Source organism: Anser brachyrhynchus, assembly GCF_964034855.1.
Source record: "Anser brachyrhynchus genome assembly, chromosome: 4".
NCBI classification, from domain to species: domain Eukaryota; kingdom Metazoa; phylum Chordata; class Aves; order Anseriformes; family Anatidae; genus Anser; species Anser brachyrhynchus.
In genome coordinates this window covers 54872980-54940952 of record NC_137698.1, presented here as the reverse complement: position 1 = coordinate 54940952, position 67973 = coordinate 54872980, and the positions used below count along the sequence as shown (strand labels likewise).

General features: G+C 40.0%; 2 protein-coding genes and 1 long non-coding RNA gene across 8 annotated transcripts in view; all 3 read left to right on the top strand.

Moving 5' to 3' along the window:
• The first annotated feature begins 7534 nt into the window (after positions 1-7534).
• Positions 7535-49311, top strand: N4BP2 (NEDD4 binding protein 2). 3 transcript variants are annotated; one of them, XM_080590774.1, is made up of 20 exons: positions 7536-7967; positions 14679-14793; positions 15098-15274; positions 15957-16034; positions 20874-21191; positions 22514-23726; positions 24572-24696; positions 25895-25983; positions 26808-26884; positions 28930-29088; positions 30157-32489; positions 33874-33959; positions 34686-34710; positions 35758-35999; positions 37401-37519; positions 38835-38973; positions 39075-39260; positions 41583-41751; positions 43564-43687; positions 44503-49311. In XM_080590774.1, exons 5-20 carry the CDS (start codon positions 20987-20989, stop codon positions 44546-44548), a joined length of 5337 nt encoding a protein of 1778 aa, XP_080446900.1. In that variant the 5' UTR covers positions 7536-7967; positions 14679-14793; positions 15098-15274; positions 15957-16034; positions 20874-20986; the 3' UTR covers positions 44549-49311. The 3 variants fall into 3 exon arrangements, with proteins under 3 accessions (XP_080446901.1, XP_080446900.1, XP_080446899.1); XM_080590775.1 differs by lacking the exon at positions 15957-16034 and having other exon boundaries at positions 7535-7967; positions 22517-23726; XM_080590773.1 differs by lacking the exon at positions 15957-16034.
• On the top strand, positions 39267-41087 carry LOC308194646. The gene is made up of 2 exons (XR_013950781.1): positions 39267-40748; positions 40841-41087. It is a non-coding gene; the product is annotated as an uncharacterized lncRNA (long non-coding RNA).
• An 8921-nt stretch (positions 49312-58232) lies between the features above and the next one.
• RHOH (ras homolog family member H) overlaps positions 58233-67973 on the top strand; it is an 18287-nt gene continuing 8546 nt past the window's right edge. The window contains exon 1 of one of the 4 annotated variants that reach the window (XM_080590785.1): positions 58233-58571. The gene's annotated coding sequence lies outside the window, so the exon portion shown is untranslated. Of the gene's footprint in view, positions 58572-59898; positions 64662-64684; positions 66581-67735 lie in introns of those variants that run through there. The other 3 variants (XM_080590786.1, XM_080590787.1, XM_080590788.1) reach the window with 3 other exon arrangements.

Sequence of the window (67973 nt, the reverse complement as noted above, 5' to 3'; positions counted from 1 at the left end):
GAGTGGAGCTTGTGTTATGATCTGACTCCCTCGGCCTGGTGACTTGGATTTGGCATGAGTTTGGCATGTCCAAGCTAACACTCATTTTTTACCTAGCCCCCAAATAAATAGGAAACTGGAGGCTGTCCTGTAAATGAGTGACTGTTGTGTTATACCTCTGAAACCATAGGGTGGTCTTTAGCTGCCTGCAGCACTCTACATTTGAGTTTCTTTTGTTGCTGGTGTTATTCACTGGGAAAGAATGTAGCCCCATTTTCAGTGACAGAGGGTGTGAAATGTTAAAAAGTAGAAGTGCTAAGTGGATTTTGAAGAGACCAAAAAAAAAAAAAAAAAAGTCAGAATTTACAGGAAAGGAAAAAGCCCAGTAGTTCCCTATTCAGCAGTGACCAAAAAAACATGGAGCCAGTTTCCTATTTAAATAATCGAGGTACTGTCATGTGACAGTTACACAGAATCACATACTGAACAAAGAATTTCCTTAAAAAAAAAATAAAAAAAAAGATGTAGTCTTTGCAGCTGTTTTTAAATGCACAGCGCTCCCTGCTCCCTTCCCCCATCTCCTTGGCTACTTGTCTCAGCATAAGAAGTACAGCATACAAGTTATTCAAGTTTAGAAACTAGTTAGTGAAATTGAATTCATAAATGAGTGCTAGTGGTTTTAGACTATAAAGTGTTTCCTAATTTATTTTTATAAGCAGCTGGAATACTGAATATACTCAGATATTCACAACAGAGGTTAAGTTTAAGGTTTGCTGTAGCCAGACCTTAATATTATTATTTTTTTTTTTGTAAGAATGGTGATTGAGGAACACTGACACCACACAGGATACATGTAAAATGCCTATGCTAATATAGCATGTATAGCATATGCTTATATCGTGTAGAATTTTGATCTCAGAAAGTTTTGTGAAATATGCAGGCCCAGGTCTGATCTGTAACTGAAGATAAGGCCTCTAAGAAACACTTTGCTGAAAGAAAGCAAATAGATTTTTATATCTTTTTTAATCTCTTATTAGTTGAAGGTCAGTCGCTGTGAGGAAAACGGATTTATAAATGAGTAGTGATTGTCAGGAAATTAACTTCTGGTAAATGATTTGTACAGATACTGGAGTCAAGTCTTTCTTGACAGGTAAAAGCATTTCATCATTCAAGCGACGTTAATAAATAGGTAACTTAAACTTGCCTGAAATTCAGGGTTGTACTTAACATTAGATTTACTTAGAAATTCCGTTCTGCAGCAAGGTCCAATGTATTAATATTTTAAAATCTCTGAATCAGAGCAGTAGAACAGTAGGCACTCCCAAACTTTCAGTAGAATGAAAATACTGTGATTTTTTATTTTTTTTTTTAAATCTAGAATCACTAAAAGTTTTTTATGATTTTTTTTTTCAGGATTTCAGTAAGGTTAAATAGACGGACTAACATCAAAACAAACAAACAAAAAAAACCACCACCATGAAATATGAAAATACATAAGCTATAAAAGCAGACAAATTTTTAGTTGAAAAGATATCACATAATCAAAAGAAATCAGTAGCTGATAGCTCTTTTTAACTTTTCTTTATAAAGCCAAATTTAAATTGACTTTTTCAGTAAATTATTTATTTTTGAATGCTTAATTCTTCATCTCAAAAAGACTCAATTTCATTAAGTGAACTTTGGAGGTAATATATTTGAGGAAATGCACCTGTTTTACTCTAAACAGAACAGTTATTTCAGGTGATATATAATAACTTACTGTGCTGAAATCTTAATACGGGCAAGGTAGTTTGTAGTTGGAGTGAAGGCAAACAGGTAGAAAGATAAAATTACTTTAACCCTCTGGTACACATCACAGTACATTTTTTTCCAGCTAAAAGATAAAAGCTTCCTTCCCTTTCTGCCTCTGTCCCTGTTTTCCTTAGTGAAGACATGGTCCCAACATAGGGTGATGCGGATTTAGTACATATGACTTATACTAGGGACCTGACTGAATAAAATAACCCAGGAAAAGCTCAGCTGCCCAAGAAAATAAAATGCTCAAGTTTCATACTGAAAATTCTTGAATGAAGTTAGTTCTGTTTTCATGTAGAAAATCGTAGCCCAGTTCCAAACCAGAGTAATTCCTTCTGCACCTATGGCTACCATGGTCCAGTAGCTGCCTAGGGCAGCTTCTCTGCAGGCTGAAGACCTGGAGATTTCCTGTCCCAGGGCAGTGTTGTTCTTGCAGCTCCGGCTTTACCAGTGAATGGAGGCCGTGAACAATACTGTTCCTTGGAAATGTCTTCTTTCTTGGTCTGCATACAAATTGTTTTGTAAAAAAACAGTAAGTAAACATCCTGGTCAAATTCCAGTGCAGATAACAGCACTCGGCTGGCTTGCAGAGTTTCTGCAGTTTCAACTGGATTGCATATTTATGCCTGTTAACCTGTTCTGTGGCATTGCATGGTGTGGTGAAACAGCTGTTGCATTGTGTTTGAGAAGTGGGCTCTGCCAACTGAGGTATAAAATGGATCTCCTATGTTTTTTGTTTGTTTAATGACATGTTGTGGATGGTAAAAGTTACAGAAGTGTCAAACATGATTCTTTTTTTCTTTTATCCTGGTATGCTTGGACTAATTATTGCAGTGATACAAATGAAGTCTGATCTTTTAAATATTACAAATGTACAGTTTTACTCCTTGCCTTGTTCTTAGACCATGTCTTAAATACATTGGTCTCTAAGACCACTAATATTAAATTTGCTATGGGATAGGATCGATGCAGTTTTCCAAAATAAAGCCAGTAATATCCAACAGATAAAAACATGACAGTTTCAATAACAGCCAGCTTATTACTTTTTATCATACTTCAGGGGAGCGTATTAAGCATAACTTGTTTTTCCTTTCCCCAGTTTCAACAGATCAGGATGGATTTTTGATATCTATGAAATTTGACATATCAGATTGATGAAAACAGCGCAGCAGAGAACATCCAATACATGAATCTGATTCATCACAAATCAAAACTGAAACGTGAGTTTATTTCAAATTCAGAAAGTACTTTGGGGCAGGGAGGCTTCTTTCGGCCATACAAGCATGATCTCACTCTTTGCCTGCAGAAAAGACACAATTAAGTATAATTCTTTACTTCTTGGATTACAGCATTTGTTTTCATCATCTCTCCCTATCTCCTTTCCAAAAACCCAAGCATCTTTGTACTTCATATGTTCTTGCGATGTTTATCAGGTATAATAAGCAAATTTTATTTATGTTCTGCAATATATCTAGAATCTCTCTTTAAAGTTCAAGCGCTTTACTTGAATACTAGCAATATGTTGCTTTAGAATGCCTTTTAAACAAAAAATTGAAAACTCATACAACTACTAACTTTCAGCAGTAAACTCATACAATCCTTTGATAGTTTACTGATGAGTACATGAACCCATCATGAACAAGTGTTGACTTGTTAACTAACTTGTCAATTCATGATTCATTAGTGGTAATGCTGGAATTAGTCTGATCTGCTCACCTAAAATCTTGATCTTATTGAAGCCAGAAGAATTTTTGCTGTTGTCTTCAGTGAGGCGAACATTGCCCCACAATCTAATTTTTTGCTGCTTCTAAATACTAATTTTTCCTCACTTAAAATAATGCTGAAATAGGACCCTGTATAAAAGGAATGAATGCATTGTTTTAATATAGGTGCAGAAAAATGTGTTATTTGGAATGAAACAAATGTATGTGTGAATAAATTAACATTACTGCAGTGATTCTAACTGAACAGTTAATTTCTACGGTTAACTAAGGAGTCATTAGCTGTATGGAATAGAAGATCAGTGTACTTCATGTACAGAAGTAAGACGTGGAGTCCCTTTATGGAGATAAAACACTGTAATTCACTATGCATTTGATATAAATCTGGAGAGGACTGGAGGAGAAGAGACAGCTGTGTGACTTATTCTGCAAACATTTATTTATATAAAGCTTCTTTCCCTCCCCCTTCTCTCTCTCTCTCTTTTAAAATTTTACTTAGAGAATTAAATTTCTACTTGAGAAATCAAATTTTGGCTGAGGGAAGAGTTATTTCTTGTAGGAACGCAAACTCCAAGATCATGGACAAAGTAATACTGACTGGAGACACAGACAGTCCAAGAAGCCAAGGCCAAGTTAAACATCTTTAAATCAGCATTAAGTTAAATCTACTGGGGGAAGGAAAAGAAAAAAAGGATAAGCTAACACCTTTTTTTCTCGAGTGTAAATGAAACGTAAAGGTGGCAACAGAATATGGAAGGATTCTTAGGAAGAGGGCGGTTTGTAGCGTGGAGGGACTGAAACAATTTTTACATAAATGCTTACTCTGGGAACTAGATATGAGATTTTTTTCATCTCTCCTTTCTGAAGGGTGGGAATAACACTATAATTTGGGGCTCTGTTCATACGTATTCATAGCCCAATATATATATATATATGAATGATGATGAAAACTATGCCATGAGTTTCTGGAAAGATGTTTTATATATACTGTGGGCACACGTGAATTTTTAATGCACCCTGAGTTCTCAGGTGTTTCCCTACAGTACTTACTATTGTATATTTAATGTTACTGTAAGTAAAAATTAAAATCTTTAATGCTGACAGAATTAAACGTCTTTTTTACCACATAAGAATGTTATTCAAGCCTACAGTCTAGCTGCAAATTGTCCATGCAAACCAAAATCTAATCTAATCTAATCTAATCACTTTTAACTATATACCCTTGATGGCAATTTGACCATAGATGGAAGGAAGTGACAATTTGCTGAGTAGTCATAGGCCGTATATAACCAGAAACTTTAAAAGGGACTGACATTTTCTTGTTTTTATGGCCCAAATCTGGTAGTAATAATATTTTAATGTGAGTTATAACATAAGCAAGAACATAGTGCAGTATTTTTACTTGGAGAAGGCAGCATTGTAGAAACTGAAATGGAAAATCTGTTGTTAAAGCATCCAGTGAAGACCAGACTAAACACTTGTGCCAAACAGCACAGATTACATGCTGTATGTTCGAGCCATTCCAAGTAAAAACAAGCCAACTGTAGACATAAGGGGAGACAAAGGAATGGAAAAAACAATAGCGGATAATAAGTGATTACTGTGTTAAGTTTGAAAAACAGTTGTGTGAAAACTCAAAGAAAGACATAAAGATAGTTGAAAGAAGCTCAATTACAGTGATTATAATTATCTAGATACCAAACCACCTCCTGTTTAAACTGTTAACTGTGGTAGCGAGAAATCTGCCAGTACCCAAATTAGTCTGGCATTTTCATGGTGTCAAATACTGTAATATGTACAACTGGCAAAGAACAACATAGTTTCATGCATCAAGTGCCAGCAGCAACACCCCACAAGCAAGGCAGTTTAATGGAGGCTATCAGACTCGAGCATACCAAAACCCCTTCTCTTCCTCTTTTTGGCAACCTTAAAAATATAAAGCACAGTCATTAGACTGGAATTTACATGACCTATTTTTCCAAACGTATGATTAACACTTTACCAGCATCACACCCTTATAGAGAAAAGATTTTGTTTCTGATATTCGTCCAGGCGCTGAACAAATGAAGTTAGGAAACTGTTCCTTGTACACGCATGAAATCATCACTTGACACAAGACACACACACAAACACTGATCACTGGTTTTCCTTCATATTTTGGGATATTTACAATATCGGGGTATTGAATAACTTTTAATTTTCCTTCTGTGAGTCATGGAAGGTGACTGCTTTTTTGAAACTTAACAGCACATCCTGCGGATGAATGTGCATATACGTATTGTATTAGAAATGAAAATGTTTGTCCTTATTTATTTAAATATTGCACACCATATAACTAGGAGATAAGCACTGGAACAGCAAAGTTGACAGGCAAATTAGCAATGCTTAAATCAATCTAATCCCCCAAACATTAAATGTTCTGAATACTTTTCTCAATTTTAAACATTACTTGTATTGCAAAATATATACGAGACTACTACAAAATATTAATTTGCTTTTCAGTCGCTATGCTATCAAACAGATGGCACTTGAGAGCTGTGATCCCCACAAGCAATAGAGAAGATACTCTGAGCACCATTGTGCGGATTTCACAAGAAGACCACAGTGAACTACCCATACATAATTATTTCATCTTAAAACTCTCTCTTAATTTTGTGCCTGCTTTTTCTTTACGGACAGTAAAGTTAGAGATGTAATGCTGACAAGTCAGTGCTGGTGGCAGGGGGAAACAACCTCTGGCCCCAGAGGAAGCCACCGGGGCAGCACGAGTGACCGAGGGACAAAACTGGCCGTCACTCCCCTTGGGCTTTCTTGAGAGGCGTGCAAGATTAGGGGCTCGTAAGTAGCAATTCAGAGTAAGTAGCCTGCTAAAGACCACTTCTTGTTCCCCTCTTTGAAGGAAAAAGGACAAATGGGGCTTGGAGATGCCACCTTCTTCCCTGAATTGGCTGAATCACAATGTAAGTGATCTGTGGGCTGGGAGACGGCTTTACTGCCTCCGGGAAGAAACGGTTCTCGCCTTTCACAAGAGAGGAATCCTTGCTTCTGGGCACTGGGAAAATCACAGCGTGACCCCCCCCAGCTCGCTTCCCCCGGCGGCATTGTGCCGCGTGGGGAGAAGCTGAATGCAGGTGGTGGTGGGGGGCGTCTCGAAACAAAGAGGTGTGGGGAAGGGACAAAGGGGGGCGTGAGGAACACCTGTCTCCAGCTTGGAACCGAGTGAAAGGGCAGGGAGCCCCTCCTGTTATCTTGCTCGGACAGGCGAGGAGGCAGGAAGCCTGTGGCCCTGTAATGGAGCGCCCTTCTTAGCAGTCAGTAGCGGGTAAACTTCATCAGCGATTCTCCCATTGTATTTTAATGGCTTTTTGTTGAACCTCAGATTTCTTGGATCATCAAACTTATATAAAATCACATAAAAGTTTCCCAGTAGAACCTCTTGAATTTCTCTAAAGAGCTTTGTCCCTTTTGTTGATGCATTCAAAATTCCAGCTCGGGTGCTTTGCTCTCTTCACGGCGGTTCCAGTTTAAGAGGTGCTCATCATCATCCCAGTCTGTCAGAAGCATGTCTCTCTATTTTCATCTTTCCATAATCTGCCACCATCTATCTCCACCAAACATTCCTTGCTTGCTGCAGGTAATGAAAACCTCTCATCAGTTTCTCTTCTACTCCTCCCGCAGCTCATACCCTCCTCCACTGCAATCACAGATGCCAGATCCCACCAGATTCCCCCATTTCCTCAAGAAACTTGGCTTCTTGACACCATTTATCCTCCGGGATCAGCCTGCAGAACCCCTCCATCCTGCCAGGCTGCGCTCAAGGCTCTTTTGCTGTGGCCTTAGAAACTGCGTAGTAAAATAGGGCATCAGAAGATAAACATTCGCTTTCTTTTTAATTAGAAATTTGGAGCCGGTCACTACATGGCTCATAGATTTAACCCTCGTCGACCTCTTCAATCTCCGACGGTTTGGTAAGCCGGCCTACCTCCCGCCGCCGGTGCCATGCCCTCTGTAGGGAGGGTTTTTGGTAAGTTTTGCCATACCAGCAGGGCACGGGACAACCGTGACACGGCTGACACGGGAAGCCCTGGGAGCAGCTTTGTGGCCGCCCGCCTCAACAAGCCGGCAAGCGGCAGACTGCGGGGGACGAGCCCCGATTCCCCCCGCGTTTCGGGGAGCCACGGCGGATGCCGGCAGGAGGCAGGGCTGTGCCCGGAGCCCGGCTGCAGCCTCCCGCGTCCAGCCCGGCCTCCGAGGCGGCGCTGCGGGGCCCGGCAGGGGAGGCCGGGGGGGAGAGAGAGGGCGGCGCGGAGCCTCCTCCCGGCTGCCCTTCCCCGGCCGGTCGGAGAGCGGCACTGTGGCCCCGCGGCGCACGCTCCGCCGGAGCCTCCCCGTCTCCCCCTGCCTCCGCCGCCGCCGCCGAGCAGCCCCGCAGCCCCAGCGGCCGGCAGGAGCGAGGGAGCCGAGCGGCGGGAGGTAACCAGGGGCCGCCGGGGTCCGGCGCGGAGCGGCGGGGCCGGGGAGGAGCCTCGCCCTCCCCCTGCTGCCGATAGGGCGCGGGGCTGCGCTGCCCGCCGCCGCCGGCCGGCCGCCATTTCGGGAGCGGGGAGGCTGCCGGAGGGGGCCCGGCACCGCGCGGCCGCGGCCGGGAGGGAGGCAGGCAGGCAGGGAGGGAGGCGGCGGAGGTGGGAGCCGCCCGCTGGCCGGGGCTGGGCGCTGCCGGGGAGGAAGGGGAAGGGGCCGGGTGCCCGGTGAGGAGAGCCCCGGGGAGCGGTAATGGCGGCGGGCAGCTCCGCCTGCGGGCCGGGGCCGCTGCTCCGGGGGCTCCGGTCGCCGAGCGCCGTCGGTCTTCCTCGGGGAGACACCGGCCCCTTCACCCCACAGACTTGGAAAGGGAAGGGCCGCGGCCTCCGTGTCCGCCCCGGCCGCTGGAGGAAGGGTTTCCCCCCCATGCGGTGCAGCGTAGGCCATAAAAACATCACTGAAATGCAGAGCCCTGCGAGTTAAATCCGCCCAGTGCAAAAGGAAAGCAAAAGGTTTTTAGTGCTCGGAAGGACTGCTTGTGCTGAACGGCTGGAAACTGCCGGACCACGTTTACCGTGTAGTTATTTAAGGCACGTCCTGTGTAGCGTGGTGTTCCCAGGTATTTTGGATGTGGTCTACAGTTCGCACCAAGTGCCATAAGGTCACTGGGAATTCAGAGGAGCCCGGGTTAAAACGAGAGAAAAAAAGTACTCTTTTTCTGTATGTTACTTTTAAAAGTCCTGTTCTAAACGACTAAGAACACTTTGACTCTAAGAGATGCTTACAGTGTTTTGACACAAACTCTTACCAAAGTTGAGCACCCATCTCAAGTCTAATGAAGCTTTCAGTAGGGCCATGCGGTTAAAAGATGAGAATAATTCATATGGAGCTTAAGCTCAAATCCTCCAAAAGGTTTTGAGATTTCCATCTCTTCGTCTGTTTCACCTTTCGCTCAAATAAAAGCTGAAGATACTTTGTCATAGGATGTGACTGGGGAGCCTGAGGTCAGGATGTAAACCTGAAGCAAATTGCAAAAGGGCAGAAAAAAAAATCAAGTGTGGGATACATTTGTAATAACAGGTTTAGCCCTGATTCATGGGGGTACAGTCACCATTAGTAGGGCAGGGCTGGTGTGGGTCATGGGTTTGCAGCGCTTTCAAGTTGCAGTAGTTCTTGTTGCTGTCGGCAGGACCCACGTGATGAGCCAGCATCAAAGCACATCTGGAAAATCCTTTAATTTCTTCCTTATAGGCTTTTTCCTGTTGTGTGTTCTTATTTATTTATTAAACTATGACATTAGGTGTTTTTTTGTGGCCTTCTCTATACTATTTTTAATTTTTAGAGGACTCTCCCTCTGTTGTTTTAATGTTACAGGTTTTCAGCTGGGGAAGGCGCTGATGTAGGAGGGAAGTGAGATTCTTGGTGTTAGAGATGTGAAAGTGCAACAGTACATGACAAAGATGTTAGCCTAGGCATGGTGTGGGGGAACATCCATGGCTTGTTCGTAGCTGTTTCACTTTATGGTGTAGGCGAGTCCTTAGTTGTGATCTTGTCAGTTTTACAAAAGACACTCAACTTGTCGTCTTGTCTTTGTGTGTAAATACATTGTGATAGGAAGTCAGGGAGGTTGTAGTTCTGAGGCCTTCATGGTCTGTCATCTTGGACTCCTCCCTGTGTGCTGATCTGTAGCTACATGGCTGAAATAATCAGTCTTATTATTTTAAATGAAGTTCACCTATGCGTGAATTGAGTGCTAGTAGAAGTTGCTGAACTAACTAATTCTTGGGTTTTACATTTTCTTGAGTTTTCTATGCTCAATTAGTTCTTGGGTTTTAGGAAGTTGCTGCCATCATCTTTACTACAGAGGCCCTGCTACTATAAAAATGTCGGTAGGGTGTTAATTAGTCTTCAGTGACACTGCTTCTCGCAATTAAGTAAGGCCATACGCCGATATTTTCTCCTAAATCCAGCTGTGCTTGTGGAAGAAGCTAAGTTTGCTAGCTGCTTCTTCTCATGGCTCCACTGGGGATTTTGATCTACTGGTGGGTTGATTTATGTAACTGATCCGTGTTCTGTCTCAAAAGTGGTCTGTGTTAGCTCAACCCACTAGTTAAAAGTATTTAAATCGAGCTGGCTGATGTTTTTCAGTCATGTAAGGTAAACTCATGTGAACTACTTTCTGAAGGTAAATCGATAGGTTTAGGTCTCTGCCAAGGAAGTAGTGACAGTCATTTGGAGGCCGTAAGCTTTTTGTTGATGTACCTGGACGAGGATGAGGTCATGTGTCTGTGGGTTTACATTAAGCTGAAAATAGTCTTCATCTTTCTAATAGCTGCATAATGGCTGCGTATGTGCTGTGTTCAACTGGCCTGGTGGCTTCAGAAATAGAAGTACATTCGAACATATGAAGAAGATGTAATTGTACTGATGGAGCTGTGTAATGTAGTTTCCAGCTTAGGACCTGATGGGCTGGATTTCTTCTTCCCTAGAAAGTATTTAGGATGTCTTTGTGAATAAGCTGTTCTCATTCCTGTCTTGCTTTCCTAATGTTGTTTGGCTTCTTGCTTTCTTTTCTAAGTTGTTGTGCACCTTGAATAGGTGTGAAGTGTGCTACAGGTCACTGTAGTACGTTTTGTTTGGGAGTTACTTTGAAGTGGTACTCACATTGCTGTTGTATGTGGGCCACCATCAAATTTCATAAACTGTTCTGTGCTTTTCTCCAACCTCCCTATTCAGCTTCCTATTGTGGACTCTACTTTGTGAGGCTACTGGTTACTAGATAACACGTGGGTGAAAAATCTGGCTGATGTTCCGGCACACCTCGTGCTCTGAGGCTCCAGCAGTGACGGTCTCATCAGTGCCCTGTTCTTGCAAATGCTTTCTTCAAACCTGAACGTATCTTTGTTTCCCATGTCCAAAGACTTCTTGTGCTTCTGTTTTATCACAGTGTGCAACAAACCTTCATTTGGAGTTGCAGAACTGGGAACTGTATGGATCCATTACTCAGCTGTGGCACCGGGGGACCCGCAGAGTGCAGCACTGTCTGCCTCATAGACTTGAAGGACTTAAGTGGACCTTCGGGTAGCAAGAGAATATGTTGCAGGAAATAGGTTGGATGGTGCTACTGTCGACTTGTTCTGTGTAGTAGATGCAAGGGAAAGTTGTGGAGCTGAGAAGCCTTTGTACGTGGAAGCACCAGGACCTGGTAACGTTGCGGAAACCCTGTTAGATGCCTGCATACATCTGGAGATCCATGCTCTGGAATCTGAATCTCTGTCAGCCACTTCCTTTTGCTCTCAGCTGCGTTTAGAGTTCCAGCAGCAACTAGAAATATTAAGTAAACCTGTCTTCATTTGCATCAATAGCTAAAGCAAGTCAAAATTTGGGGAAGTGGCATTTGCATCTGTTGCCAGTTCTGATTGCTGCCAGCACAGAAAACTCTAAATAAGTATTCTTTAAATGTTCTGCTTTCCATTCCTCCATGAGGCCACCTGCATGTGTATGCCAATAATAATAAGCAGCACCTGTGATCTTCAGTAGTACTTCTTGTTTCCAATGCCATCTCATCCTGATGGAACCGGTCCTTACCCTTGCTGATGCCCTTTCACTGGTTCTCCGAGTACTAAAATAAAAGCTTATTATTTGTCCAGGTCTCAGTCACAGAAAAAAAAAAAAAAAAAGAGATCCATATAAAAAATGGAAACATGGATGATGTTAACCTCATTAGGAAGAGTCTTGCTCAGATTTATTTTATTTTCCTTTTTTTTTTTTAACAGTCACAAATACTTCGTGCATTAAACTACGTGTTAGCTTCTTAGTTAGATCTTACTAGAGTCGCAACTTACAAAAGGTTACAAACCATTCCAGCAGTTCAGAGACACCAAGTCTTGAATTATGAATTCCAGCCAGTGCTGCCTCCATGAAGGCCATTCGCAGGAAGGTATGAAAGTACAGCCGGGGAGGATGTGCAAGGAAATTCTGTAGCGCAGAAGAACTGCAGTTCTACAGAGAGGTGTTACCTTTATTCACTGCCCTTCAACCTGACTGTGGGACAGGCTCTCCGGAAACACGATGTGAACAAGTTGCAGCTCCATCTGGCAGGAATTTTCTCTTTCCAAATATTCCTCTCTATCTCCCTATTTTGTAACACAAAACAGGAATGCAATTTTAAGCGGCAGTACTAACTGCAGGAGCCCTGACATAACCAGTGGTCTGGTCTCACTAGTTCCAGCCCTTTGCATTGCTCTGGAGCCTGGACATTGCTCATGGCAAAGCTGCCAAGCTGCCTGGGGTCTGCACTGGGGGCTGCCAGGTTTTTGGAGAGCTCTGCCCCATGGAGGCCTTCCTCCCCAAATCGAGTTTGGCAGAGGACCCCTGACCTTCAGCAGGGCTGTGCGCTGTGTGGGAGGCTACCAAAGGACGTAGGAGGGAAGCCACAGGAGGATTTGGTATCTCTCGGCTCTCCTAGGGCCGGAAAGACATTTTGCAGGTACTGTCACTGCTTTCTGAGAAACAACCAACCAAGCAACCCTCTGTACCTAATCAAGGAGGACAGCTCCCTGTTGCTTTTCTAGCCCATCAGGCTGTGTATCTGCACCCTTTGTCATCCCAAGGCTCCTTGGTTTTGCCATATCCCAGGCTTTGACCTTTTGCAGGAGGAAGGTGTTTGGGGTCCTGTGGAGACATTTAACAAGCGTGGGGGAATACAGATGAGCGGTGAGAATACCCGAGGTCTTCTGTGAGCTGTCCTTATCTGGCTTCTAGAAAAGCTGGCAGTGAGAGTGCTCAGCTGCGAGAAATCTGGTTTCACTGGTGACAGGGGAAACACCAGTGAAAGAGGTGTACAAAGACAGTTGTTCTGAACGAGAGATGTGCTGCGTGAGGCTGTGCTTGCTGGGGGCTGGGCCTGTCCCGTGTCTCCTTGTCCCGCCGCGCCCAGCTGACCGGCCTCCATGCTCACCTGTCGGTGGGCCTCTGGCAAGAGCAGCTTCCCAGCTTCAAAGGACACAGTGCGGTGTGGTGTTGGACAGATTCTGTCACCTGTCAAGCACGGGCTGACTGCTGCTGTGCGTTAGCTTCCCCTCCTCCTGGCGAGCCACGTGGAGAAGAGCCTGGGAGCGCGTCCTAGCGAGCAGGGCCCCGCTCCTCCTAGACTTGTGGTTACTTCTCCATCACCTGCTTCGCGTGAGCCCGGGCTGTTCCTGCACTCTCAAACTTCGTATTCAATGGGCAAAGCTTTTGTTTCTTACTCAGAGCAAGATGCAGCTTCTGAGAAGAAGAACCTGTCTGTGGTGCAGGCCACATGCAAGGCTCAAAAATCACGGGAGCGGAGAAGATGCCCCAGCAGAGCGGCTCGCATCAGGACGTGTGAGGCAGTGTCTTGCACTTTGGCTGAATTTTCTGAGAAAACGAGGACCTTAGTTGAAACCTGAAGTAGATAAAGCCCTCTGAACACGCTGTGAAAATTACGCTGCGTGGGAGAAGGAAGAGAGCAGAAAAGATAGTTTAAGGTTATTTTAAAAGCACTTTGGTCTCTAGCTGGGTATAGATCTTGACGTTAAATAACAAAGCATTTGAGAGTCCTGTTCTGTTACTGGCTGCTGTCAGAAATGAAAGAATGCAGAAGGCTCACAAACCGTCTCCTTTGCTACTCCTAGGCTTATTGAGAAAAATCTGCTGGCAGGCATTTCCTTTTCTTCTTCCCTTTTCTACCTTGTTTTTTGACAGGGGACTGAACTTTGAAATGAAAAGTTTTGTGTTGTATAGACAGAATTAGAGAGTACAGTGGTTGGGTTTGATTTGATTAGCTGCTTTTTTTCTCTTGTGCTTGTACTTAAATACTTGTTTTGCTCCATTTATGAGACTTAAAAATACAAAAAATGCAAGAGAACAAATCTGGAAGTAACCTTTGCATTTTAATGCATTTATTAGCAGGGCCTGATAGAGAAAGCGGAAATGTGAGTAATGGAAACAACGTAGTGTCGCACTGCCATCAGGTACATTTTGGCCTTTCTGTTCCCCTTCTAGACTGAATCTCTCTTCAGAGCTGCAGTGTTCTGTAAAATTGCTGAACAGCTTTTCGGGCTTTCCTGGAGTGGCTTTTGTAGTTCAGCACAAATTTGGTGAAGCCATGTGTTGGAGAGTGGGGTGAATAGTGTTCTCTGCCTCCAACCTGTCCTTTGTTTTGTAAACTTGGATCAAAAAGGTCAAGGTGTTGCTTAGGTGAAGTGTTGTGTATGTTTAGATGACAATTCTTAGCGCTTTGGAGCAGTGGAGTGTGGTTAAATGCAAAATGGGAGGTGAGTTGAGTTTCCCAGTCTCTTGAAAAGACTCCTACAAAGTAATTGAGCCATCCACCTGTTGTATTAGGAGCATGACAGAATATTTGTTTAAATTTCCCTATGTGGTTTAGCTGTGTATTCTCTTTTTTTCTTCTTTTCTTTTTAATTTATTTTTGTTTGGTTGGAAAACCTGGCTGCTGTTAGGTGTTCTAGGCTAATGTGTACACCAGAATTAAGTCAGGCTTTGAATAAACCTTACATCTTCAGTGTGGACCCAGTGGTTTTGGAGTTTTTAGGTGTTTCAACGAGCACCTAACATTGGTGGAGCGTTGCAAATTAATGGTGTATCTAAAAGCAATGTATTCTGTTTTTGTTGTACTAGGTTTATGTTGCCTTATTCCCCACGTGATGGAACAAAGCTTTTCTTGACCAGCATGGATATATAAACACTTTCAAGATGGTTAGGAACTGTTGTGAAGAACCAAATGGAATGACAAGTAAGGAAACTTACTTTTATTCCAAATTCATTCTGCTGTCGTTATGTTATTTCCTTACCTGATGTAAGTCAGCTTTGTTAGGTAAGAAATTTGTAGCTGAAATCAAGTAGGTGTTCCTGTCCTTGGCAAAACTTACACTTGATATTTGAGTTCAACTTGTCATGTTGTGTGCTTTACCAGTAAAATGCTAGGCATACTTAATCTATTAAAAAAAAGTGTTGCTCAGTGTTAAAACTACTTAAAGGTGCATGCTCTGTGAGCAAAATACTAATTTTAATTTGTGTTCTGATGATTCCTTTGTCAGGAGGGAGCACCCACTTCTACTGATGTCTAATTTGTACATTTGACAGTATGGTTTCCTGACAGAAGAGTTTATTATATTTTCTTAAAAACTTCAAATCTTTATTAAATATGACACCAGTGGTGCTTTTGGAAAGATGAGAAGGGACCCACTGCGGGGCAACTCGGTGAACCTGAAAATGTAAGTTTTTATGGCAGTATTATTTTATTTGAATTTAAATAAAGGTCTTTTTTTTTCATTCTTAAGAATGTCAGTACCTGTGTGTGTTTTTTCAGAGCCAGAAGATTCAAATGAACATCGCATGATAAATATTCTGTGCAATTTGAAATTTAAATTTTTGTGGGGAATAAGAAAACAAAACCAACCTTTGTTTATGTGTATGGAGTTAACTTCCTTAAACTGATCAGAGAAATTTAAAGACACATAAATGAGCGGCTTTGGTCATATTGGCTGAAAGTTGCCTTGTGTCAAGGCTGGAGGCTTCCTTTGCCCTTAAAAAAGGCAGTGAAGTAATACTGATAGCTTATTTGTCATTTGAGCTTGATCTTGGTCAAACCAGAAGCCATGCTGCTGAATGATTTTGGTAAATCTAGAGCAGCGGTTAGAATATTTTTCTGGTGTATCTGCTTCCAAAACAAATTCTCATAATGACTTTGAAAAAATTACATTTACTGCTGATTGTTTCTCAGTGCAGTATCTCTGATTTAAGGAGCTTTGTGAATACCTTGGTATCCACTGTCTAACTCACTTAAAATAGTTCAGTATATTTCTTGCTTCAGTGCCTGTGTTCTGTCTGTTGTTGAATACTGCCTTTTTCCTTCACTTCCTATATTTGAGATTATATGTATAATATGACTTGCAGTCAGTCTGATGTTCTGAAGAATTTGGGCACATCTTGAAAATGCAAGCCACAGTGCATGGTTTCTAAGAAGACATCCAGGTATGAAAGAAGTATGAGATATCTCAGGCTTTCTTCAGACCTTTATTCAACAACTGTATATTCATTTTCACATTATACTGAAAATTAGACAATAATGCAAGTCTCAAGCCTTAGACTTGAGAAGTCTATGAGATTTTTCCTTCTCCTAAATTTTGGTCAGATGCTGCTTGATGCTGTTTTGTAATAGCTTTTGTTTGATTTTGTAAAAATACTGTTCTTCAACAATACATAGAAATTCCTCTCTGCTTTCTCAGAACTGGTAGCTTTTGCTATGGAATACAAATGAGCTTTAGCTGAACAAATTTAACATAGCTTCAGTGTAAAAATTACTGGTATCTTTTAGCTTACTTCAAAAAATGCATTTGTATCCTTAGTGAGCTAATAGCTTCTGTATGACAAGTCTGTATTAGCACTTACTTCCTAGCATAAATGAAATCTTACCTTTTTTAAAAAATGTTTGTTTTTGAAGGGTCTTGGAGACTTTTTTTCCACTTAGATTTTTCTTTGGATGGTTTTAAGGGTTGTGAGTTCTTTGCATTGTATCATAAGAGAGAATATTTTGATTCTTTCTAAGGAAAACTTAAAGTTACCGTTTGCTTTACCTATGCTGGAACTTGGATTTCACCCTAAAGTGTCTGCTTATGATGAATCTACCTCTAAAATTTTCAGTATAAGCACTGTTTCTATTTTCTCAGCCGTTCTATAGGTTGTTCACTCACCTGCATTGTAGGAAAGGACTTAAATGATTTAAATGTAATTCACAGATACCTTTGCTGCTGTTTGGCTGGAATTTACCTTTAGTGCAGGAAACAAATCTTAGTGTCTAGTATAACCACAAGGCTGGGAGTGGTTGATTAAGTGATTAAGTTCTGATGATGATTAATGATGATTAAGTTTTTTTCCATAAAACATTTCATAGTCATCGTCTTTCATGAAGTAACTTCTCTTTCCTCTTTTTATTTTGTATCAGGAAGGCTGCTCTGGTATTAGTTTAACTTAGCTCTTTGTTTATTTAATCTTTTCTAATGCCTACTAGAGTTAAAAATAGTGTGTTGAAAACATGTCTAGTTGTCATCCCCCTTCCTTCCCAATGTGAGGAGTCTGACCCGGATGACTATAATATTCCTGCTAGTTTGGGTTATTTTTTTTCTAAGGACAATCGCATTAATGAGAATAAAATGGAACCTTGTGGAACATGTCTGCAAGGGAATTCCTTTGCAGTAGTTACAGTGATTTCAATCCACTCCGTGCTTTGTGGAAGAATTTTCTTAGCTATTTGCCCAAGACTGTAATACTTAGTTTATCAATTTTAGAATGAGAGTGGAAAAAAATTGAGAGGGGAAAAAAACCAACAACTTGTTTTTCCTCTTCTGTATAATGGTATTTACTGGAAACAGTGGTCATGTTACTTTTGTTCTCCTAGAGAATTACAAACACGTCCTTAAAGCTAGTTTAAGAAACCGTTGGTTTTCCTTTCCCTGGAAAGGAACGTTGCTACTTGGACATTGGTATTGAGACTTGACGTTTTGGTCCATCCCCATGTTGTGCAAGGTCGGCCACTTCTCTGCACTTCGTTGTTCCACCTGTAAAACAAAAGGAAAAGGTGCGTTGTGTTAGGGTGATGACATCGGTGCTCGCCTGTGTTTGTAGTGACTGGTTTGCCTGTTGGTGGCTGCTGATCTTCGGCTGTGTGTATCTGTGCCTGGAAATGTCTCGTTCATCTACCCAGCTCCTTAGGGGTAGCGGTACTGAAACAGGCAACATCAGAGGCTCGTAATCTGTGATTAAAAATAAATTCTGGACATCTAGAAAGATGATGACATTAAAGCACCCTGACCTCACAGGTCTACAACATCTCTCTAGGGTTTGAACATCTTGTTTTATAGAGAATGCCGGTGTCTTGATCTCTCTTTTGTTTGTAGGGTTGCTTAATTAAGAAGGTAATTCTCATAGAAGCAGATTTTTACACGTTTGGGGTAGCTGGATTACGTCGAGAAGAGATCCTTAATGTCAGGAGATGTGTATTTCTGAAGAACTGTGAGTTGAGGAGGTGCTTGTTGGTTTTCTTTTTTTTTTTTGTAAAGGTGAAGTCGAGACTGCCACAGGAATATTGTTTTTCATCAGCGCTGTAATGAAACAGCTGTTTGCTTTAATTGGCTGCGTGCAGAAGGAGGTATCCAGAACTGCCGAGTGTATAGCAGCCTCTGGCTGATTGTCTAGAAACCTCCTTCAGTGTGTTCAGCACAGCTCCGCTCTTCTAAATCATTCTGGTATTACAACTGCATTTACATCTTGGGGAAAAAAGCCCCCATTCACAGCAAACTACAAATTGATTTATATGTTAGCCAGAACCAACAAATGTAGCTGACCCCCAAGTCCAGCTATTGGGTTATTCAAAATTATTTCCCCTTTTTTAGTTTTTAAAAAGAGAATCTTGAATATCTGAAAAGAGAAGTCTGTAGATAAAATCCCATTTCAAGTTCAGGTTATGCTCTTAAAAACAAGTGAATAATTTTCCCTTTCAGTTGTGTGTAGTTGCGTCATCTCTTTTGTAATGAGTGCAGTGGGCTTTGTGTGTGTGCGGTCATCTATTTTTGTAGACTTTTATTATGCTTGGTAATATCAACAGGAGATATTGTCTGGGAATCTGTCCAGGAATTACATTGAAAATACAGTGGTAAACGAAGGACATTCTGTCAAAATATCTGATACTGTCCATGATACCTTACTTTAGCTTTCTTTTTTTTTTTTTTTTCTCATTTCACCGTAATAATATTTAGGATTTGTAGTAATACCTTGAAAAGGTTTTTGAGATCTCTGGACCATGGCACTGGCAGCTTACTGTAAATGCAAGGATTATGATCGTAGCTCATGCAAACAAAATCTCTTCCTATGAAACACAGAGTTCTTTGTAGCATATTGACAAAGGAGGAAGTATTGTTGGAATGACAGATGAAGGTGAATAAAGTGATGGGAAGTATGTGATTAATTTTCACAAACATTTTTTTTTTCTCATTTAGATCGATGCAGACTGAAGCATGGGGCTTTGTTAGACCCTAAGAGTAAGGCATCCTGATATATTGTGTGATACACAGCCTAACGCAGGACGTGTGTTGGGAAGGCAATATCCTATAGTGAAGTAAGGGAATCAGTTGTTAGAAGTCCTAGCTAAAGAGCATGCTTTTCAGCAGGCCTGATCATTATAAGGGACTTGAAATGAAACATTAACAACTCTTGGAGTGCTCTGCTTAAAGTCTCTTGGTGTACAGTAATGTCGAGGTGCATGAATAGCTTTCTCCCTTGCAGGGACTTTTCTTTGTCAGCGAACCAGTTTTAGCGGGGAGCGTTTTTTTTAGCACTGACACCTTGTGTGAAGTTAGGTCTCAGCCTGTTTTACTGGCTGGAGGATGAATCAAATAGAAAAACAAGTTTGAAAACCATGACTTTTTAAATCATTTTGTCTGATTTTTTTTTGTGTGTGTGACAGTAAAGAACAGTGTAAAGATGGCTAATCAGAGAGAGAGAAATCAAAAGAGTATAATGAAAAAAAAAATCTGCAATTGTCCCAGCTCGGTCTGGCTAGCTAGCATCTTCCAGTGTCATCTCTCCATTATTTTTGGAATGCTGCCTCTGCCTTTTTGTGTATATTGTCATGCCTTTCACACTTCCTCTTCATTGTTTCAGACATCCATCTAATTTTTCAGCTGAACTCCGTAAACATACAGTAGAGACTCCTGGGATCCTGAAGTTGTTTTTCTTACACTCTCAAGCCATAAGAATTTATATAACAGTTTACCTCCTTTTAAATACTTCTCTGGTAGAGAAGCTATTGCTAGATAGTGATTCTTTGCTGTAATTTACTTCAGATTCTCAGCCTTACCAAGGTTTTCCACTCTACTGAATAACCCCTTTAAACATTATAAATGAGTTTATGAGCTTTGCTAGAACGCAACAAAGCTTTAATGTTATTTGACATAAAGGAAGAGCTGAGATCACACTATACTCTGTGCTTGGATTTCAATTAAGAGTTGCTTTCCTCTTCTACACAGGATTAGTGCAGTAATTGCTGTTATTATCAATGCCATCATGTTTTAACTAGAAGTATTTGAAGGTTTCATGGAAGAAGTGGGGGAGGACCAGAGCCTCTTCTCACTTTTATGGCTCATAAAGCTACAAAATGTTTTTAAAAGTTAAAAGCAACAACACCAACAAAAAAGCAACGCAAAATTGCTGAGGTTGGAAGGCAGCTCTGGATGTCATCTGGTTCAACCCACCTGCTCTGGCAGCGTCACCTAGAGCCAGTTGCTCAGTCCAGGCAGGTTTTGAAGATCTCCAGAGATGGCAACTCTGCAGCCTGTCTGGGCAATGTTTTCTGGTGTCTGAATACTGAAGAACCTCAACTGTTTACTCTTAAAATATCCAAAGTGGAAAAAGATAGTCATGTTCTGAAGGACTTCTGGAAGATTTGGAAGTGTATGCTATGTTTTCCAATAGTTTTGTAAGAGAAGCAAAGGCTCTGAATTTTTAACAGAATGTAAACTCTCCGTGATGTTAACTGGTCATCAGCAGATGTTAGCAGAGGAGTCCTTTTGAACTGTCTGCCTTGCATTGCTTCCCTTACTTTTCTGGATTTTTCATTTAAACTCAACTTTATTTGTTCTTTCTTCCAGACAAGGATTGGATAGCTAGCTAGTTGGGAAGTAAGGCTGCCTAAGAAGAAAGGCATCCTTCTGGAAAAAGCATTTCTGGACGCTTGTGTATTTCTTGATCTTCTAGCTGTCTTAACAGGGGACATGGAAATGCGACCAGATTAAAAGTTGTTGATTCTCTTCTTTCCAGGTCTGCTCTTCTTGTATACATCCTGGTTACGAGAGGTTTCTTGTGACTTCTAAGCTTGTTACTGTTGGCCTCATGTGAACAAAACAAAAAGCAAGCTGATTTTGGAAAACAAAATGCCACGGAGAAGGAAAACTGGTGGAAGTCCCTCTCGGAAGAATGGAACTGCTGTTGCTGTGTTTCAAGGGGACCCAAGCCTCTCAGTGTCACAAGCAGCATACAGTGTCAATAAGGAAGAGCTCTTCAACAGCATGTCAGAAATGTTTTCTGACTTGGATCCTAGTGTGGTTTATATGGTTCTGTCTGAATGTGATTTTAAAGGTAAATAAAATACAGTTGGTGTTAGTTTTGTTCCATGTGCAGACAGTTCTTAACTAGGGCAACACCAAAAAAGTTGGTGTGGGTGTTGCAAGTATATTTTGTGAGTCTAGTTTTTAACGAGTAGGTGAGTCATAATATTTTGAAATTTTATAGCTCTTTGTGTGCACGATTCTCCACGTTTGACAGTGTTTCTCTGAGACTGGTAATTTGCAGTAGTGCAGTATGCTTTAAAAATGGAGGTACAGTTGAAGCAGCAACATCTGTGTTGTTTGGCCAGGGAATAACTATTGCTTGGAGCATATTAGTCAAGCTGTGTTCATACGGTCAGATGTGATTAGCTGAGATTTTTCTAAGAATATTTGCAAAGAAGGTAGAGGTTGGCATTCTTTATATGTGTGAAATTTAGCCATTAAAAGGGCTGCTTTTATTGCTGTTTTTGTTACCTGAATTGTATAGAATTTATAACTTTATAGGTCACTCATATTTATTGCTATGATCATTTTTCCTTTGAAAAGAAGAATTGATGTAGTTATTCATGCTTTCGTGTAATAAGATTTACACACTTAGGTTCAGTTTAAAAATTGAAAAAATAGAATCTTTTTTTTTGTATGAATAATAGTAAGTTGCTCTCATATAGTAGGGAAGATGGAAGGACAAGGAAGATTTTATGTAACATGTACCTCTGTGCAGAGAGAGTTGGACTTGAACAGACATGTTGCTACATTGTACTTCAGAAAAATAGAAGCTTAGTTTTAATTTTATGCTACTTGTGCCAGGTTTTCATTTTTGTTAACGTTAATCACAGGTAACCTGTGCTCCATTTAGTGGCTTTCCAAAGATTCAATGTGGATGCTGGATTTTTCAGGCTATTAGTTGTGACATTTTCACTTGGGCCTAGCCATAATGAAAACAATTTTTATACTTGTATCTCTTCAGTTCTCAATAGTGTCTTTCAGTTCATTTCACACTATTTCACTTGTACCATGTAGGTTAGAAATAAGTATCCATTTAAACATCCAGCTCTGACTTCATTGCTTTTTTTTCCAGTTAAACACAGTCATTTTTAGACGCTGTTTCCTTAGTCATTTTAATGCTTATTATGTTATTATTTTGCAATATGTCTATTTTCAGTTCTGTCTTTTACCTCTAAAGAGATACAGGTCGAGAGGGTTGCAAAAGGTATGGTAATAGATGAATTGGTGAACTTTCCGTTGATTGTCTCTTTAGTTATCATAAATACTTCTTGAAGTAAAAAACTACATTCACATCAGCTTGTGTTGCTCCAGTTGATCACACTTTATTTTCTTTACCTTATTCAACAGTAGAAAATGCTATGGATTATCTGCTAGAGCTGTCTACTCACGCCGAAGGAGCAGTATCTTCAAAAATCTCAGGTTTTGATTCAGTAGTATCATCCCTAGCTCTTGTTAATCAGCAAAGATCTGTTGCAAATCAAAGAATGGGGGAAAGTACTGCAGAACACAGTAATTCTGGAGAAGAAAAAGAAAAGGTCTTATCACCTGATGTGCAGCTGACTGAAGAACTGGATTCCTTAATAGAAAATGCCTTTCAGAGATACAGCTGGAGTGATGAATTGCCTAATTCTGCAAATGACCAAATTGTATGTGAACATGATGGCTTTAATGAATTTCCTCAGTGGGAAGAATCTGGTCCAGGTTGCAATGTCCTACATTTTCCACAGCAAACAGGGACAAATGATGAGGTTTTAGAAAACTTCTGCTGTTCTCAGCCACCAGCAAGCCAACTGAGCATCCAGACAAGCTCCCCAGCTGCATCAGACACTTTTGCACAAGTATTGGAAGATTCTGATTTGTCAGAAATGCATGTTCACCGTGAGGTAGCTTCAGAAGCCTGTAAACAATCAAGTGGAGAAATGTCATGTGGAAATCCTGATCAGGCACAAGATACTGTTTCAGGTCATAAAAGTGAAACTGCTGCTTCTGGTGAGTCCTCCCAAAGACCTCTGGAACTTGGAGTAGCTGTCAATGAAAATCCTAATTCAAAGTGCTTTGAACAGGACAAAGAGGTAATGACTGCCTGTAACAGCCATCAGAGCACTTCTCTTCCAAAGGCATCTCTTGAAAGATCCAGTTTCAAAACACCAAAACTTGTAGATTTTCAGCAATCTCAGCAGGGTTATGACTCAAACTTTTCTATGCCGTCATGTCAAAGTCATCAACACTGGAACCTCATGGCTCCTGCGTTTTACCCTTCCAGTGGAAACCACAGCTTTGTAACTCCTGTGGCTGCCAGTCCAGGGCAGTGGAGACCTATTTCAGACTATAAGAATTTGGAAGAAGGACTTTTTTTTTCTTCTCCATCGGTTTCAAATGCCTGGGATAGCAATCCTTCTCTGAAGGTATGGGGAAATCAAGATAGAAACTCAAAATTGAACCTCTCGCAAGCACAGCAACCACCTGTTTGTCACATGATGAGAAAAAAGATGCACCTTATAGGTCAAGTACTTGTTCTTCTCAGAGGTGTTCCAGGATCAGGAAAATCATATTTGGCAAGGTAGAACATCTATATTGTGAGCTTATAAAAGAAGTTGCTTAATTGTCTACAGGATTTAGTGCAGGCAAAGACAATTTTCTGACGTTTGTAAATAGTTATGATTAAACCTTAATTGTCCTGCTGTATGTACAGCATTGTGAGTAATAATAATTGGAGAGAGCTGAGTTACTTCCAGCTGCTTGATCTCAGGTGAAAATAAAAATAGGAGGGGTAAGTTTTAATGTCACTCACTGGCCTGAGGTCCGGAATAGAGTTACGCCAGCAGAGTAAATCTTCACAGTAACATTTAGCTCTACTGTGTTTGTCTAATCCCTAATAACTTCATGTGTTTCCTTCCAGTAACATAGTTGGAAATACAATAGGTAGAAATTTCCCTTCCACTGTCGGAATTCTTTTGAGAAAATTTGCGCAAGTAGTATGTGTTGAGTGTCTCAGGGTGACCCCTTGATTTCTTTTCTAACTCTCCAAAAGCGTAGATTACACATAGGCTCCTTTAGCTGGCATCTGACATATTTGGTGAAATTAAAACTGCACGTTTATCTGGCAGTGTGAACGTATGTCGCTAGATATAGATGGAAAAATACCTCTCTGATTTCTTGAAATGAGACTTGTAGGGAAACTATCAGCTGGTTTCCCTAGATATACCCAGCATTTGCAAAAGGAGGGAAATTATTATAGTTCATCTTTGCTTGGAGGATGATTCATCCCTTATCTGAATTTGCTGCTTATGTTCCAAATAATCAGCCACGCTGCTTTTGGACAAGAGACTGAAGACGTGTATGTTAGTAAATAGCAGGGCTGGGGAGGAGAAGGGGAAATACTACTTACTTCTTGATCTTTCACAGGACTTTGCTGGAGGATAATCCAGGTGGAGTCATTCTTAGTACTGATGATTACTTTTATAAACATGGACAATACCATTATGATCCCGATTGCTTAGGGGAAGCACATGACTGGAACAGGAAACGAGGTGAGAAATAAATAAGGGGCTAGCTTGCTTGTTTACAGTTCAGTGCTTGCGTACTGTTGAAGAAGCTGCCTGTCTTGTAATGCTTGTGTCACAGGATCAGCATTTTTCCCATCTTGTAATTACTTTTTGATGTGTGTAGGAAAAGAGTATGAGCACAAACTCAGAAATCACCTGTTCATTGTGTGTTTTGCAATTGAGAGCACCAGTTTTGTCAAAAGATTGTTTTGTCCTCAGATTTCATCGTGGTATGTATTTTGGGTTGTATCCAATTTCTGGAGTGGTGACTGGTGCTATCTCCTGGGAATATTTTTTCTGAGATTAAGCTGAGTGGTTATTTATCCATATACAATAAATAATGAGAATGTTGATACAAATAAAACACCTACACAGATATTTTCCTGCTCGTGGTTATTTTTTTCTCTTGAGCATTAAAATGTTGGCAAATTTAAAATATTTGTAAGAACAAGACAGAAACAATGATATTTTTTCCATAATCAGTGTATTTTTTGATAGAGGCTCCCACTAAGCTCTCCATAGAAACAGCTCTTAAAGCATTTATTTGCTAAATTTGAATCATGATCACTTTTCTACTATCAAATTTCTAATCTGTAGAAAAATGGGTTAATAAGAAACACGTGATTCAGCAATAACTTTGATTGTTCAGACTCATTGTAACGTAGCTACAGAAACATGGTGCTGTATCTCAAAGCTAGTGATTCTAAACATTTTATTACTATGTATTAAAAATTACAATAATTCTTTTGATTTTTCATATTTTATACAGTTTACAGAGTGGACTATTCTTAAGACTGTTATAAAGCCAAGAATTTTGTATGCAACAAAGAAGTCCACTTTAAGGTGATCATGTAGTTTTTTTTTAGTTTGATTTATTGATTGATTAGTCATCTTGCCATATTTTACATCTGCATTTTCATTCCTTGATTATCATGCATTTATTAATTCAAAAGAATAATGTCATATCTCAGTAGCTTTACATATGGGGGGGAATTCCTAAAATAAGAGGGCCTTGGAACAGAGAGATCAAGTTGTGGCAAGAGTTCTTTACTCAGTGGTTAATCACTGTGGATTATCTATTAAAAAAAATTATTACGGATTTAGAGAAGTATAAGTGTTACATGTCCACTCTATTAATCACAGAATTAACTGTATCACATTCATTTGTACATGTGTCTTTCAGCCAAAGAAGCATTTGAAATGAGAATCTCTCCTATAATAATAGACAACACAAACATACAAGCATGGGAGATGAAGCCTTATGTTACATTGGTTAGTATTATAATTTCATCAATATGAAAAGGGATTACTGACCCTTATGTCAACATGTTTTAAAATGAGATTATCTTTCTCAGTCTAGCTCTCGTACCGCAGGGAAGTCTGGAGTCAAAAGTGTTGTATAGAATGATATTACCCAGTGTTGTATTGTTTGTATGCCTGTGTGTTGAACTGGCCTGGTTTGCAGGTGACAAATCCGAGTGTTTTGTACTTAGAAGCAAAAATATATTTTTGTGTGGAAAACTGGATTCTTTTCCTCCTATATATTATGAGGAGAAATACAAGCTACTTTTTAAAAATGTATGGTCTACTTGCATCATTAGTGCAGATTATAAGGGCCATTTACTTGCTGCCTGCTCAAGTTTCTAGGATGTCAGGAAGGCTGTCCCCTCTAGCTGTGTTAGTAGAGCCGAATTGCCTGTTTGGAACTAGCTTGCATCTGGCCAGCTCTGAATGTCTGAATGTAAGCATTGAGATTTTCTGTATAAGAGGCTGTGTAGACACATGCATACCACACCTGGAAAGAGGAGATGCTCTGTGCTCTTGAATCTGCCCTGAGTCAGAGGAGGTAGAACATTAAAGGGATTATATCAAATAGAGACTTTTTTTTTTTTACTGGGATAATGGCACAAACTTAATTTTAAAGTCTCCATTTACACAATTAGAATTGAAACAGTGAAAGAAAATTTGTTATTCCAGATATTTAATTGGTTCTGAAAAATATAAAAAACAGCTTTAAAGAAGCAGTCTATGCATGTTGTACATTTTTTGTAGATGGATGATGTGTTTTTGTTCTGTTTTATATCTGTTTTATTCAGGCTCAGCAGTTCAAATACAAAGTCATGTTCCGCGAACCGGACACTTGGTGGAAGTTTAAACCAAAAGAACTTGAAAAGTAAGAATGTAAAGGAAAATTTCACGTTTGATTGAATGCTTCTCATAGTCTGTAAACTATGACTTTAAATTTTTTTTTTGCAATAATAAGTAGACTTTAATAATTTTTCATACAATAGTAACCTCTGGATTTTATGTATGTTATATATTTATATATATATATATATATATATATAATTCTGTCACTTTGTTTTAATTAATACAAAAGATACTAGCAGCAATACTATGTAACATTTCCATGATTGCAGTTCTTTTGCATCAAAGAGCAGCAATTGCTCCTTTGGTTGCTGCAGCTGCAAAAATGATGTTAGATTGGGACTGGTTTTACACCTGGGTGGTCTGTTGTCTTACTTGGAATGTTTTTGCTGCCACGTAGTTTAAGACTGTCAGCACCTTGTGGCCTCAGAGTGACAAACCCCTGTGTATCAGCCCTTGTGTTGCATACCTGTTCTTTAGGACCTCTACACGGTCCTGTTGCTTAGAGTTTGTCTTGCCTATTTAGCTCTATATCAGTGGATAATAAGGTATCTTAAAAATATATTGGCCAGATGCCAAGTTCAAAAGGTGTGATCAGTTGTTCAAAGTCCAAGAAGTGGCTGATGTCCTTCTAGGCTAAATACTAGGGCCACTGCTATTTAATGTCCTTTTTATGACTTGGATGGTGGGACAGACTGTGCCTACAGGAGCTTTGCAGATGGTACTGAATTGAGCAAGAAAAGTGTCTTCAGCCTTAGGAAGAAATGTTTAGGAGGGATTGTACTGCTGCCTTCAGCTACCTGTTGGGAGCTTACAGAGAAGACTAAAAAGATCTCTTCTGAGAATGGTGCAGGGATAGGATAAAACATAAACAAGTTGGGTTGTGTGAAACTTTGATTACATAAAATAAATTAAAAAAAAAAAAAAGGGTGGTCGGGCACTGAAGGAGAGGTTGCCCAGGGTTTGTGGACATTCAGTCATTGGGTACATTGAAAACTTGACAGCGTGGCCTAGCTGTACCTTCTGAGTAGGAGGTTGTGCTGCATGTTCTCCAGAGGTCCCTTTCACTTTAAATTATTTTGTGATTTCATAATATGTGTTGTCATCTGAATTTGCATGCTTAGCTTAAGGTTGGCCACTTTTCAAGGGAGGTAAGGTAGATTATTTTCTTTCCTAAAATAGAACTTAAATGTGAGAAAGCCCAGCAGAAACCAATGACCACCAGTGTCTCGTTGACTGTGGCACTATCTTGACTTTTTAAGGAGCAGGAGCTTCTTGACACCAAGCCTAGATAAGGCTCTGAAGTCTCTCAAAGAACTGAGAGGAGCTCAGATGGTTCAGTAACCAAACATCCATAGGTTGTTGGACAACTTTCAACGTAAATACCAGTTCCTGGCCCATGCAGACTTCATTTTCAGAAAGCAGGAGCAAATGGGAGTCATTTTGGAATAAACGGTGGTTAGGTAGGAGGAAGGAAAGTCCTACTTGCTTTTACTAAAGATCAGTTGGTATTTTCTCCTGTACCTTCAATTCCTGTTTTGCCATCCTTGGCAGGTTTCACTTGTTCTAGGTATGATTGCTGCGTTGGTTGTTTAACAGAGCCACTGGAAATTCTGGACACCCAAAAAGTGTCTAGAATAATATGCAAGTAAGCTTTCCTCAAGACTCAAGGAGTTGTTACCTTATTAAAGCCAGAGAAGAAAGACTGAATTCTGAAATCTTCCTTACCCACTTTGACTTCCTCCATCACTGTCTGGATCTGATGTGGTGTGTTTCTGATGCTTATTTGAAGGCAACACATTATTGGTGCAGTTTTAGATTTTAGTGCTAAACAAAACATCTTGCAGAGCAGGGCAACCAGGTGGGGTGAAGTCAAATGGAGCAGTAATTTGTCTGAGACTCACTGTTTTGAATACGTTGGTGCACTGATATGGAATGAATTTCTACTTCAGCTTTTGCTATGTCCCTATGAGTTCTCTGGTTAGTCTTGCTGTAACCATCAATTATGCTCTTCTCTTAGTCTATTGTAACATGCAAATCTGAATATAAATATATTTTTTTAATTCATAGGCGGAATATTCATGGTGTATCTAAAGAAAAGATCAAGAGAATGTTGGAGCGGTATGAACGTTGCCTTAGTATTAGATCAATCTTGGATTCTTCAGTCCCAGACAAATCAGAAGTTGCTGCCTGGAGTGAAGATCCTCCTTGTCAGGAGGAAAGTAATAGGTTAGATTATTTTACTAGCCTTGTAGTTTCGGGGAAAAAAAAAAAATAAGGCTAAAGAATCAAACTTTATGGTAGTGGAACCTGGGTAGTGCTGTTGAACACTGAACACATTTCAAAAATTAGTTAAATAATAACAAAGAAATACACTACAAAGTTTTCTTAGTTTTTAGGAATTACAAGACTTCTAGAAATGAGCAGTCAAGGGATATAGCTTACCTTAAAAATGTGCTGTTGTATGTAAAACACTTAATGTCTATAAAAAGCTTTTCAGAAAAATGTAGTCTGAAATACGACCAAATTACTATTTCTGAGTCTGCTGGTATAAGACGACATTCGTGTAATAGTAATGAGTTACCTACTTGCTCTCGAATATGCGTAATGTAGAATAGACTAGATTTCTGTTGGGTGCACACACCCAACATAGATAATTTTGTAGTGGTTAATCTGAATAAAGCTCTATATACATCAATAAAATCTGATTTCCTGTGCATTGTTATGTAGGTTGTTTTTTCCATGCTTACTATATTTGAAATTAAGTAGGGACTGATAATGAATGGAATGTAGTTGATTGTGAAAAGCAGTGTGATGTGAAATGGCAGGTCCCTTCCTAGTTAATTTCTGGACTTTTTTGTTTAGCATCTAGCAATCAGGAGAGAGAAGCAGTCATTAAACAGAAAAAGTTGCCACGTTTGTCGCTATGAAGGAGGAAATTTGTGGCAACAGTGTTCTAGTACATAAGTGAATGATGGGAATGGGGAAAGATAGACTCCTGGGAAAGTATTCTTAGCACCTTGATGAACTAAAATAGGGTACTTACCAAAGAAAGTTCTCCTTTGCTTAGCTCATTGCTTTTTATAACAGTGTTGAGGTTTGTGTTGTCATCTTAAATTTGTTTTCCTCTCACTAAGGTTTTTCAGCTGGATGATTATAGTGTGTCCTAAAAGGTGGCTTACGATCTGTAATTTTTACAATATTAAATAGCCAAGGCAAAATTTAAAATGTGGACAAGAACAGGTGCTTAAAGAAAGTCTGAAGTGGGTTTATCTTTCATTCCATTTTGTCTTTCAGAGAGAGAGAGGCGCATTCTGATATAAAGGAAGAAAAAACAGTTGATTCTGATCTGGTGCCTCTTGAATCAGCTGAAGATGATAAACATGTTTCTGGTTCTTCTCTAACTTTAGAAAGTAACGGTACTCCTGAACATTTTCAGAAGGAGGAAAAAGAAATGGAAAATAACTCAGTGGAACACAGTACTGAGAACAGCACTGTTCAAGATGACTTGGATGTTGATTTGTCAGGTTGTGTAGAAAAAGAACTGCCCTTGGAGAAAAAAGAAGAAAAGGGAGAAGGAATGGAAAGAATTACTGAAACAGAAGTGGATGAGGTTGAGGTGACCACAGCTGAAGAGACCTTACACTTACATATAGGAGGAGCTGAGGAACACAGCGATAACAACATTCTCAAAGTTCAGGCTGAAACTGAACGATGCAGTGAAAAATGTACGGAACCAGAATCAACACAGAGCAGTAACATAGTGGAACCAAGCAGTTCTGCTCTGGATACATCAGGGAAACTAGAGCTACTAAACTTTCTGGGTGACTGGCCTATACAACAAACAATGGGACAGAGAGTCAAAAGAGCTAGAAGACTAGAAAAGTCTTCTCTAAAGAATGATAGGGAAGGTAAAACTCCCAATCCTGAATTAAGTAAAGAGCAAGCAGGCCTACCTGATACCTGTACTGTTGAAAAAGTTGAAAAAGGACAGGAGGAAGAAAATTCAGCCTCTAGCTGTTTCTCTGTCAGTTCAGATAAAGTTGTACCAGAACTGCAAATGTTAGGACATTGGCCTGTCTCCGGCTCATTAGAACAGAGACAACAGAGGCCAAGGAGAATGAGAAAGACAAGTCTAAGTCAGTCTGATGAAGGTAGAAGTACTGAAGGTGATGTTAATAAAAATGCTCTTGAGACTTTAGATGTGCTTCGTGGGACACCCGTGAACACTGCAGAACAAGAAGATACAAAAGGGTTGCATTTTCACCAACCTGAAACAGTAGCTAGTAAAACAGTTGGTGAGAAGAAAACCCAGCAAAATAAGAGAACAAGGAAACATCACAAATTAGCCCTCACTTTTACAAACAACAGTTTGCCCCATCCAAAAGAAGAGGAACAGTTGTCTATGCTTAATTCAGCAGAAGAGAAACATGATGCGTGCTCATTTAGACAAATAAGTAGCCATTCACAAACTGAATCGCATGATTTTGCTCTCCTGTGGAGGTTAGAAAAGAAAATGCTTTTTCCTGAAACTGTCAAAGTATTGCATGGCAGACTAGATGGCTTTAAACCCAAAGATGTGGATAATACTTCAGATTCTCAGGAAAAAATACCCTACCGAGTCATGTACGATAAAAGCACATTTGTGGAAGAAAGCGAACTTATCAATATTGATGAGTCTGAAAAGCTAAATATGCTGTGTAAGCTCTTTGAGTCTTTTTCATTTGAAGCTCTGAAAGACCTGTATGAAAGATGTAACAAAGACATAGACTGGGCCACAGGTCTGCTGTTAGACTCTGATGAAAAATTGCACAAAGATGTTGATAGTGAGTGCTTTCAAGTAAGAGAAGCTGAGCCAGTTGTTGCAGACCTTGATTTCAAGGAAAATACAAACTACGATGAGAATCTCAAAAATGACAAACACACAGAGCAAATCATTGGGACTGTTGATATTTCTGAGCCTTCAGAAGTTAAGAACTCATCAATCAGCATTGCAGAAAGTAGGGATACCAAGGCAATTGTGACAGATTCTGATGTGTCTGACTCACATGCTGCTATCTCATTGAACGATTCAGTGGAACTGAAAAATTCCAGCGATAAAGCTCCTAGAGATGATGCAGACAGCTGTGCAGCAGGTGTCATTAAGCAGTCCATGTCAAGAATGCAGACGATGGAGCCTGTAAGCCCCGTTGAAGAAACGCAAAATAAACTCTCAGCCTCAGAACTTGATGCAGGTTTATATGTACCCATGACATCATCTCATGGTCTTAATGCAACTACCAATTTGAAATCCAAATTAAATAAGGAATGTGAAAGTAGTAACTCTTCAGAAAGCAACGCAGAGAATGCTGAAGGGACTGCTTTGTTACTGGAAATGGATCGTGCAGCTCTGATGGGTCCTAGGAGTGATAAAGAACTGGAAACTGATAAAGAAATGCAGGGGAGTACCAGGGAGACTTGTGGTAAAGAAGAAAGTGAAACTGCACACAGGGATGAAGATAAAACCAAGTTACAATGCCCTTCATCAGTATCACCTTCACCCTTCAGTATAGATAGCCTAGAACTAACATTGCCTCCTGAACTGGCACTCCAGTTGAAAGAAATATTTGGACCTGTTGGCATTGATGCAGGTATGGGCGTAATCATTTCCATATTTTTATGAAAAAAACAAACAACAACAACAAACAAAACAAAAAATTTTGGTTAAAAAACTCTTCCTTTGCTTTGTGCTTGTTTTTTTGGGAATGTATTTGCACAGTTCCTCATGATGCTGTTGCTTGCTTCTGTTGATCTCAAAATGGAACTGAAGCAAGCATGGCATAAAATACAAATGCAGTAGTGCTACTTTCTAACTGTGTCTTTTGCATATGCTTTAAAAGCGTAAGAAAATATATTGGCTTGTTTGCCTTTTGAGCCACAGGCCTTTGAACCTATATTCAAACTGGAGGGTTATCGAGATGGTGAGGAAGATGCAAATGATGACTGGTTAAGAAAAAAGAAAGAGGAGAAAAAAGATTTTAGGCATCAGTTAAACTGGGCAAGAAGATGAATGGTTTAGAGAGAAAATGAAGGAAGGCTATACTTAAAGATGCAAACAAAATGAAAAACAAACTATGGTGAAGAAAGCTGTAAGCAGTTTGAACATACATCAAAATACAAGAGTTAAAGACTGATAGAAAAGAGAAGGAAGGAAAACATGAGGAGTGTAATTTATTTTCTCTCCTGTTTTTCTGTTCTCTGAAAGATTACTTGACGTGAAACCCTGCATACCTGATCTGTTGGTGGGTTTGGCTGCTCTTCTGCATTCCATGCCCACCCCCTCCAAAAAAGAAAAATTACTTGTTTTTGATAGCAGAAAGGTGTTTTATTTTGTCTTATATCTGCCCTGGATTTTTATTTGACATATGTGTACTTCCTGACCTTTTATTTTTTTAAGGGTGGGAAATATAACAATATTAGAAGGACATTTTAGGGAAAATACATATCATGATGATACCATGATAATTCCTGTTGTTTCCTTTAGAGTTAGAGGTGATACTTGTAGTTCAGCTTCTCTAAGTTTGTGTGTTTGAAAAGAGGGATGTGAATACTATTGCACAGTGGCTAGTAATGCTGTATTACTTGAAAGCAGCTGCATGTGGATTGCAATTAAATAGGGGAAGTCATGTTTTCACAAATGATACTGGAGTTGTAAGTTAACAGTGGCTGTGGAAGAGAAGGTACTGCTTGAAAAACAGGAGGAGGAAGAATATAGTTGTTCAGGTTATATTTCAGCAAGATCTATTTAATATTAACTTATTTTTCTTACTCTTCTGAATTTTTGAGTACTAGATAATGAATTCTATGTGGCTTTTTTTTTTTAAACTTGGCTGTTACTGAAGATTTTTTTTAGGCATTACAGTTTGCGCAAAATCTCCAGAATTCAACTTAGTAAGTACTAGGCTATTGTATTTTGGTTGCTTGGATAAATTTTTATAGACTGCTTTAATGAGTGTATTTTCTGTCTTCTGCAAGGATCACTGACTGTTGAGGATTGTGTGGTTCATATTGATCTGAATTTGGCAAAAGTGATTCATGAAAAATGGAAAGAATCTATTCTGGTAAGTAGATTTCTTATGGTATGATGATGTGCTATGTCAGTCCATTTGGCTCTATGTCTTGGTCTGAAGGCGTTTGTAAGATGTAAATATCTTTGCGAGAACAATGATAAAATACAGTCATATTTTGTGAAATATGTGGAGTATATCAGTATGCCATAATCATCAGAGCTGTTGAAAGACAGTTAAAGGGATGAAGAAACTGCATGTTACCAGTATGTCATCATGAAAATAAGATTCTTGAAAACAGAGGGTCATAGTGTGAAACTTCACTACAAGATTGATAAAAATTCCACTGGACAAAAATTATTACTGGCCTTTCAACATTTAAGAGGAATTCTTGTATGAATTATTGTGTATGTGAAACATCTCCATGTAAGTTAATTGAGAAGAGTTCTCTAACCTCCATTCTGCTGTATCCGTATGAAACTTGGACTGCTTTTGGGCAAAATTTTTGTTTGGTTCATTTCATTAAAGTTACAAAATCTTAGCAGTAGGGCATGTTCCTCCCATTGGCGTGTTTGGAAATACAATTCTGTCTTTTAAAATTAACTTGTAAAATAATTGTCTTAAGTATATTTCTTTTGAAAATCTTATATTTGAGAAATACTGTGAAACATTATTTTGAAGCTAGGTAGGCTTATCTAGAAGCTAATACTTAAAAAGTTTAATTGTGAAATGCTGTGTTTATCGCTTATTAATGTTCATGTTTTTCCTGTTTTTATTTAGAAGCGTCGGAGGAGAGATGAATCAGGTAAGTTGTCTACAGAAGGTATGCCATGTATTTCTTTTCATTGTAAAAAAATACTTAATTCCTATTGTTAAAGTATTTAATTATTTAAAACTTAAGTAAGGTTGCAAATACTCTGGCTAGTGAAGGATGGATTCATTTATTAAGCTAAGCTTTTTCTGTATTGGTCTTGGTACCGTTTACCGTTCTTTTATGGAGTTGTAGGGGGGAAAAAAAAAGTTAATTATAAGCAATACCACTGATCCTAGGGAGATAAAACCGAAAAACATACTGTTTTGTGTACTTGAAAGAACTTAAAGGGAAGCTCTGGCTGGAGTAAGACAGCTGTTTGATAGGATTTTTGTAATCTCTGTGGGAAGAAAAGGTGCAGCTAGAGAATTCCTAGCAGAGGAAGATGAAAGAAAGAGGTCAGGCATAGAACATGCACACATTGCTGCCGTTTTTAGAGGATTTGGTTAGTGCGGGAAGATGTATATCCTTGTTCAAAAAGTGCTAAAGTCCCTGGCGATCTAGTTTCTAGTCACTCAACTACCTGTGAAGAAGCGTTCCTCTACAGCATAATCCCACTCCTCTTGCATGGGACCTGGCTGGAGACTTGGATTGCGATGTAGGTGCAAAATCCCCACATGAATGGCCAAACAGTGCTGCTATCATTAATTCCTAGAAATGTGAAATCAGGTTGTTAAGCATCTGTCAGGTTATAGAGGGAAGGCAGGTGAACATGTAAATACATGTTGATAATAGTCTTGTAAAAGCACGTGTCAACGTATGTGCAGGGTTGTTTACAGCTTGGAAATTCTTGGCACTTGAAAATTTGGTGAATCTGGGAAATCTGCTGGTTTTGCTTTTGTTTTAGAAAATAGGTGAAGATGATCAGACAGCCTTTGGAAAATAGAAGTGAGGAAGGTTGGTTTCTGTTTTACCAGGAATAACATAGTTTTAACAAAGACCAAAACACTTAGGGTGAAAAACTTTTTGTAATTATTTTGGCTTTGCTTGTATAAGTAATCTAATCATTGTTTTGTCACCTCATTTTTATTGCTTTTGAAGGTTCTACAATGATTCAGCAAATAGATGTGAATGATTCAGAAATGCTGTTATCTCAAAATGTGGACAATAAAATGCAGAAGAAAAAAATGAACTGGCTTTCAAGCTCATCTAACGACATACAGACTAAAAAAGCAACATCAGAAATTTTTCCTTTCATGGATCACTGGAATGCTCAGACTCAGAAAGTTTCCCTCAGACAAATAATATCTGAAGAAATAGCCATGCAGGAGAAACAGGACCTGGTATGGATGTCTCCATTTTTATGCAGTATAAATTCCTTACTGTTAATAAAACAGTATCTTACTTGGTGACTCATCTTTGCGCTGCTGATTACAGCCTGAATTTGAGAGAGAAATGCATGCCAGTTAGTGTTACTGATTACAGTGATACATGCATTTGCTTGTGGTAGATTTTTATTTATTTTTTTTCAAATCTAATTTTAAAATTAATATTTTGATTGTTTCACAAACAGATCATGGTGCTTTTCACTATACAGGTTAGCATTTGCATTTGTTTGATTTTTTTTTTTATCGCTGACTTAAAAAGGGATGATTTCTTGCACTTTTTAATGGAAGCAATATCAAAAAAAGTACTTAATTAGCTTCTTGCCTTGTTTATTTGGAAATGGATTGGATTTGTTTTAATATTTTTTCCCAAGAAGAACCCACAACATTCCTAACAGATGAGCCATTAAAATAAATATTTAAGAATCTCAAAGAATTTTCTATACTGACTTGTCAGAAAATAGGAATATTTTAGAGATTTTTTTTTTTTTGTTTTTTATTTACCACGCAATTCCCATACAGTCTGGTTGGCGTGTGCATAATACTGCCCTCTACTGTGAGGCAATTGTTTAGAACAGGCATTTTTGTTTGTAATCGTCTCTGATAAGTAGCTGTTTCTAAAGCTTTGTTTCTACTGCTAAAGAAAGCTAGATGTTATTAGCTAGATGTTACTAGTTTGAAAGAATGGCTTGTGGATTCTTTCCTTGAACTGCATGTACGTGGCTTACTGATAATGGTAATGTGTTGTCCACAGATTTGGATTCTTGGAGCTTGGCTTTGTTCTGACCATTTTTTTTCTCTTTTTTTGTAGTCTGAGTATTGGAACGATCAGCCTAGTTTATTCTAGGGTATAATTATTTGTTCTTTTCCACATAACTTCACAAATGTGAATATTTTTTTCACAGTATAGTTTCAGATGATAACCTACACTAAGATAAAATCGCTTCACCTACTTTATAATAAAACATTGCTTCAACCCCAAGCCCTCAGTATCATTTTCCACAGATACCTGAGTAGAGAGGTGGACTTCATACAAGCTTAGCATTGGGCTGGATAGACTAGCAGCAAAATGCATTTGTAAACTGAAATTCCTCCTAAACATCCTCCTTTTAAGTCCCTTCCAATGACTGCAGATGACTGCAGCAGTGTGTAATACAAATCACCTGTCTTTGCTTTCTTATCATCAGATCAATGTGGCAGGCTGATACTGAGGTGTTGTCATTGCTATGGGTGCATAACTACTGAGTGGATGTTTTTTTTGAATCCTAACAAATAGCAGTATAATTGGATTGGCTCCATTGTTAATATATTTTGTTTTCATCATGAGCTTGCAATATTATTTCTTTGTCTTCTGGGTAGAAACGTGTTCCTTCTATGGCTAGAAAAGACTGTGCCGCTAAACTGAAGGAGAAGCAACTTTTTGAGATGTTTCCAACTATTAATCAAAATTTCTTAATGGATGTCTTCAAAGACAACAAGTAAGAAATCTTTAAAGTTCTTTATAAAACTGGTACTCAGTAATGCACAGTTATTGTCTTAACTATCAACAGTTAAGGTACAGCAAATTAATGGCTTTTTCCGAACTAGCACTTTGCTTTTTGTAGGTTTAAATAAAGGCAAAAGTAGCTGGTCTTTAAAAGAAAAAAGGGTATGAAAACTATATGTGTACACCCGATTCTTGCTTTGAGGATTAGGCAGTTTCACTTACCAGAAGAACATTTCTGGCTATTGACGTCGGACTGTCAGTGGAACTGTGTATTTGCTCTAGAGTCAAGGTGTAAACGAAGTAGGAGAAATTAGTAGAGGATTTAACAGTAGATGCACAGAAGATATCATCCAGCCTAAGAAGAAAGCTACCACCTGATATTAACTGCTAGTAGTCTCATGGTTACTATAGCAGCTCTGAAGGAAAGAGCCATCTCTTTATCTCTTCCTGCTTATATTCTGTTTCTCTGTTCTGCATTATATTTCTGGGGTGTGTGACTACCTTCTTAAATCTAAGTTCCTGTGAATTAAACTTCTTTTCAAGAGAAACTTCCCTTTTTCATCCTTGGTCAGTTGAATGTGTGTCTCTACGTATGGGTTTGCATGCCTATTTGTCAGTTTTTCTGCTTGTCCAGATTGTTATCAAAACCTTTCCTTGTGGAATGTTTAAAGCAAGCTGTTTATCCACCTCTACACCTCTTTCACTGCTTTCATATTCTAAATTCTTTTCATAGTGTTGCCTTTCCCAAAATCTGTCTTTACTTCTGATCAATCTTTCTCTTGTCTGCTTACTGAACAGCAAGAAGAATAAAGAAGAAGAAAGGGCATACTGGAAATCTGGTTGCAAATGATCTCCTATTCTTACTGCGTTAAATTTAACACAGAGATTTTCCTGCATAACAGTTCCAGAGAACTGAGCTGGTTTTAAACTAGATTGTACTATCTAATCCCATCCAGAGGAGATTTAAGATAAAGTAACTTATACAGCCCATAAGATAGTGTTTCCTTCTAAACTGATGTTAATGTTTTATTGAGATATGATGCAATTTACTTTAGTATTTCATAGTCCTTTCAGTATTCAAGTGCCCCTTAATGACATCTCAGTCGACTGCTTGTGCATTGGTGGCAGTAATGCAGTACAGTGAGTTGACAAGCCTTTTTGTAACATGGAAAATTCCATTCTAGTGCTTTATTTTCATGAGCATTTATTTCTGTAACTCCGTGAAGGTCTGTAGCATGTATTTTAGTAAATGTAGCAGCTATTAATATCCTTGAAAAGTCACAAATTTTACCTATTATGCTTTACAGCTATTCTTTAGAACAGACCGAACAGTTTCTGAACTGTGTTCTGGAAGCAGATCCTGTAAAAACAGTTATAGCTCAAGAAAGTGTTCAGCAAAATGAAAATGTTTCTTCCTACAGTGCTGCAAAGAACCGTGAGAAGAAGGTACTGTGTTTTTTTAATAGTAATTACAAATAAATCCAAAGCCATGTCAGTGAAAACACCCTACAATACATACTTAGATTCAACATTGCAAATTCCTACAGGCAAAAAAAGCTAAGGAAGAGGATGATGTTTTGAGTGAAATATTTCAAGAATATGAGTATCCACAATATGATGATTTAAGAGCAGAAGCTTTTCATCACCAACAAAAGAGACAGGAATGCTTGAAAAAGGCTGGGGAGGCCTATCACATGGGAATGAAGTCTGTGGCAGCGTTTTATGCACATCAGGTAAACTTAAATGTTGTGCTTTCTTTCTGAATTTAGAGAGACAAATACTAAATTGGAAGTGATAAAATTGTGCCTACTGCAGTTGATAAACTTGCTCAGTTACTGTTGCCTAAGTGTTATTTCGAGAATTGTCTTAAAATTAAACTCACTTCCATTAGTAACGATGCTGACACAGGAAACTAATGTAACGAAATTCAGTGTGAAATCTCATGAAAGATGATATTTAAGTGCTTAGTCAGATACGCTCATTTTCTTATAGATTGCACTCTCACATCTGCACGCTTGTAAGCACCAAGACTTGTGTCGATGTGGTCTGAGTTCACTCATGCATTACATGGAGTGCAATGAACATCAACTATAGAATCCTTTAAATGTCCTTTGGGTTCCTCTTAACTGGTGAGGGACTGTTTCTGGACACGTCTTTTGTACTTTTTAGGAATCAGGTATTAAGATACGATCTTTTGCCTTAGAATTATGCTTATTTCATCCTCTGTAAATGTTGGACAGGAGTGCTCTTTGTTGTCTTTGTGTCCTCGTTTTGGATATCTTTATAGCTACAGTCTGTCTTCCTGTTGGTATGAGGTGGCGTGGTACGCCGTGCTTTTTGCCATCTGTTTTTGGAGTTTAGATCTGCAGATAAGTCTTGTGTACTCTGGCCTTGGAGCACAAGTCTTGATTCAAGCACAGTTCTTGGTATATACTAGTTTGATTCCTGTTCATAGAATCAGAGAATGGCTCAGGTTGGAAGGGACCTTAAAGATTATCTAACTTCAGCCCCCCTGCATCATTGCTATTGATCTTGTTCTTTGTTGTAAGCACAGAATGATTCTCTGTCCTTTCCTATACACATTTTTATTTGCGTCTTCACACAAGATACTTTAATTCATGCATCATTCAGACCACTCTTAAAAATTATAAATCTCTAATTCTTTTCAAAGGCTGTAGCTTTCCTCTGATCTAATGGCATATAAAAGAAAAATTTGGCAAGAATTTCCATTATAGAACCATTTAATTCTACTCTATGAATTGCATTAGGAGAGAATAAAAATGAAACAATGAGTTGCTTGAATTTGCTTGTTATTTTATAAAAGCTTTCATGTGGTTGGTATAAATGTTTGGATTGTTACTGTATATGTAGGAAATACTGAATACTTGTGTCTTTATAATGAGCTCTTTATGTTCTCAGTCTATATGTTCTTGAAGTTTGGGGAGGTTCTGAACAAAGCTCTGCATGATTTTAAATAAAAATGTAATTTCAAGTCCTCCCTTGCTTTTGTTCATAGACATAATGACAAGTACAGTCTGGAAATTTATAATGTATTTTCTTTTAGGTAATAAAAAGGCAAACTAAAGTACCTTTATTCATGAAAAAGTACTTTATACTTGGTGGCCTTGGCCTGTCCTGGGAGTCCTCTGCAAGTGAGAGTTATGGGGCTGGTGTCTCTGGTCTGACACTAATGTACTTCAGATGATCCATTTTAAGAAAGTGTAAGACAGTCTGTCACTTCTGTTCTCTTGAGCCCTTGTCAGTCCAGTACCCGGAGTTAAGACTTGCATTTCCTTTCAAACTGTGCTTACAGATCTTCAAAGACATAATTTGTTGCTTCAGTCTCTCAGATTTGATCACTGCAAGGTTTGTGGGAAATAGTTGGTGTTTGTTCACTGTGTAATGTGAATAACCCTGTACTGCTCCTTGCCCCCAATTCCAATAGGGACTATACTGACATTGTTAGTCATAAAAGCTGTCAAAATTATTGGGAGAGATAATAGGCGACCATCCAAAAAAAAAAAAAAAAAGTGCTTAAGTGCTTGCTCTTCTTGGCTAGACTGATTTTTCTGATTTTTAGGGAATGTGTTCAGAAGAACTAACCTCAAGTATAACACTCAGCAGGTTTTTCCTGGGCAATTAAGCAGTTTCTTTGATACTGTTTAATTAAAGTTTTAGTGACATATTTTCAGACACTAAAATGCCATTGTTAGGATAATAAATCTGAAAATTGTCATGAAGTGTAACCTTTTAGCTTATGTAATGATGTTATGTTCTCTTGCCTTTTTCTAGTTTTTTCCCTTCCTCATGAAGATTTTGTTGATAGTTTCTTCTTGGTGCCAACTTTGAGTAGTTCTTAGCAAACAAATTTCATTAAATCCCCTTGTGCGTAGGTCTCACTGAGCCTCTTCCAAAAATTGTGTTGTGATTATAAATTTCACTGCTTCAAACTGTGAGCTAAAAGCACCCTGCCAGTAGTGTCATTTTGAACCCAACAACCAGTGTGAAGCTCAGATTATGTCTGAGTGTAATAGTTGATGTGCTTTTGAATAAAGGGTCGCCTTCACGAGCAGAAGATGAAAGAAGCCAACCATGCTGCCGCTGCGCAGATCTTTGAGAAAGTAAATACTTCCTTGCTGCCTCTGAACGTGTTGGATCTGCATGGTCTCCATGTGGATGAAGCTGTGAATCAGTTGTCCAGAGTGCTGCAGGAAAAATGTGAAGGTAGGAATGAGCTACTAATTCTTGTCCCCTAGAAGTAATAGTTATTCTCCTCATTCTCTGCGAAGAAATCACTATATATGGCAGTATCAGAGGGTCTGAGTGTAATCTAGTACTATGTGAAAACAGCTGGCTTCTGAGTTGTTTTATTTTCAGAGTTCCCCCATGGAAATTGTTTTCCTTGACAAGGCAATGATTCTTTTTGCTCAAAGCTGCCAACCTCCACCCCCAGCACTTTGCTTCTTGTTTGTAAATCTTACTGTTGCTTCTGTTTTATCCTCTCTTTATTTTTTTTGAAGACTTGATCTGTCCTTCATGGCATTTGTACAGAGATGGTAATGCAAACATTTGTGTCGTCTTTGCATTGCTTTGTCAGAACTATTTTGCTTTTTTTAATCTTTAAAGAAAAATCAGTATTTTGGAATACTAACCACAATGATTAGATTGTCTTCAGCTTTTACATGAAATTGTGTGGTTTAAGCTGTCTTTCAGTAATTGTTGTATACATTTGCCAGTAAGATCTCTTGAGATCAGAATACTGCTGCTTCCATAAATGACATTTTGTGCAGTTTTGCTTGAGGGCTTGTTTTTTCTCTCAGTGGAGTGCTCAAGTGATTCATGAGTGTTCTTGCTGTAAAAAGATACATTTTCTGCATTATTAGTTTACCCTATAAATCTAAGCACACTGGGAATGCTTTTGTAAGAAATATTTCTTATGCAAGGTACCACTGCACAAAACTTTCTTTTTAATATACAACAGCTACTCCACACAGTAGAAACAAAAGTGTTCCGTAAGGCTTAGATAGTCCTCCTTTTTCCCCTTGGTGTAGGTCAAAGCTAATTAAATTGCATTATCTCGTTCTACTCCTGAAATTACATTTGTATACTTTAAGCTGTAATCTAATGCTTTTTTAGAGTTTTGTGAAACTACACTTACATCATGAGGTTTGGAATGATGGGAGGGGCTCATTGCTCAGTCCTAGTTTTTGAAAAGAATTCATCTTCATTTCCATACGTGGGAAAGGGATCAGTCAATATGGGCACTTAGCACTGGCAGAATTAAGAGTAAACTAACACAAAAAGGTTGAGAGAGAAAGAGAGAGTAGGTTAGGAAAGATGTCAGTGTGAAGTGATAATCCTGAACTGACAAATCTTGGCTTGCAAGAATCCAGCTTCATTTATATTTTTTTCTCTATTTCTTAATCAACTTAGGCTGATGTGATCTCTAGGCTAAGAGCAATTTCGTTTCGTATCATGGCTAGATAAACTAATAAAGCTCATGATGTGCTGATCTACTGATTCACGTGCTCCAACATAGCAGAAATTACTGTCCAAATAAGTGTGATTTAAATGTCAAAAACTGTGGTTTTATATTTTCCTTCTTCTTCCTTTCTTTATCCATTAAAATCTCATTTGTTTATATGCATTATTGTCACTTAAAAATTAGTGTATGACGTCCCTCTTTTTTTTTAATTTTGCAATTTAACTATATTCTCATGGGGTGCAAGTTCCAAGTAAGGAATAGATGATAGAAGCAGTAAAGCTGCTATGAAATTAGAAGGATTTTCTGATGATCACATCATGCATATTGCAAGCAATCTAGATTTAAAAAGCTTGACTGTATTTTTCTTTCAGAGAATCTTTTTCAGAGGAAGGCAAATATGACTTTTTATAAGAAAGGTGCATAGCTACCATGGGAAAACAAAGTTCTAGATCACTGGTGAAAGTTTTCAGAAAAATGGATGTAAAGGTTATGTTGAACGCCAGGTCTCAGCAGAGGGAGAATTTTAACCGTTACAATCCCTGCTATTACAGAGTACCAACAGACAGGTGGTAAACCTTATCTCTGTGTTATCACGGGAAGAGGAAGCCATAGTCAGGGAGGAGTTGCTCGCATCAAACCAGCAGCTATCAGATACCTCACAAGCCACAACTTCAGGTGAGTTTAGATTTTTGTTAGTGATTCATTTTTTCTTATCCCACATTTAACTAACTGAAATTGAAGTCTGTTTTAGAGTACTGCTAAACTACTAAACAGATCAACGCTGGTCTGCTGTTTCATAAGACCAGTGCCAATTGCATGACACAACCATCTAAGAAGGGATACCTGTTAAATTTTAGATCCTTTCCTCTGAGATAGATGAAAACACGATGAATTAAAGTTACCTAAACATGGCTTAATTATCTTTTTCCATTCAAGGTTGCTAGCTTTAATGTGAAGAGTTGTTAACCGTGCTTTTTATTGGTCTCCAATATATGCTTCAGCTCTCAGCTTCTTACATGGGACAGCAGTTTAGCAGGTCTGGGTTGGTGTCATTGTGTTTGCTGCCTTTTCTTTACAGGAGTGTGTGAAGGTGACTGTGAAGGTGGGACTCAGAGCAAAGACTTTTTTTCCATTTCCCTCTCACTTTCTACAGAAAAAAAGGGAGAAAATGTATTTTGAAAGAAGAGGGCATAAAAAGGGAGTAGGGAAAAAGGAGCAGAATGAATATAACCAAGAATATTGGACGACCTTTTTGTTTTTTAAAACTCTTCCTTCCAGTTCCTGGTGTTTCCAGCTGTTTACCTCTCCAGACCTTTATAAAATCCTCCTTTGCTGTCACATCCAGTGGACATGATGCTGTTTTCCTGACTCCCACATGCACATATACTTGACTGAGAACCTTATCACTTTCAATATGTTTGATGAGGGCTGAAGGAGATGGCATTGCACGTAGCGTTCATCTTGAAGCTTCATCTTTTCTCATTTCACAGGTTCGCAGAAATAAAACCAGGCTGCCTGAAAGTCATGCTGAATTGAAGGGTTGTCAAGAAGAGATGAGGAATACAGAAACTGAGATGTCGGATTACAGCTAACAACTTTTTGAACAACTGCAATAATATTTTGTAATCTGTTTTAAAGGATGGTGTTTTATCAGAAATGGTATCGATTTACAGCAAGTGGTCTTGTCAGTGTATTTCCAAGAAAATTTTCGTGTCAGATGGATCTTCTTTTTGAATCTGCACAAAGACGACATTTTACAGGTTTTGGAGTTTTAGAAATGCAGATTAAGAATTCTGATGAGCATTATATGACGTTTTAAAGGGAAGTTAAGGTACAATTTTAAAATACAACTCTTAACGTACCCAGCCTATGACTCTTTCTTCACCTTCATCCATTTAAATTGCAGTGGATTCTGTGCTTTTGAAATGTAGTACCTTGGACTTTTATGATTCAGAATTTTGTGTAAAACCCCTCGGAAGAGCATGGGGAGGTGGGAACTCAGCAACTACTGATATTTCAAATCCAGTTACCGTTGAATGATAAATACGTCCGGATTTCAAGAGTCTGATTTAGTATTTTTAGTGGTCATTTTGTGATGGCTTGACCAGTTCTGTTGTCCTTACTCCATTCTAAACTACTACTGACACTGATGGAAGTTACATATAAAGGACAGTGCATTAAGACCAGCTGTATGTTAGGTATTTTTTACAGAGTTACTGTGATACATTAAAGGGGAAAATACAACACTAGTTACATCTCTACTCACACATAGATAATACTGTAATTTTGGAAAAAACACTCATTTAAAAAAAAAAACAACTATTGGATGAAAATTGTTTCTTCCTTTTACAGCTTTTATAATGGAGCAAAATGAGTACTGTTTCATTTTACAGGTGTCTAATGGTGATGTCTTCATTCTGTGTGTATTAAATTTGGTAATTTTCTTGTAGTAAATATGTTTATCTGTGAGACATTTTAAATGTATTTTTTAACATCAAAATGAATGCTAATACTGCAGTAGTAATTGCCTAACTGGAAAGTCTAGGAGTACCAAAGCTCTGGTGGTGTTGCATCAGCATTTAAAAATACTCGTGTTTAAAAACAAAGACAAACAAAAAGAACAACAACAAAAAATAGAAACACCTGTACTTTGTCAAACGTTTCCAATAAGCAATTGGATAAGAAAAAAAAATTTTCATTGAAATATTTTTTAGAATGCATTACAACTTACATCTTTGCCTCTTAAAAGGCATAAGAATTCTTTAAACCATTTGATTTTATGTAAGACTTTTTTTTTTCAGAACAGATATGAGTTGTGTGTTAGGAATAGTATTAATAGGTTAAGGATTAATAGGAGAGTCTTTCATTTTTAAATTACTTCCCTAGAAAATTTTATCAAGGAGCTACATGCACATGGAATTTGTATATGAATCCGTATGTGTGTGCAAGTTCTGCCATTTGTGTGCACGGGTAGTAGTAAGCAAGGAACTTCTGTGAGAAAAGCTGTGCACAGAAACAGGTTTCATTTCAAAATGTGTCTGTGTAAGTTGCTGACAAACTGAAAGACATGATGTTTCTTGAATATCCATATTTGCTGTAATATATACACAGTGAACACAATGTACAGTAGATCTAAAAATGAGTTTGTCATGCTTCAACAGGCACAGTTATCTTTTTATGGTGATTTCAAATGCAAGAATAGCTTGAATAATATTTAATCAAAGAGACTCTTACTGGAATAATAGGTTGCTGTAAGTAATAAGTGTTATGTTTTTGTGGATACTTAATTCATCCAAATTGTTTCCCTTTTTCTCCTTGCTGGGCTACTCTGGCAAGCAGTGTTTGAAATACAAAAGGTCTGGGCCCCCCAAACAGCACTAGCAGGGCTGTTCAGGCCACTGCACGACATCCTGTGTGATCAGGCCTGGGCTGTGTCCTCTGTGACAGTGCCTAAAATGGACTGAGATGTCACAAGATAGCAGGTCACCTTGTTATCAGCTGTCCAGGGCTGCAGACCTTTGAATTGCTTAAATGGAGCTCGGATCATTCTTTCGAACAAAGAAACTTCCTTCTGCTTCTGAGCAGATTGCCCTTAGTGCTACTTTTTATAATGAGTGGAGGTGCAGCTCTTTGAGGCACCTCTTTACAGCATAGACGCTGTTGGTTGGCCTGAGTGGCAGAGTTGCCCAGCAATGGTCCTAGCATATGCCCTGAAGTGTCACGCCTCGAGCTGCTGGGTGCCGAAGCTCTGCGGTGATGTGCTTGTCCACGGGGAAGTGTCCGTGCTTCTGGTTGTTTTGGGAGAGGGCCTGATTCCCTCAGTACATTCGCACCATTCCTGACGTGGACAAAAACAGCGTAGATTTCAGTTCAAAAGATGAGCAGAAGAAGTTGTTGTCTTGCCCATCTGTTTGTCATAGCCTGGTTGTTGACGTGCTTACCCTGGAGGTGAGAAATGCAGCTTTTCACCTTCTTCTGGCTTAGCAGGAGGACGGCGATTGCACTTGACTCTCACTTCCCCAGAAAATGCCATAACCAGCGTGGTCGGGGTATTCTTGAAGTGCCGCTTTCTGAGCCTCTGTCAAACCTGCTCCTGCAAGCTAAAAATTCAAGATCAAGGGGGTGAAAGAGATTAAACTACAGGAGTGCATAAACAGTCTCATGAAGAGGGCTAGGACTCTTAGAAGGAAGCTGTACCTGCTGAGCTTCAGTGTCCCTCCCTGTAATTATTTTCTCTCTTTATTCCTATTTGGTTAAATGCATAAATACGTTCAAGGCAAAACCTCAGTTCCACCCCTACTGGAGAGTTTTTTCCCATCCGTCAGAGGCAGCAGAGAAGTGCATAGCTCAGGAGCAATTTGGAGTCCTTCTTTCTCTCCCTCTGTCCGTTGTCCTTTTGGGTACAGGCATGCATGCAGTGAGGTACTCTGAATACCTTACCTGGTTATACGTTGGTCATTTTCCTAATTAAAAGTTGTTTGATTACAGGCTGAATTTTGATGACAGACGATAGTTTAAAATTGTAACGCAAGCAGAACCAGTCTTGCTTTTATTGAAGTGGGAGATAAAACCTCCCTCAGCTTCAGTGGCTCGGGATGAGGCACTGCAGCTCCAATGCAGAGAAAACATGATGAGCTCAGGCTTTTTCTTCCACAGGAGTTGAAGTGTGTGCTTAGAAGCCTTTCTGAGCTGAATGCAGAATGGAGAAAGATGATCAGTGGAGAGAGAGAAAGTAGGGTTTTATTATTAAGGCACTCCATGCTTTCAAACACTTGCCAAACTGTCCATAAAAACACTCCGGAATCCTTGTATTTCTTTGATTGTTTTTATAATGGGATGAATATTTTATAGTGGGATGAATTATTTCAAATATAGTTGTTTGAAAATGGTATTTGAAAGTAGGCTACGTTTTAGAACTTCCAGCCTTTCTGATGTCTTTTGCAGTTGCATCAGTGAGAGTCCTGAGGTATATCATGTAAAAATCTTATTTTTAATTGAAGTAGCACGTAGTATTGCCACCAGCACTCTGAAATAATGTGCGACTTTTCAAATACCTATATTGTGTACCACTTTTTAATCTATTATTCAACAGCATGTGGTTGTGATGACTGCTGTCCTCTTAATACGTGACTTTTTGTTTCTTTTTTTTTTCTTCTATGAAACATGTTAATATTTAGTCCAATTTTTAATTTAGGAAAATTCTCATATTTTTTTTTCACACCAAATTTAATGCTAGTGCCAGCATTGATGAATAACCGTACAGTAAAGAAGAGAAAGCAAGCTCACAAGTACAATGGAGATAGTTATTCTCTAAAGTAATGTGGGTGTTTAAAAATATATTTCAGTCGATTATGAAAGCAGTGGGGCAAAAGTGATTTTTAAAAGATAACTTTGATAATACTTGGATGAACTTGGATTTTGGTGTTAATAGTATGTGGTATGTTGTTTAAAGGTAATGTCTTTATAGGCCTGTTGAAGGACACCTCAGGCAAAGTTTAACTGGCGTTTTTTGTGGCTGTGGGAAACCATTGTGACTTGGGAGTCCCCATTTAGACGATGTCCGGATGTCCTGGTTTAACCCGGTTGTGAGCACGTATGGTGTTTGGGGAGATCTTTGCAGAAGGTCGGCCAAACGTGTACTCTGAACAGGGTTGCGCTTGAGGAAGTGAGGAGTAACCAAATTGTTATTTCATCTTGCCACAAAATACAGTCAGTATTTAAGAAAACAATTTTATTGTTGATAATAGCAAAGAAGGATCATCATTAATGTACTACGATAAATTATACATAGACTCTGTTGCTTATATCTTCGAATGCAATTCACATTTCCAGAATAACATTGCTCTCTTCACAAAGCTGGGGAGAGGATATAGTATGGACAAACAAGTGTTCATCACCACAATTCCTGTGTATGACGATTACTTTCTTTTTTCTTGAATAAAAATATTTTTACTAAAAAAGAACTCCAATGAAAACCCAACTGATCATGCTATTTCAATGGTATTTCAGCTAAATACCCTGCTGAGTATCAAATGACTATGTGAATATGCATGTGAAAAGACCTAGTATTGCAGCTACCAGTTGTAAAAGCTGTTAGGACCAGTATGTTGGAAGATATCAATGTCTATTTTTAAATTAAAATTTTAAAAAATATTTTTTTTATTTGTATAAAGTTGTAATTTTGCTGTTAACTATAACTTTCATTTTTTACTGAAATACAATTTTGTAATTTGCATTTAGAATTTCTAATGTGAAAAGGAATTTACAAAATCTAGTTTAATAAAGAATTTTTGCCACAAGTATAGCCTTCTGTCTTTCCTTGGAAGACTGCGTTTCAGCTCGTATCAGATTTTGTCAAATAGTAGACTCGGAGTTCTGCATGAAAGCCACTTGTCCTGACTTCGGGATACCATCTGTAGAGAGAGAAAGCAACCATCTGCAGGCGTAAAAAGGAACAGATTTGTGGCCTGATTTTAAGTGATGTGAGTGGGAGCTGAATGCTCACATTACTGAAAATGAGGGTCATGGTTTCAGGTTGGTTTTTTTCCTTTTTTTTTTTTTTTTTGAAGTAGCTGAAGAGAAGCTGCTTAGGCCCAGCTTATTGTGTAGGAGAGTGCGGGCAGTGGCATACGTCAGAGGAGCAGGCAGGAGCACTGTAAAGATGGGTTATCAGTGGAGGAAAGTGTGCTGGATAGACCTCCTTTGGTGAGACCCCTTAGGTCAGAGGCAATAATCGGATGGATTCTGAGGAAGAGCAATTGCTGTATGATTGTGGATTTATAGCTAGCAATCCTAGCTTTTCCCAAGGCTGCTCTGTGCAGATCGAGTGCGGGTATTGCTGTATCACGTTCCTGCAAGTGTGGAAAGACACCTGAGAGCGAAGTGCTGGCTAGAGTCCAGCATGTTTTATTAGCTCTGGTTGGGGACAACTGACTTCGATGCGAGCTGGCTCCTGCAGAATCGTTCCTATGATTTCTTTGCCTTATAGCTTGGATACGCTGCAGAAACAAGCCAGGTTTGTGCATTTGCACAGCAAAGCCCTAACTAAAAAAACGTTCAAGAGAGCAGGGAAAACAAGATTTGGAAACATGAATGCTTGGTGGAAGCTAGCTTAGATTTGACATGGCTGATTCTGAGCCACAGCTACGTACCACAGCCTGAGTAATGTGTAGTTAGTTTTTTTCATTACTTACAGACTCCTGTTTCTGGCAGCCAGGGCCATCTTGGGGATGAGTTTCTCAAACTGCAGTGTTTTAAAGTGGAGATACTGCTACTGGACTTGCCTCCTCTCCGGAGGCAGGACAGCAGTGTTTGTACACAGTGCTCAGGGCGGAGACCCAGCGTGGCTCCTGTCCTGGCTACAGCGGTCCGTCCTGATCCGACAGCTGCTGATTTGGTTATGCCTTTACTTCCTTGTGTGCTGGGCCAGCCCCGAGCTCCTCTCTGCTTACAGCCGGGAGTTTTCTCCTTGTTGATTCTCTTGGGATTTCTGAAAGTCCTTCTGCCTTTTTAAATACGAGAGATGGACTATTCTAACATGTTCTTACCTATGGAAATGGTTTGAATGTTATAGTCAAAAACTAAAGGGTAGTAATTTTTTAATTATTATTTTTACAGGCAAACAGTAAATTTCAGCCCAAATCATTAACATACAATTAAAGGTGGTATGTGCTGGCGCAACACATCAGGTATTGTGACAATAGGTGGTGCCCTTGCTAATGACATAGAGCGGTGGTGGAAGCAGCTTTTACTGTGCCCTTCCCAGAGCTGTTGTTTCTCTGTGTGAGGTACACTAGAGGATGTTATTACACATCACGTGCTGTTTGTTTCTTCCTCAGAGGAAGAGTACTGTGTTCAGGGTATTGTTTTGGCGACTTTTTTTTTTTTCTTTCTTTGCATATGGGTGGGGTTGGGCTTGTTTTCAAAAGGTTATTGCTGTTCTTTGCTGAAGATGGGCAAGACCTAGAATTGCGTTTTGTGCTTAGATCTGGAGACGATAACGTTGGGTTTTCTCCTTTAGCTGCCCTGTGCTGCTCTTTGTAGCTTGGCGGTCTGGCTGCTGTTCAGAGCCTGGCAGGGAAAGAAGTTGTGCTGTTCGGTGGAGTCCTGTGCCGCCGTGGGTGTTGCTGGTGGCAGAGTCATCTTGAAAGTTCACGGGGAAGGAGACTCCTGATTTTGTTTGACTTTGTGTGTCAGGGAACCTGGCTGGGCTAGCTATGGCTTCTTACCAGTTGTCACCCGATAAAAGTTCCCCTCTTCCTTTATGTTGCGTGGTTTCGACATGTCCTGGAGCTGGGAGGTGCTGTCTTTTGAGGATTTTCTCAGAAAGTCATTCCCACAAACGGGGCCTGTGTTTGTCTGGAGTGCCTGTTGGGAGCTTTAGCTTTTTAGGAGTGTGGTATTTAACAGCTCTCTTGTCTCGTGACTCATTGGCCTGAGAAAGGCCTTCCTTGCTAACCTCATGGTGCCCCATTCCCCTCTCCACCCTTCTGCCAGATCCAGAAGCCTTTCCCAACCCCTGGGTTGGTTTGTCCTGTGTTCCTGAGGGCTGGAGAGTACCTGGAGCACTTGGGATGATGAGTCAGATCCTCGGCGTTTCCCTCCTACACCTTAATGGAAGATATATCGGGGGAAGCTACAGGACACAGAAATACCCTGTAAGCTGTAAGATCTATGAAGATGTGTGGATGGTCCACATCCAAGGGGCATAGTGCCTGAAAGAGCTGTAGGGAAAGCTGGAAACTGGATCCAGAGGTCAGCCAGCACCAAGAGACTGCTGTGACGAAGAACAAATGCTTACTATGGCATGAGGGACTTTATGTAGGAGGGTGGTTGGTGACGTGGGGTAGACGTGGATGCAGGTGAGTTGGGGGGATGGTAAATGCTAGGGCGGATCTGTAAGAGCTGACAGGGAAAGGTGTCAGAGTCACAGAATGACTGGGGTTGAAAAGGACCTTGACGAGCATCGATCGGTCGTGGGTGGGTGGGTAGTGTGGAGGTGTCCAGGAGACCCTGGGGTGCTGCAGGATCGTGCAGTAAGGTACCCTGCGTGGTTGGGGCACTACTGCCGGGGCAGCCCCGTTCCTCCAGCCCCCACAGAGCAGCGCTGATGTATCCAAACCAGCAGCTCGAAGCAGACTGCTGCCGGGATGCGCCATTCAGAGGTTTTGCTGAATTAAATGCATGTGGTAGGTAGGGCTCAACATCCTGTGAGTAACGTGTTTTGTCCCGTGGTCAGGTTCTGTTTTTATTTGTTTTGTATCTTGTTTTGTGTGTTAGCTTCATGTACGTAGCTTTCATATTGTAAGAGGGCTACACATCTTTCTCTTGACTGAGATGAAAACTGCTGCCGATTTTGAGGAAGGGAAGGACTTGAAGTTTTGGTAGCTTGTTGGTGGACAAACGGGGCTTTTGGCATCCGTTCAGAGATGAAAATGTAGGCTCTCTCTGCCACTTTCGGGTTTGACAAAGGCAGCTGCGTATCCCAGTGCCACCAGAGGTCCCCACGACCTGAGACCCTTGTGCTGTCATGCTATCTGAACTTGCTACCCGAGCTGCGAAAACAGAAAAGACTGAGGCAGCTTTGGAGTGGAGGCAAAGGATAAAAGACAACATTTTGCTTTCCTTCCCATTGTCCTAAGCTGTTTTGTATCCTCTGTCGTGGTATTGGGTCTAAAACTAGATTTGTGTCCTCCTTGTGAGTAGGAATGCTTTTCATACGGCTCAGGAGACATTTGACCTGACTTGCAGCGTGCTAAAATAATAGTAAAATATTAAATGCTGATGCATTTCCTCTGTCTGATCAGGATGTGATAGCTGCTACTTTCTTTGGGCTGTAGGACATTTGAGTGTGGCAGTGCTTCTATGACAACAGTTGTTTTTAAAAGCTTTGTAAGCAACCACGTGGATCGTTATTATTTTTGTATTATCTTGAGAAACAGAACCTCTTACCTACGCTCCATGAAACACCGCCATGGCTGGCAGCAAACGCTGGACAGCAGAAAGAGCAATGGAAATCCTGTGCATGTGCCACAGATTTAATCATTGTGTTTGATCTGTGAATGGGAGGAATGGTTGTATTGTCAGGTCAGGCTGTGGGAGCATTATGTGTTTGCTTGACTTCAGCTAACTCAAAAGGCATTGCCTCCAACTCCCACCTCTAAAAGTAGTCTTCCTCACCGGTGTGTCATCCTTTCCATTCCAGATTACCCTCTTTTACTGCGTCTGCAGTACCAAGTAGACAAGCCACAGGGGAGCTCCCTGCCATGACAGACCTCTTCTTCCCCAGGAGAATGGAAGAAGGAACCAGCGTTTCCTCAGTGCTTCTGGCTTCTTTCAGCTCTTTATTCCCCTGCTTCTCTTTGCAGGGAAGCACCTCAGCTCTGTGGCCCTTGGGCAAGGCCAGGGTGGTGAGGGCAGAAAACTGATCTGACCATGAAGTCCCTCAGCTTGGGCATGATTTCACAGAGAAAACCACTGGAGCCTCCTCCATGGTTTCAGCAAAGCCATTGGGATCATTCTTATGTTAAATCCACATGGGGGGCAGGAAGTTCAGGTGTCCCTGGTTAGAGGGAATATTACACAGGTCAGACAATTTACACAAACTGATGTGGGCTTGTGCTCATGCCACACTGTGTGTGGAAGCGTTTGCTGGCCAGCCTGGGTCTGGGCTCTCCTCCAGGCCTGCAGCCCCCAGCCAACGCTCTGTTCCCCTGGGGGCTGCAAACACCTCATAGGGACCCCATAAACCAACGTCAGGAAAACACGGGTACAAGTCATGTGTCACACATGGAAGACATTTATTCTGCTAATCAGGCTGGTGGGTGTTTGGGGAATTCGGATGTCTACCTGATTTTGGGGAAGAATACTGAGTTTTGGGGAACTAATGTGGTTGCTTTTGTGATAGACTGCTTTAAGATGAAAGCTGGGGGGAATTAAGTAACCCTCAGTATGGTACCTAAGCATGCTTCCCTTTTAGGAAAGGGGAAGTCGATTTTTAAGTTACTCTAAAGGAGAGCACTTCCCATAAGCTGTCCTGACTGCCACTTCCCTCCTGGCGTCACAGGAGGAATTATACCACGAAGTGATCGTCACTTTTCTGCTTGTCAGATACCAAGAAAGAAAAGAGTGTAAACATTAGCTTTGTTGCGTGGCATATGCCACTGACAGCCACATCTCAAGAGAAACATCCCAAAGAAATAGGTAATCCGTTCACAAATTAAAGGCAGTAAAGAGTAATTCTGTTGTTAAGACTACAGAATACCGAGGTCTCAAAAAGCAGAGAAATCTCTGCTTGCTGCAGCTCCACGAGGATACGGGTTCCGTGTACGGAACAGAGCTAAATCGGTCTTGAAAGGAGGCATGATGTAGCTGCCCACACCCAAGTTTTGAAGCCAAACCCAAGTCTAGTCACCATTTGCACAACATGGGGTTTTCCGTGTTGGGCCTGAGAGGTCTGCACTCAGACATGCCCAGTTCAGTGCCTCACACCCGTCTCAGCACTGCTGCACCCAGACGCTGGGTGGCCCAGGGCCTGATCGCCAGAGCAGGAGTAGCTGAGGGCTGCTCCACGGCCACCTGAAGTGCGGGACAAGCCTGGCGCTGAAGGATGATGTCTCCATGTCACGGTGGGGGCCGATCTGCTGTTGCAGGGCAGATGGAAGTGCCCTTGGCCCACCCTGCCCAGTGAGTATACTGCTGGTGGCCAAAGCCCAGGCTCCTTTGTAGCAGTGCAAAGCCTCTCCCTCCACACCGGAGCTGCGTTGGATCCTTTGGCACACCTCAGGGCAGAGGCAGAGCCTTGGAAGGGGCTCGACAGCTGAGGTTTGAGAGCTGAGCTGAGGGTTAGCCTCACGTCGGGGTTTGGGTTCTGTGTTATCACCACATGCTTCAGACTGTGCCACTGCAACACCAAGCTGAGGGGGGCCTAACCACTGCCTTAGCTTGCTTAGAAACCAAAGCCCTAACTCACCAAGGCAAAGTCATGATATATTTTACCAAAATCCATGTAGGAGTTGCTTGTGAAACTGCATTTTCATTTCCTCTTTCAGCATTAGCTCTCTGACAATGAGTAATTCTGCAGATATTTCTATGCTGGGTCCATTTTAGACACCTTTGCGATTCTCTCCTCCATGCTGCAAGGAGGTCCCCCCTTTCTTTGAGGTATCTGTCCCTGGGAAGGGGATGTGCTCACCCCCAGGTTGAAATGGGTCTGGGCAATGTACCTGACCTGTACTGCTCAGGAACTCAAGGGAAAGCGTATACCAGCATCCCAGTTTTCCAATGCGCTGCTGACATCTTGACCGTACACATTTTTTCCTGCTCCCCTTTGGAAATGATGATTAAAAAAAACGTTTTTTATCGAGTAAACACACACCTTGTATGTTGTTTATAACTTTGGTGACGTGCCTAGACATGAACAATTGGCTTTATTTTGTGTAACATAATGGTCACTTCGGACACAAGAAAGGCTCGTTGGGGCTAAATACAATGGGCATCAAGAGTGTCGTGGTTTACATCCTGAGCAAATCAGAGAACAACAAGGAAGTCAGGCCAGGGTAACAGGAACAGCTTCCTTTCTTGATCTCAAATCCCTTCCCAACATCTGCTTCCCACTAATTTCTCCAAGTCAGACAGAATCAGTGGATCAAGGGACAAACTTGACCTCTCATTGTAAACCACCCTAAGCCATGACAAAACCCTGGATAATGTTATTTTACATTATTGGTAATAAATCCTCAGTTACTTGAGGTTTAAGACTATTTTTTTGCTGTCAACTTAGTCTTCAATGCAAAAAAATATATATATAAAATTTGCAACCCTCCGCTCCACCCCCATAAATATTTTCCACAACAAAGTGTTTGTTTCTGAAAGTCCCAGTTAATGACTCATAGTGAGTTTAAAAAAAAAGGAGAAGCAAGGTATTTTTGAATGTATTAACAATATTTTCTCACAGCCAGATGTTCCCCTTCGTTGCACAGCGTGAAGAGGTGAAAAGGGGCAGAAAAGCTGCAGCAAGAAAGACAAGAACAATGTCAAAGAAAAAAAATTATCAAGGGAAACATATCCGTTAAGCTGCAGTGTTGCACCTGACTTTGGAATTGTGTGTTGTGCAGTGAGTGTGGAGCTGGGGTGGTCCTCATGGCATCCCAGGTCTCTAGGAAGTGAAGTCATGGAGCAAGTGCTACACAGCATGTACATACCCATGAAAAGGCTCCAGTATTTATTCAAAAACTCCCCAAAAATGAAAGAATCAAAAAAAATCCACTCTGACGTTCAAATATTTTTAGAAAATTACTGGGTGACGATGCTCCAGGAAGCATAGTGGAAGAAAATGGGTGGAAATCAAGGCTTGTTAGAACTTTTTTCTTATTCTACACTCTTTTTTTTTTCACAGAACTCACAATTCAGGAGTTGTTTATGAAGTATTTCACAGACTGATGCGCTCTTTATCCTAAATGTAGACTGCTTACCCAGATGGCCTCACATCTGGATTAGTTCGCAGAACAAAGCAGAAAAAATAGTTGCATTTAAAGTAGTTCTCTGTAGCAGAGCTAAAAGACGTTTAGAATTCACCTAAGACATTTATATCAATATAATTTGCAAATGGTAGTTATTTCTCTACTTCTGACAAGCCACAGCATTTTAGTGGAAACATTTGTAAATGTTTGGGTGTCTGACTTTCTTTATCATGATCGCAATGGAAACTTATTGCCTGATTGCATGCACCGGTATTGGGAAACACAAACCTGGTTAAAAACAGAAGAATAGGTGTTTAATGTGAAAATTAAGTGACATGAGTTCTCACGTAAGTTATTGAAGCCCCTTATCCAAAATTTTGTCTCAAATGAAAAGGAGTATTGAAGTGTTTAGGACTAGACTATTCCAAAAATGCCTTCTGTGAGCTACCTTTTCTTACCTTCATCCCTACTGATAATTAACTGAATTCATTTCTTTTCCCCATGATTCCGCAGCCTAACTGTGCAGCACTGTTCTGCAAGCTCCATCTCAGCATGTTTACAGCCTCTTTACACAGGTAATATTATTTCAGCAGCTATTTATATTTTTGGCACAAACTGTGTTTCATCTACACATAAATTATAATTTTGTTACACATAAATTATCATTTTGTTTCCTTTCTGTTTTATCTTGTAATTTGTTGGTTTTAAATCATTCTTGGAAGCAGTATTACTTTATCTTGGAATGCATCATACCAACATAATGTTTATGTGGACAAATGCACTAGCTCTCTTCATCAAAGGCTTCTCATCCTGCAGTGAACACAAAACGCATGGCTTTAGACCTGGATGAGGCAGCTCGTTCTTGCTACTTCCAGGCAAGAGATGGTCAAGAATGGCTTCAACGAGCCCCAAATATTTTCTGGTAAAGTGTCAGGTTCCATTTTTCTGCCTCAGAGGCTGGTCTTGAGGCTGCTGGGCAACCCCGTGCTTGTGGATCTGGCTGAGGAGCAGCCAGCCCCCTGCGCTGGTCAGGACTGGGGCACCTGGCATTCAACTTGGGGCCCCCGTCCTGCTGTGGCAGGGCTCTCTGGCAGCTTCAGGAGTCTGGGACAGGGATGCCCTGATGGCAGTCCCACTGCCTGCTCATCCAGCGTGGGAAGCCTCTTGTAGTTCCCTGACCTGTGCAGCCAGGTGTCCTCCCTATGGCAAGGGTGGCAAGGACAGAGGGATCCCCGTGCACATAGGGCTTGAGTCAGGAAGGAGCATGCAGGGAGCTGGGAAGTGGAAACTGGGAAATGCTCCTAGCTCCTGCAGTACAGACCGTAGACCAGGCACTTGAAATCCCAAAACTAGCATTGGAGCCTTGTGGCAGGAAGGCTGGAAGTGATGATAACCCGGCCTGCTCGAGCTGTCTGTGCTGGGAAAGGCACACTCTGTGTTTTATTACAGGCAGGGCGTCATTCCAGCTTGCACAAAAACACGCCAAGTGTTACCGTGCCATGTTACCAGCGCGTGAATCATGTGCAGAACCACCGGGCAGCTGTGGCTCTGCTCCTCTTCTGCTTGTGGGGCTGTGCTATGCCTCCAGCAGCCGGAGCAGAGGCGGCCGGAGGAGCAGCAGCCTGCAAAGAGAGAGCGTGCTGCAGGCTGCCGGCTGTGCCTCCCTCCCCCAGCTTCGAGGAGCGGGTTTTTACATGCCACCAAAGACATTAAGACATTCGCGCTCACACGCCAACCCACAACAAAACCCACACAGGCAGCGCCGAGGAGCTCTCACCAGGAAGCTGACTTACCCTAAACCACTCCGCTGTTTCTCGTCATATTACATCTGGGTCCCCTGTCACTGCCGCTGCCGGATGAGTGACCCAGTCTCCGGGACTTATTTGGCCTGTAGGTGCAGAGGGCCCTGCTCACCACTTACTTTTTTTTCCCCTTCTTTCTACATAATATATTTTTTCTAATCTGCTAAAAAAAAAGTCCGTCTGAAAACCCAAGAACACAGATCTCCATTCTTCTTTTTTTCTTCCCCTATCTCACCCAGAATAGTTGACTTCCGTAACGTTTATTTTTCAACAGCCTCTTTCAGCTTCCTGTGCCTGGTAAGTTCTTTGTCTTTTTTTCCTTCTAAATGTTGTAAAGTGAATTTATATTCTGAATCAAATTCAGTATCTTTAGTTTTATTTTGATTAACAAAATTGTGAAATGGATTTACATAATTAGTTCTACATAATTAGTTCTACTTTTAATACCATCCGTTAAATATTCAGTATTGTGATATTCTGTTAAGAGATTGTTTAATCCCAACCCAGGTCATAGATCTTCTGTATTTTTGTGGCAGATTTTATTTCCACTTCAGTGTAAAAAGTCTTCATATAAAAGTAGAGAAAGTGGTGTGATGGGTTGCGCCATGCCAGTATTTTATATCTTAACTGATAGAAGAAAAAAGAGAGAAAACATTAATTATTCTAAAAATGGTGGGCCTGATTCTGATTCCCATTGCTGTTGTAAGAAACATGAACGCAGGAGCGATAGGCACGTTAAAACTCAAAGGATGGCTTTCTTCCTCGTTTGTGAAGTATTTCATCATTAGGGGGAAACTATTCCACTTCATCTTAAATGTTTCCAAGCAAATTTAGATGTAAGTTTTATTGTTTGAATTTGAGAAAGGTGACATTCAGGTTCTTAGGACTGAAGTGAGGTTTGAAATACGTGTAATTTGCCGACATCTCCATCACGGGCTCTGGTTGCTGCCGCAGCCATGCCCCGCTGGGCGTTAACAGGCATCTCTCTGCCTTCCCCTGAGATGGAGGGGCTGTGCCTGCCATCCAAATGGCCGCGGGTGTAGCTTTCTGCTTTCATCTTACCCCCACAGTGTCTTCTCAGCTGCTTTCTGAGCCAGCCATGCCATGGTCATGGTGTGGGATCCCGTTAGAGAGCAGTGTGTGTGTGCACGCACGTGTGCACGCCTGTGCACACACGTTGCTGGATCCTGCTCACTGAAACTGCATCTGGCAGTGGGATGGTCTTGTCGTGTTGCCAATGAGAGGCAGGTAATCTAAAAGGTGAATGAAGAGGGAGCGTACAGGTCCTTGTGAAAAATCTGAATCTAGCTTGAAGGCTTTCTAACTTTTAGGCCTCTCATGACCGCCTGTGTCAGAGGACAGTCGCTATACCTACATGCAGCACAGCAAAACTGTGAAGATAGAACTATACTTCCAGAAAGTTACTAAAATACTTTTCCAGCCCGGTGTTTTTCTTCCAGAAGAAAAAAAGGCTTTAAGGCTTTCTAACTTTTTCTTGCAGCTGTGTTTTTGTCTGTGGATGGGGTGGGAGAGGGGCTGTGGCGTCTGGAGGAGGCTGGCTTGAACGCAGGATTTACCCTGAAGAAAACACTTGTGTGGGGAAAAGGTAGCCTAAGAGGGATTAGTTGTTATCAAGCAGATCTGCTGGCATATTTTAATATCAATTCATGCCCTTCTGCTGCTGCTATCAGAGTAAGGTGGGATTGTGCATTGCGCTGTGCCGCTTTGTGTTTTACATCTCTAAAACCCGCCGTTCAGATCAATGGGTGTTTGCAAATGTTCCAGTAGTAAAGACCACCCATATACACCTATGTGACTTTAGGCTGTGTTTTAATGTCAGTTTTCAAAGGCAGGTCTGAAGACGTATCACACGAGTGAAAGTGGGCACAGACTTGATGAGGATACCATGTTTGGGCCTTGGGTGGAAAAGCCCCACGTGCACTTGCTTCCTACTACACTGAGAGATGAGGCCTTGGTGGGGTGTAATGCCAAGTTATATATTCACTAGGTTGGGTGTCAGGAACCAGGAAAAATTGTAGTTCCATATTTATAGAGAATTTGTGTTTTTATAAGTAACCTCTGCTTACTGTCTAAGGTCCAGAGCAAAGAATTAAAACAGAAAAAATGGGCTTGACTCGCATGTATAGCAAGACATAAATTCGTTGTTCATCAGCAGGGCAAAGTGGTTGTAAATTACTGCCACTTAATCCCATTTTAAGGGAATTACTGTGCCAAAGCAGATAGGCTCATGGCAGCGGAGAATCAGGCCTCCCATGACCGCCTGTGTCAGAGGACAGTCGCTGTACCTACAGCACAGCAAAACCGTGAGGGTAGAACTATACTTCTAGAAAGTTACTAAAAATACTTTTCCAGCCCGGTGACCAGCTTCCAGAAGAAAATGTAGAAATTTAGCAAATCACAGCTCAGCTTCTCCACAGGGAGTGTGGACTTGGGGACAAAAAGGAAGGCCTCTCCCTGCTGCGTGGGCCCAGCAGCCTCAGAGGCTGGCACTAAAGCAGCAGCATCTGATCACAGCTGCCAGTGGCAGTGATATCGGGGAGGCGATCAGTTACATAGCTAGAAGTGAGCCGCATTAGCCTTCGGGGTGTACACGGACAATTCTCAGAGCACCCAGAGCCTGCAGGAAACGAGCACGATTTGTGCTGGCAACCGTGCAGGCTGAGCCGCTGGCCCACCCTGCAGAGCTGCTGGGCTGCATCGGCGGAAGCGCCTTGTGGCCTTTTTTGGTGGCACTTTCAGATAACCCGTCCGGAGGTTGCCTAGACAGAGAGATGAGAGTCTGCCCTTTCTCCTGCTGCTGTTGCTGCGCCATTCTAGATACATAGCAGCAGCTGGTTTAACAGCTGTAAATGAAGAGGATTCTCACTGAAAAACACCTCTTCTCCCTAAAACGAACACCTCAATGGTCTTCGTAAAATGTTGGTGCTATGATTCTGTAGCTTTATGTAAAAACAGGTGAGTATTTCCGAATTCATGGTTCAGGTGATTAATTCAATTTGGATTTGATTGCACAATTATAGTCTATTTTCTGTAATGCTTTTAAGCATTGCTTGAAAAGAAATAAAAGGAATAACTTGCCTGTTTCAAAGTCTTAATGTGACATTTCAGGCATCACAGCACACAGCATAACATCAGTCCAAATTAGCTTCTCACTTTCTGGCCAGTGGTATGTGGTTTTATTAAATCAGCAGTTTTCAACTGTTTCCTCAATATGGAAACAGCTAACACCTAACAACTGAAATATGGCTTGGGATAGCCACAGTACAGTAATCAAGAAAGGAAGTTGGCTGCAGCTGTCTCAAGCCCACTACTAAAGCATTATGTTTTAAAATCCTGCACAGGATCATACAAATATAACAAAGCACTGTAGCAACAAAATCTGTGGGCTTCTCCACAGCCCTTTGCAAAACCAAACGTGGTTTCATATATATTTGGCAGAATTTAGTTGTGCTTCATTTCTGATGTCTGTGAAAAATTGGAAAACCTTCCTCATCTACCCAAAGCTTTGATGACAGTGGAAGGAGAGATGTTTGGAGCCGGAAATTCCTCTGCAATGCAGCAGTGAGTGTGAGCACTGGAATTCACTGGTTGAGGCCTTAGTGTGTTGGGTCTAAAACGAGCAGCCGCCAGAGTAGTGTGGAGTAATGGCCCCAGCAGGCCTGGAGGCTGTGGCGAAGGAGAGCTGGGAACGCGGCCTCAGCACTCGCTGTGTGCCTGTGTTTCTCCGACAGCGGGGAGAATTGTTCTTTTTGCATGAGGAATCGTATTTAGTCCTCACGCTCAGAAACTGCGGAGAAGTGTAAATTCCTCACTGGTGAGGGGAGGGTGGTGTTGAGCCGGCATGCTTACCTTTACCTGATGAAATGACTGGCTGTATGAACCTGCTGGAAACCACAGGATTTTGCTATGGCTTGCATTTTTTCCCCAAGTGGGGCCATGGTGATATAACACGTAAGAAAGACCCAACATGTGTCGGAAAGGGCACAAACACCTCGCCCGGCAGAAGTCAGCATGAAGGGCTGTGGTTGCTTACAGTACTCCGTGCCACTTGTCGCACACAAGCATACAGTGGAGTGGCAGTCTCAACAACTGATACTCAACCATTTGCGGTTGTTTTACCAGCTGGTCATACCTCTTTTCCTCATGAGTGACAGTCATTTGCTTTTGAAGATTATCCTGGTTTATGTCAGAGTAGAGGTAACACCGGGTCTCCTACTGTACAAGTGTGAGAACAAGACCCCTGCGTAGTTTAGCTGCTTGGTTATCTCCTGTGCATAGTCACTGAAATAATACGAAGCCTTTCCCTCCAAAAAGAAAACGTTTCGTTCTTCTTTGTTGAAGGGCATGCCAGTGGACATGCAGTTTATTTGCAACTTGCTTTCTTTTCTTTTTCCCCCATCAAATAACTGTGCTTAAAAAATGGAAAATTCTTTAGAGTTCAAAGTTATTGAATTAGTGACATATTTAAATATCTATTAACTTCCTCTCATCATCTGTGCGCTTGTGGTTTTCTCACTACAAAAATGTATTATAAAACATGTATCGTAAAAATCCCTCATGTAATTTCTTCTGTTTTTATCAGTTTAAATGCAATGCAGGTTTTAAAATTCATGTATCTTTCAAGCGGAGTTTTAATTCTGGATGAAAAGCTGTTGTGTAAAATAGCTGAGTTTGAATCAAGTCTCCCAGGATTCAAAAATAAAGCATGGGAAATGTTTGCATAATGCTCAAATGTAGGTCTCCTAAAATATCTTTTTCTTTCATTTGTGAGATCATTTTCATGCAAAATATGTAAAAATTAAGGAAAAATGTAAAATGTTCCTTACTATGCTTCCCTCTGAAAAACAGAAACTCTGCAGTAAGATTTATCAAAGCATGGGGATTTGCATGATCTTTAAACCAACAGAAAGCCAAATAGATGTCAGCTTTAAGTATCTGAAATGGCTTCTCAAAGTTCTGAAGTGAAGAATGAGTGAGAAGTATTTATATATTACTTCTGGTGGCAGAGTCTTTTCTCCTTTTAACCTATTACATATTACCCAGTGCTGTCTGCAGTATTATAAGTTTTATTATCTTATATAAAAGTGACAAGAGATTAAGGTTATACCGGAATCGGAGAAAAGTGAAGGGAAACAGGCCCTGAAATATATAGTCTGTTCTGGCATATGGTTGCTGTAAGATATAAATCAATGCAAAATCTGAACTGCCAGGTATAATCTGTACTAATTCCATGAAAAAAAAAAAAAAAAAAGGTAATCTTTAAAGGACAATTTCAATTGCTGTGTTCATAACTAAGCATAGGATGTAGGCAATTTCTTGTAGGCAAGTAGGCATACCCATTTAATTTAATTTACTACAATTAAAGAATTCTAGGGAGGCTGTTTAGCAAGAAAAAATATTTTTCCACCTATCTTGTAAATATATATTAACTCTGATTTTATCCTTATGCCAGGTACAATGTAGGAATACTGAGTTGTGGGATAGACTGGGGAAGGCAACTGCTTTATCCTTTTAATTTGTTTTATAAATTAAAAAAAGACCTTAAATCAACAAATGCAAAAAAAGTCATGATAATTGTATGTTTTATGTTGCACCTTCTACCTGCAAAGTGATTGAAATTATTTCCAAGCAAGCCCTCAAAATTTTTAACGTTTTAACGTACGTGCACATACACATAAAATTAAAGAATGAACTCAGAAGAATGGCACTTTCCCTCTGGCTGAAATCTAGACTATGATTTTAAATAGTCTAATATATACAGAGGCAAGAGAAATCTTTTTGTTGCCGGCTCTTCTAAGGGGAAAAATTAAAACTGTCAGCCAGTTTCTCAGTGTTATAAAATAAATAACCAATCAAATTGCTGTTGCTTACTTAATCCCGGCTTTGCTCATTAACTCAAGAAGTTTAGCATTCATCAGGACAGGACTGAACAGCGACATGCAGTAAATACGTGTCCTTCACAAGTAATAATAAAATAATAATAACAAAAACCCACAACATATTTTAACAAGAAGACAATATTCTGAATTGTTTGATCAAATGATGCTTTATTATTTGCTGCTCAAAACTTGTATACATTCAATACATTTTATTATTATCACAAAGCATGCAAATCTTCTGTCAAACATTGGATAATTCTGTTCTAACATTTTCCTCTTCCACCTTTACCTCCCACTGAAATCAGTCTTATGCAAATACTGAACTTAATGAACACGGAGAACCTCCTGAGCTTAGGGGAGAAGATCTGGGCTTGAGAGCCTCCTTACTTTGTGATAGATAAAAACTGAGCAAAGTTAAACCCAAATAGACCTCTGAAAGTAACCTTGGCGATCTTGTGAGGGATCCGTGGAGGGCAGAGGAGAAATGGTAGGATGATTTTTTCCATTTTTTTTTTCCAGCTCTAGGGAGGGTGTTATGCCACCTGTATTGTTCATATATTAGCTGTTAGTTATATTGCTAATGTCGATTACTTCGTAGTGTTTAAAGAACCCGGTTGAGAAGGTTGGGTACTGTGCAAGCAAGGGAGAGGAGCGCAGTCCTACCCAGGGTTAGAGCCGAAACACGCTGAAGGCAGCCCTCTCCGCTGCAGTGGGCTCGACATGGGCCCCGAGGGAGAAAAAGCCCTTTCGCTTGTGAATGCAGGTGTGTGTGTAGGGTTGGCGGTTGTTAGCTTTGGCATTTTACCACGCTACACATCTGCAGGATTTTATACAAATTGATGCATCTCCTTAACAACAAATTATCGTTACATATTGTAAAGATGCATCTAAAAAATTTAACAGCTGCATATACAGTAGAAAAGTAATTGTTTAAAATGTATGTCTATATATTTATTTGTACGTGAAAGACTCTATGATCTGTCAGTTATATATCTATGTTAGTGCAGATCCAGATCTAGCTGAGCAGTCATTTCTGCCTGTGTATATACAAACACACATGCATACCTATATGTAGAAATAAGGTGGTTTAAAGCCCATGATCTTTAAATTTTAATTTCAAGTAATTTCAATAACACATCCATTGTTTGATGCAAAATGTACATACAGGTTTTAAAATGAGAGTGAGATATCTTACACTGAATATGTGTGTTTCGTATGCCAATCTATAGCAAAGTCTGCAATGAACAAATATCAGTGTACATGAACATATATATCTATGTAGATGTATCTAGATACATATGTAGATATACAAGCATGCACGCATGCATATATGGATATAATGTTATGTATATGGATGTATAGATTCATTATTGTAAAGGTTATTTTTTTTAAATATATGCTGGTTTTTTTTATATTTTTGCATATGTGTGTATACACTTCTATGCATCCAGACAGCAAATAATGCATCATTATGCAAGAAATTACAACACTTATTTAAAACTAATAAATATTAGTTATGTATGAATAGAAAATGGATACTTTATGATTATACCCATATCTGCAGATGGTCAAAAATCCCCAAGCAGAAAGAGAGAAAGGGCTAGGCTTTCTGGAAAGAGATTGCAATCTTTGTCAGAGATGGTAAATAAAAGAATACTTCATATTTTATCAGCCCCAAAACCAGAGCAAAACAAAAGAACAGATTTTGAAGAGTTAAACCTGTAAAAAAAAAAAAATCTACAAAAATATGTTGTAAGTGCCCTTTTGATTTGTCTCAAACTTCAAGAAAGGTGAACTGTGTTAAAAGAGGATGTGGCATGAAAAATTTGAAGTGGTTTGGGGCCCAAAGCTGCAAACCTTTCCACATGTGAATAATTCTACACACACAGTAGTCTCATTGAAGTCAATTATCAAATTTTATACAACCTAGAATATCGGTCCATCAGTTCGGTCGCAGTGCAGTTAGGCTTGTGGGGAGATTTGCTTTATAACTGGGAGTCCATTCTGATACACAGGGTGGCTTTTCATAGGGATGTACAATAGCACAGTAGTCTGCGTGTAGCGCTTTATCCATGTTCATCTGCAAGCGTATCTGTATGCCCATCTGGACCCAAAAGTATGCCAGTGGTGAATATATATACTTACATGTATACGTATATAAGTGTGTGTGTGTGTGTGTACAAAACCAGAGCTATGAGGGAACGCAGACGGACAGATGGTTGGCGAACGTCAGAGCTCGAACACACACACGTGTGACATTTGCACATCAGCTGCTCCATTTCAGGCCGCATGTGTGCTGAGACTCAAGAATTTCTTCACTGTTTAAGAGCAGAGAAGAAAAGCTATCACAGAGAAGGGTGGGAAAGGAAGGTGGCATACCCTGTATCTTGCAGATGGAAACGCTTGGTAAGTGCAAGAGCACGTGCAACACTTTGGGCATGACATGCTGCTCCATTTCTGCTGACTTTGGAGGGTATTGGACCAGGCTGAGAATGGCACATGGACCAGTTCACTGTGAAGGGTTTAATTCCCTACAGGGGAACCTAGAGGTTTACCCAAATTTTACTTTGGAGAGGATGCAACCTTTCTCCTGAAGATGGGTCAGTTTTGAAAAAGCCTTGTAGCGCTTTGAATACCGCACAATCCATAATTTACTCTGTCATGCCATAAACATGGGAAAAAAAAAAAAGACTTCAGACTTGTAGATTGAATTTTGAAGCAGGTACTTAACACAGCTGAATTGAATTCTGTTGGATTTAGGCTCTCTGACCGATACACAAGAGTCTTACAGAGCTTTTGTTAATTTTTCAAGTGGTTCTAATTATTTATGTTCATGCCTAATCTGTAAGTAACTGAATTAAGGTGTGATTAGTCACAAATAAAGGGCTCTTGCAGATAAAATAAGTATTTTCTTTATTTAATGGGTTAACTAAAATGAGAGTTGAATAGTTTTTCTCAGTGACTATAGTAAATTGAATAGATCTTCAGATGTGTCATTATCCGTTGCTTATATGTATTAATTATGGGTACTGTTACTAAAGTAATGAACTACCAATTTTTAATTTAAATGATAACATTATGCAGCTTTATAGTTATGTTCATGTTTGTAAGCAAGTGTGTAAATATGTACATTTACTTACGAGAAAAGCTTTCATCCATTTACTTGGACTTCATATCTAATTCCAAATAACATTGGTCTGAATTTGTCATTGTTTTATAGCAAGATTCCCCAGTCTCAGTATGAGGGTTATTCTTTTAAATCTGATGACTTGTGTTCCCTGGTTAATAACAAAGTTGGCAACATGACTGAATATTTGATCATAAAACCTTTACTTCAGTTTCAGTTGTTAAAACTGCCAAACAAAGAAACCGAGGCTTTTATTTTCAGGTTTTGTATTGATCCTGCAGTGATTTTTGCAAAGGTTCCTAAGACCGTGTTTGTCCATTCTTCAAATCTGCTGAATTAGATTTTTTCTTTTTTAGAATTTCAGTTTTGCATTTTTTTTTCAAAATAAAGCATTGAAATTCTAAAAGAAGAACAGAATTTCAGTTTGGCAAATAAGGGAATGACAGAAAAATTTCTAAGTTTTTATGACTGCAATTTTTTATTTATTTTTCTATTCTGGAAGAAAATTGTTTCTTGAGATGAGATGAGATGACAAGACATCCTGACTGTGACAATATGGGCTCATTGCATGTCGCTTGCTCTTCTAACTTTAGGAAGCCATTGCGGTTATGATTGTACTTAGGGATAAAATATCTGTATAACAGCTCTCATCCAAGCTTGTATGCATCTTCA

What these genes read in the sequence shown, in the direction of transcription:
- N4BP2 (XM_080590773.1), top strand. Translation starts at nt 20,987, where the DNA reads ATGCCACGGAGAAGGAAAACTGGTGGAAGTCCCTCTCGGAAGAATGGA. An exon ending in GATGTCTTCAAAGACAACAA is followed by an intron (nt 37,520 to 38,834) that starts GTAAGAAATCTT and finishes TATGCTTTACAG; the next exon opens with CTATTCTTTAGAACAGACCG. An exon ending in CAAAGAACCGTGAGAAGAAG is followed by an intron (nt 38,974 to 39,074) that starts GTACTGTGTTTT and finishes AAATTCCTACAG; the next exon opens with GCAAAAAAAGCTAAGGAAGA.